Source organism: Ixodes scapularis, unplaced genomic scaffold, assembly GCF_016920785.2.
Source record: "Ixodes scapularis isolate PalLabHiFi unplaced genomic scaffold, ASM1692078v2 PGA_scaffold0__279_contigs__length_252992795, whole genome shotgun sequence".
In the NCBI taxonomy this organism is placed as follows: Eukaryota; Metazoa; Arthropoda; class Arachnida; order Ixodida; family Ixodidae; genus Ixodes; species Ixodes scapularis.
In genome coordinates, this window is record NW_024609835.1 from 121366601 (window position 1) to 121438689 (window position 72089).

The 72089-nt window shown below is 47.2% G+C and overlaps 1 protein-coding gene across 1 annotated transcript in view; it reads right to left on the minus strand.

Annotated features, from left to right (window-relative positions):
- Positions 1–70414: 70414 nt before the first annotated feature.
- The window catches only part of LOC121833216 (neuropeptide-like protein 31), a 3158-nt gene continuing 1483 nt past the window's right edge, over positions 70415–72089 (minus strand). Inside the window, exons 2-3 of the mRNA XM_042286348.1 lie at positions 71436–71728; positions 70415–70547 (exon numbers count right to left, since the gene is read on the minus strand). Coding sequence (XP_042142282.1) covers positions 71468–71728 — 261 coding nt within the window. The 3' untranslated portion in view covers positions 70415–70547; positions 71436–71467. The remainder of the gene's footprint in view (positions 70548–71435; positions 71729–72089) is intronic.

The following is a 72089-nucleotide window of genomic DNA, read 5'->3' on the forward strand; positions in this document are numbered from 1 at the left end:
CCTTTTTCGATAGAGCTCTACATATATAGATCATTTATAAATATTACTGTCACAAGAACATGAGAACATCACTTAACTAAAAAGAAAATGGAAAAGAACAAGCTAACCAAAATTCAAGAATGATATTCTTTCGCTACAAGTACGTACGACGCTATAAAGAAATAATATGAAATAATGTAATATACGTTTACTTCACAATTTCATGCCATGCTCACCTCAACGCCATGGGTTGGACATAGCCGTCTTTCTTAAATAAGAGAGCAATTGAAAATGAATCGACCTGATAAAACATGCTTTTTTCACGTTATTCATTGCCATTTTCTAGAGTACGTGTGCTATACTTATTCGTATTAAAAAGATAAGCGGGAAATGTGGGGAAAATAAGAACAAGTCGACATTTAAGCCAACCTGGTGATTGTCACGCTCTTGTAATTTTACAATAAACCGCTATTCAGATAAGTAATTCTCGCCACGGTTGGTTTTAAGCTCTTCATACATTTTCATGAAGTCTTACATTATCAACTCGCCAATTGTTTTTCGCCACACGTATTGCCTATATAAATTATGGAAGAATTGCAGTTGAAAAAGTCAATGAATAGCGAAGCATTGGAATGCGAGCAGGATGGCACGAAAAAAGAGATACACTCCCAAACACCTTCCTGCACACGCGCGTGAGGGCAAGGGAAAAAAGAATAATCGATGATAAAATACTCTTGTACTATCGTTATGCGAAATATACGACTTCGCGTTGAGTGGCGAAGATCTGTCGAGAAGAAAGCGCTATAATAACGAGATAGATACGTGCGATGCAAAAAAGCAAATACAGGTGGCATGTTTTGTTATATGTTGGGGGCTTGGGGGAAGTCGGACAGTATTTGACAGCTTTCCCCTTTCCTACAACAACATTGCTTTTGTTAAAAAAAAATTCTTAGTATCATTACCGAATAAATGACCGGCCTGTCAAAAAAAGAAAAATTATTGTTACAATATACAAAAGGCAACAAAAATATGTTACATATAGGTTTTTATGTTTTTAGTTTCAGATAACTTCCTAGTGAAAAACATATCGCGTGCTTTAACGAAGATTAAAAAGAAAATTCATACCAATAGGGTGGTTCAGAAAAAAGTAACCCTTTTCGTGAACAAATTTCCTGCCACGGCGGACGGAAGGAATTCCAAAAGGCATGCTAATAAACTCAATAATTAACAAAAGCTTACTAATTAGCTTCTATATTAGTGAAACTATACTAATGTTTCCAATTAGAAACTTGCTGAGCGTCATTGAAGACCCCTGAATAATTCAATTTTAAGACGACTTAAAAGCGTGGGGTGCACTAAAGTTTCCAGTCATGCAGCACACACAAGGCGGGCGATGCGAAAACGCAGATTATATTTTTATCATCCGGGATTTGGCATTGCCAGCCCTCTACCAGCTGTGCAAGTGATAACTTGATCGCACTCATACACTTCACACGTGGTTTAAGTCCTCCTAAAATTGACTGATTTACTGATGTAGAGGTTTCCAATGGCGGCCAGCAAGTTTCTAATGGGAGACCACATTTAGTTTCACGAATGAAAAAGTTGTTTAATAAATTTCGAGTTAATTATTTAGCTAATGATTATGTTTTTTCGTGTTTTTTTTTTTAATCTCTGAAGTCCGCCGGGTACTGCAGTTTGTTCCCTAAAAATAATGTATATTTTTTTTCAACCACCCCATGGTAGGAATTTTTTTTTTCTTTTTTAGTCTACGCTGAAACACCCCCGCAGGGGGCACCTGTGAAAGCAGGTGTTTGGAGAGTGGCGTCTCCACGGACCCCGAGCCATGCGGGTTCGCCCGCCCACGTCTGACTGTGCGTGGCTTTCCCGTGTCTAGGGAAAAGGGCATCTTGGTGGTTGAGCCAAGCCCGGGGTAGGTTTGAACCCTTCGGGGCCCCCCGGGAGAGGCAATACACCACTTCGGCCCCCGCTTCTCATAGACGGGAGTCCTGGTAAGGCCCGGCCAGGATGATTCAGTCTAGTCGCCACTTCTACTATCCCCTCACTACTTTCACCCTTGTCTGCTCCTCCTTTTCACTCTTCTCATTTCTCTTCTTTCCTTTTTTAACTCCTTTGGCGGCAAGGGCTAACCTTGGGTGGCGAAAGACCTCTTGTCCAAAACCACACTTGGTTGTAGATACTGGGTAGCACTAAGAGAGTACCGTCTTCAGCCAAGCCCTCCTTGTTATGAAGCGTTACCTATTCCCTTGTTGGGCTTGGTGGTAGCGGTGCACCACAGGTTCCGAACGCCCTTCCCCTCAAATGGGTTCCAAGCTAAACCTTCTGATCGGGCCCCAAAAAGGGTCCGCAGCGATGCACATCTACAACCTTTGGACAAGAGCAACACTGACTACGTTACTAAGTTTCTCATTGTACATTCCGAAGTTGAGACGAAACCGATGTCGAAACTCTCCCCTTTCCTTATGGCTAAGGTGTTAAAGGACTTGGTAAAGGAAAAGTTTAATGCAAAAAAGATTTTTTCTGGGGACCTTTTGGTAGAAGTATTTGAGAAAAATCAGGCAACAGCGTTGCTCTGCCTCAACCAAATCTTTGACACGAAAGTGAGCGTCTCTGCGCAACGTACGCTCAACACCATCCGTGGTGTTATTTTTGAGGATGACCTGATGGAGAGTCAGGAGGAAGATATTCTTGAAGGCATGCGCAGCCAGGGTGTTGTTGCTGTAAAGCGCATCACCATCCGTAGAGATGACAAAGAACTTCCTACGCGACACTTGGTCCTTACCTTTGAGCTCAACAGCCTGCCTTCTTCCGTGAAAGCGGGGTACTTGAATTGTAGGCTCCGGCCTTACATAGCGAACCCTCTCCGTTGTTTCCATTGTCAGCGCTTTGGGCACGGCTCGCGGTCGCGCCATGGCCGTGAGACATGTGCCAGGTGTGGTAGCTCCGAGCACAACGCCGACGACTGTCATGAAAACATGAAATGTTTAAATTGTAAAGGCAAGCACCCTGAATATTCTAGGTCATGTGAACACTTCAAAAGAGAAAAGGAAATTCTGACCCTGAAGGATAAGGAAAACATTTTTTATCCCGAAGCTAAGCGTCGCCTCTTAGGTTTTCAGAGAGGCTCTTTTGCCGAGGTGGCGCGCCGGGGACCTGCACCGCTTGTGGCGTCTGTTGGAACGCAAGTGTCTTATGGGGACCTTGCACAACCACTTAAGTCCTCTGGTCCCAAACTAGAGGTGAAACTTCCAGGGCGTGCTATCTCAGCTGCCCAGGCAGGTGCCCTCCTCAACAGTGCATAAGTCTCGGATTTATCAAGCGAGCAGACGGAGGCCACCCCGTCGCAGAAGAAAGGCACCTCTGGAGCAGTGCACACTGCTATACCTCGGGATGACAGGGTGGATGCCGGTTCGTCGGGATCCACCCGAGCACAGGGGTCTGCGTTCCCTGCACAGGGTTCTGCACCCCCTGCTTCTCCGTTCCAGCACCCACGAGGTCGGGGACCTGGTCCCTCTGCCCCTGGTGGATCTCGGGAACCAGGGGAGCCGTCGAGGTTACATGCCTCCAAGGAGGAGCCCCTCTTGGCTCCAGCTGAGCCAATGGACGAACGTGGGTCAAGGTCCGACGAGGACAGACCCTCACTCGAGTTCCGAATCTCTACTTCCGGCCTCCGGTGGCACCACCGGCAGGCCGAATGACACTTCCAAAAAGAAAAATGCTCCGCGTGTGAAGATAGATTTTAAGTCGTAGAAAATTTGCTTACTCTTGACAGCTACTTTTAATTTTAATTTTTATTATAAACTTTACAATGGTCCACAATTTTAGCATTATGCAGTGGAATTGTCGCGGCCTTTTTCGTAACATTGATGACATACATTTTTTTCTTGATGAGCTCCGTCCTGTGGCCTTGTGCCTACAGGAGAGTTATCTGAGTGACACCTACACAGAAGTGCTACATCGTCATCAGGTTTCCCGAAACGACCGCATTTCATCAAACCCTTCGAATGGTGTAGCGGTGGTAGTACAGAGTGGAGTTGCCTGTGCTACAGTCCCTCTGTAGACTCCACTTGAGGCAGTTGCAGTTCGAATTCTTCTTGACCGCCTCATTACCCTTGTATCGCTCTACTTGCCACCCAACACTCCGCTGCATTTACAAGAACTTCAGGGACTCGTCGGCCAGCTGCCTGAGCCCTTTTTATCCTTGGCGATTTTAATTCCCATCACCCCTTGTGGGGTAGTCCTCGACAGGACTCTCGTGGCGGAGTCATTGAGCGACTTTTATTATCATCCGGGCTATGTATTTTGAACTAAAAAGAAGCAACATTTTTTAGTGCCGCCCATAACACTTTTACAGCTATTGATTTGTCCCTATCATCACAATCGTTACTCCCATGTTTTTCATGGAAAGTTTTAAACAACCCTTTTGGCAGCGATCATTTTCCCATTATTTTAGAAAGCGTTAAACCGATTCCATTGATTCCGACCCGCCTTCCTAGGGTGAAGATAGAGAATGCCGACTGGTCTATTTTTGAATTAGAGGCTGTGATTAATCCGTCTTTGGTTCGTACTATGAGCCCCGAGAATGCGACAGTTTATGTCACTGAATATATAATTAGTGCAGCTTCGAATTCTATTCCTCAATCATCTGGACATCTTCCTAAGAGGTGCAAACCGTGGTGGGCTAAGGAGTGCACAACCACTCGCAAGGACCAGAATAAAGCCTGGGGAGTTTTTCGTCGGTACCCTACCGATCAAAACCTAATTGCATTCAAGAAAAGTAGGGCTAAGGCGAATTGGACACGAAAACAGGCTAAAAGGGTTTTATGGACCAAATATGCCTCTTCTATAAATAGCCTTGTTCCAGTGAAGGAAGTGTAAGACCGATTGCGAAAAGTCCGAGGAGACTGCCAACCCTTCCAAATCCCTCTTTTTCCCTTGCCTGCCGTATCTCTCAAAGATCAGGCAAATGTCCTTGGTACGCACTTCCAACATATATCTCTTCCAACTTTAGTGTAAAATTTAAAACGTTTCAGTCTACTGCTGAAAAGCAATCAATCTCAATGTCAGGATATGACCGGGCAACTTACAATAGACCGTTCAGTATGTGCGAACTGGAAGTGGCGCTGGGTGTAAAAAAGCAGTCTGCACCAGGTTCAGACAGGATTCATTACGAAATGCTGAAGCACTTGTCCCCAGCATCATTAAGCCATTTGCTTATGTTTTTTAATCATCTATGGAAAGTAGCTGCTTTCCCTCGATGCTGGAAAAGCGCCCACATTATTCCTCTCCTGAAGCCTGGTAAAGACCCCTCTCTTCCAGCGAGTTACCGTCCCATTGCGCTCACTAGTTGTCTTGGGAAGACTTACGAAAGGCTCATCAACCGGCGTCTGGTGTATTTTCTGGAGGAAGAAAATATTTTTGACATTAATAAGTCTGGATTCCGGGAGGGACGATCAGTCACAGACCATTTGGTTCGTTTGGAGACATTTATCCGCGAGGCATTTGTACATCGAAAGCATTGTGTCCCGGTATTCTTGGATCTGCAAAAGGCCTATGATACCACATGGAGGTATGGAATTCTTCGAGATCTGCACAACTATGGAGTACGAGGCCGCATGCTCCAGTGTATACAGATTTTTTTAAGCGACCGGACTTTTCAGGTCCGCTTGGGTTCTACACTGTCTGATGTGTTCCCTCAGGAAAATGGAGTCCCCCAGGGAGGAGTTTTAAGTGTTACTCTGTTTGCTATAAAAATTAACAGTCTTGCGAGTGTGATGCCACCGTCTGTGTTTTACTCATTGTATGTGGATGAAGTACAGATCTCTGTTTCTTCTTGCAACCTCTCCAGCTGTGAACGACAACTACAACTTACAGTCAATAGGATGAGCAAATGGGCAGATGAAAACGGCTTCACTTTTTCTCCTGAAAAAACTGTCTGCGTTTCATTTTCGCTCCGCCCAGGATTGTCCCTTGGTCTTTCCTTGCATTTAAACCACATTAACATACCCGCTCGCCAGGAACACATATTTCTGGGCATAATGTTTGACAAGAAGCTCACTTTTGTATCTCATTTGAAGGAATTGAAGCGCAAATGCTTAAAATCATCAAATATTCTCAAGGTGTTGTCCCACAACTCGTGGGGGTCCGATAGGCGTTGCCTCCAGCGACTCTACAATTCCTTAGTTCGGTCTCGCCTCGACTATGGTGCAATTGTTATGGATCTGCACGTCCATCTACACTAAAGACGCTGGATCCGGTTCACCACCTAGGGCTCCGACTGGCTACAGGTGCTTTTCGCCCATCACCTGTGTTGATTTTGTATGCAGAAACCTTTCAGGCGTCTCTCGAGAAGCGTAGACACTACCATAGCCTTTCTTGTGCTTGCAGGGTCTATTCTGACCCGCAATATCCATCCTACACTACCATCCGTACCTGTCGATTCTCTCAACTTTTTTAAAACAAGCCACGTATCGTGCGTCCTATTAACTTCCGCATTCAAAGCCTTTGTGCCTCCCTCTAGTTTCGACTGAATGATGCTGCCATAATAAAGCACAAAGAAAAAGTTGCTCCGTTGGACGAAGCGCCGATTTTCTGCGACTGGTCACTCACAAAGTACGATAAACGGGATATTTCCCCTCACGCCCTGCAGCAGGAGTTTCAGTCATTGCAGGAGACATATAGAGGTTATACTGATGCGTCGAAATCTTCATCTTTTGTTGGTTGTGCCGTATATTCTGGTGCCTTCGCAAAAGCTTTGCGAATGGATGGTAGGGCAAGCATTTTTTTGCAGAGCTTTATTGTGTTTTCCTAGCCATTCAACATATCATAAGCAACAACATATTAAAGGCTATCCTCTTTGTCGATTCACAAAGCGTGATACAGGCTGTTTCTTCTAGACTTCCCACAAAAAACCTTCTTGCACTACATATACGGTCTGAAAATATCTTGTGTTACCCTATCAGGACCTCAGGCCACTTTGGAAGAAATAACTTTTGAAGGCATGGCAGTCGGAGTGGGACGCGGAGTGTAACAATAAACTTCATGTCATTAAGCCCATCTTGGCTCTGCGGGAGAGCTCGTTCCATAAGGAACGTCGACTGGAGGTTCTATTATGCCGCGTGAGGGTTGGACATTCACGTCTGACTCATCTACATCTGCTTTGTGGCGAAGACGAAAAGCTCTGTGCCCATTGTGGAGAAGTACTGACAGTTTTACGCATTTTATGGCATTGTAGATTTTATCACCAACGTCGCCGACAAAGTTTTCCTGAGCTTTTTAGGGGTAACCTTCCATTTCATCCTATGTTTCTACTTGGTGATCATCCTTTTGGTGTCACTTCACCGTGTTTTTGACTATCTTAAAGAGACCGGATAAATACATCAGCTGTAACTTTACCATGAAAACTCTCTAATATCTCCTTCTTTGCATAGCCATCTTAAGTAATGCTGTCTGGTGCAATATGGCCTAAGTTGCTTGTGCGCCATAATACCCCATCATCATGATACGCTGGAACACCCACTATATACAGGGTGACCCATGTCACCGGGCTCGATCTATAATGGACCGTAAAACTCGACGCCTGCACGTAGCAATCTAAACTTTTCGTCAAAGGTGTATTTCACAGGTCTGTTTTCCCTTGTAAAATTACAAAGCGTAGCATTTTTTTTTTTTTGTAAAAAATAGGGCCAAGAAATTTCCCAGGGTCTACGGTGGCCGGCGACGCAGACGACGAAGTCTAGGAGCGGGGAGTGTTTAGCGTTCGTTTTGATAGATGGCGCTACCTCCTTATAGCGACGGGTCGAGACCACCGTGGTTTATTAAAATAAACATAATATTTTTGCAATATACCTTTGGTTAAAAAATAAATGCGGACAATCAAAGCAAAACGTAAAGTAAAAAAAAAACTTTTTTGCACAACGACGGCGCTTATGCTGGCAACGGATCTCGTCTACGTGTCGTCTGCTTCCTTTCGCTGGTCGGCTGCAACTTCGGACGCCCCTCCCGACACCATCTATCAATACGAACGGCAAACACACCCCGCTGCTCTACTTGGTCGTCTGCGTCGCCGCCCGCCGTAGACTCTGGGAATTTTCTTGGCCCTATTTTTTTACAAAGAGAAAGCTACGCTTTATAATTTTACAAGAAAAAAACCGACCTGTGAAATACACCTTCGCCGAAAAGTTTAGATTGCTGCGTGAAGCCATCGATTTTTACGGTCCATTTTAGATCGACCCCGGTGACTAGGGTCATCCTGTAAATTGAAACAGATGATGGGCCTTTTTTCAGCTAATGCCCCAATAAAACGTAAATTAAAATAAAAGAACAATGACATCTACACAATATAAAATGAAGATTAGTTTAACATAAACATAATGACAATTAAAAGTTAGGTCCATATTTTCTGTCGCTTTCACTTCTGCTGATTCGCATTAGTAAGAAGGCCCGTTCACACTCTTGCGACTGCTTGCGACCTTTTAAACCTGGGTTCCTTAAAACTTCTTAAACCAGAGAACACACTGGCGCCATCTATTGGGAAGCAGTGTAAACTCGGCGGTCCGGCATATTTTTTTTTTATTTCTCGCGCAATATTCTTTTTTTTTTTGGCTCGAAAAGCTTTTGTCAATGTTATAAACGAGCCTTTCTATGGGTATTACGCACATTTGACCTCGAAAATCCCGCAAAACCTTCGCTTTTGTGAAATGCAGTTCTAGGGTCACCGCATAGATGGCGCCACAATGTCAGTGTGTTCCCTCATTCTAGAAACATTTAAGAAGTTGTAAGAGATCTCGTCTCTCTCAGTCGTACTCGGTCGCAAGAGTGTGAACGGGCCTTCACTGTAATCTGACTATACTTGCTGTCACCTCGAGGGCTAAAGCGAAACGAATCCGACTGGTATCGAACCGCTTTCAGATTTTTCCAATGAAGCGACGCCGCGACGTGTACACAACACCACTCTCTGTGGGGGGGTGGTGGGTTTTAAATCTTTAGCAACGAAACCAAATGCCTGCAAGCAATACAGTACTTGCCAGGAGCAACAAAACAGCAACATAGTGCCGTTTATTAATTGTCAAAGAAAATTAGCCTTAAAATTTTGGTATGTATTCTTGAGCTACTTTTCATGTAAATATTTCTTATATCGTCTTATAGGTTATGACCCTATTGCTTGCAATTTCTCGGACCGGCGCTAACATGTGGGAGTAAAAAAGGTTACATTGTTTTGCAGAATGCCCTGCAGGTGAAACCTTGTAAACCAAATTTCAGAGTGGTTCCGTTTTATCGGTGTTGTTTACAAATGTAAAAATCAAAGTTGTGTTTATCTTTTGTTTAGAGTTTATTAACTTATTCATATAGTCGGGTTTCAAGCCGCTTTTACGGCAAATGACTGTCGTATGGGCACATGACCATCCAGCTTGCGAGACATTAAGTGCTGAGGGCCCCTCCTTCACCAGTAGTAATAGTAAAATTAGTTGGACCAGTTTACGTGAAAATTACGGGGAGATTTAGTACTGGCTTCTGATGATCTTGGTCTCACTTAAATTTCGGGGTGGCTTTGTTTCTACGTCAGTTGAGTGACCCACTCACTACCGTCATCCGACTCACCCATGGTGATTTCGGTAGAGCTCTTAAGGTTATTCAATGGCTGAAAAGGTCGAACATCGGTGCACGTTCACAGCGGTGCAATCAGGTATGTCATGTTTTGTGGAGCCCGAAGTACGGAGACGGGCATCAGTTGTGCCGAGAATTCTTTCTTCATTGTGGCAGTCTAAATAAGGTTCTTAAAAGAGCCATTTTCGAATATCACTCTTCTTTCTGGCTGTCGGCAGGACACAGTCAAACCTTTTTTTATAATATATTGCACTATCGCCAAAATTACACTATTCGGCTAATTGCAGCCCAGCAGACGGAGAAACCACGCTCTAAATGTGTTTTTGAATAGATTTCCTTTTCCTAATCTTCCTCTTTCATGCACGGAAGCCGCGCATACATCGGGGAAGATGGCATGCTTTATTGTTTGCTTGGGTAACAAATACCCTTCCATGTTTCCTCAGAAGGAGTTTAAACCCAATACTCGTTCGATTAAAAACATAAATAAAAATGATGATTTCAAGTTTTTGTCGGTTTATGCGTCTTAAACTGCATAAGACCGGTGTTGACACAATTTTTTCCTTTATCGTGTATTTGCGGTTCTCGGCCTCGTTGCCATGATCACTCTGAGTTACCGCCGTTTCCACTTGAGGATATCCTCGGTCTGGATTTGGGAAGAATCGCGGCTCCGTTTTAATTTCACAAACCACGTCTTCTTTTCTTCAGCTTTCTAATTTTACACTGTAAAAAAAAAAAAAAAAAAAAAAAAAAAAAAAACACGTAAGTCTTTTTTAAAACTGGAAAGTACTATGAGAGGCGCGCACGAGCAAAACGCCGTAAAGGCGACATGACGGTTGTGGGAACCACGAGTTCCCCGCATCCCTATCTAGGCCTAGCTCAGGCAGGCAGTGGGACGTCGCCACGTGGGGGCGCGTCCCGGATGCGAGGGCGAAGCCGTATTCCCTGGTGGGCGGCTTTCCCTCGTCCTTCTCGGGTGATTTGCCTAAGGTACACCCCTCGGGATCATGACTTGGACGCGTCCGCCCCTCCGGGGAGCCACCTACATCCGACCCACCCCGGGCGCGTCCATTCCCGCAGGCTATATAAGACGGCCCTGATCCAACGGGCGGGACTCTTGCTGGGGGAAGCTCTGCTCGGGTGTAGCACGATTGCCCCGCGTACAGAACCCCTGTCGCAAAAGCCCCGTGTCATTAGCCCCGAATCTCAAAAGCCCCGCGGTCAGTGGCCCCGTTTCATATTCCCCACGTGCCAAAAGCCCCGTCCCATATTTCCCTTCGCACTTCGAAAGTCATTGTTCTGTGTCTTCACCCCGCGCACAGTCATATTTGCCTACATAGCGTAAACGCGCCAAAAGCCGCGTCTTCACTATCCTCGCACAACTTTCTGCCCGAATCAGCTCGGAACAATGACGGTGTTTCGTCCGTCATTGTTGCGCATCTTCACAGAGGGAAAATGAAACGGGGTCACTGTGCACGCGTGCACAGTGACCCCGTTTCATTTTCCCTCGGTTTGGAAACCCTCGTCTCCACTGCCCCCGTTCCCCTCTGTGCTACGACTGCCGTTGTTCCGATCCTTGACCTCGACTCTTCCGAGGCTACAGCAGAGGGTGCATGAAGTGAAAGGAACAGAAAGGAACAATAAGATTGGGATAACAGACCAGGAAAACCCTTGGGGGAATGACGAAGTAGACAATTGCAGGAGTTTGCAGTTCTTTCGAGGCTGATGGTATATAAGGCCACATGGGCCAGCAGTGGACTCACTTGCCAAAATGGAAGTGGTTAAGACGCAGAAGGGAAAGGATGCCCTCTACTTAGACGGGTACAAGTACTGTTTTCAACGTCGTAACAAGAATGGGACTGTTGTCTGGCGCTGTGACAGGTATCGTGCCATGAATTGCGGATTGACAGTGCTGACCGAAGACGGACGCGTGCTTCAGAATCCAGGTAAGCTTTTGCCGACTTCATCGCGTGCTCTTCGATAATAGCTGCGTATTATGACGTTGTAACCAGTGCACATGATGATATTTTATGCCTCTTTTAATTTGAAGGGGAGCACACACATGCGCCGAATGACGTGAGCGTTAACAGCGCACGTCTGAAGCGTACCTTGAAGGAAAGGGCCATCGCTGAACCCCACGCTGCTGCCCCAGAGATGTATTACCAGCATGTGAGGAGCTTGGTTGGAAAGGCAAGTGATGTCGATCTAAGAATCATACAGCGAAAGAGTTTTCATAGTTAAGTGTAATATTTCTGAACCTATCTTTTCTTTCTCTCTCTCTCTCTCTCTTTTTTTTTATCAGGTCGAGGAAGACGTCTTGGCTCAGCTTCCGACCTTTGAGAGTGTGCGCAGTACGATCTACCGAGCTAAAAGACAGAACCAACCTGCACTGCCCAAGACTACAGCTGACGTCAATTTAGCTGGAACATACACTGAAACCTTGGACGGAAGAAAGTTTCTTCTTTTTGACGTGTCAACCAGTGCTGGTCGCATCGTCTGTTTTAGCACAAGCGACGCACTCACAGATTTTTCTGAGGCGAGCGAGGTTTTTGTCGATGGAACCTTTTTCTCGTGTCCATCTTTGTTTTATCAGATGTTGACCATAAGCGTCGTGAAAGAGCGGTGTAGCTTCAATGTCGCTTATTTTTTGCTACCTGGCAAATCCCGCGACGTTTACGTACAGGCCTTCGAACATTTTAGGACAGCTCTAACTGACCTTAACCTTTCCGTTTCGTTCGACCTTGTCCGAACGGACTTCGAACTGGCGCTGATTCAGGCCATCCTCTTCGTTTTTCCTGGCGCCCGTCACCGAGGCTGCCACTTCCACTTTTCCCAGGCAATCTGGCGGAAAGTTCAGGAGCTTGGACTCTCGAAGGCCTATCGCTTGGACACCTCCGTGGCCGGCTTCGTGAGAAAGATGATCAGTCTCGCTTTTGTCCCCCCGAACTTCGTGCGAGTAGCTTGGGGCAACCTGAAACTTACGGCGCCTACGGACGCGCGAATTCCACTTTTGATTCTTTATTTTGAGGACATTTGGATGATGGGAAACTTCGACATTCAGCAATGGAACCAGCATCAGAACCGTGGCGCCCGTACAAACAACCTGAAGGAGGCCTGGCACAGGTGAGCCCCCAGTATTTGTTCCAAAACCAATTCCATTGCTGCCTCTATAATTATAACCAAAGAAATCATTTAATAATTGCAGGAAAATAAACAACATGGTTGGAAAAGCTCATCCAAACCTGTTCGCCTTCGTGGATCTTCTAAAGAAGGATGAGGCCACGAGTCGAGTATCCCTGCTGCAGCTGTCCAATGGCGGACAAGCTCGTAAGCGTCTAAAGAAGTGGAACGAGAAGGACGACGCCATCAAGGAGCTGGAGGACGACTTGCGGGACGGCGCCCTAAACTTGAACGAGTTTCTTCAAAAGATCCAACGCTACTGCGGCATCTAAGCGTACCAACTCTGTTGCTATGCAAATGTTGTAAATATGTTCTGTGAATAAATAGGTTTCATGAAATGCTAACAGCCATTTTGAAGCGTTGTTAGATATAGGATTAAGCAAAGTGCATCAAGGGGCCGGCCAGGGTTCCAGCTACGTTTACGCTATATAGGCCACTATAGAACTACGTTACAAAGACTGGTAAAAAGAGTTGAAAAATTTCGAGGGCAAGGAAAAAAAAACACGGGAACAACCTGGGATGTTGAGGACACGGGGCTGTTAACACGGGGGAATTGAGTCATGGGCTTCTGAAACGGGGGCTTTTGCGAACGGGGCGCTTGCCGCGGGGCTAATGACACGGGGCTTTTGACATCGTGGGCTTTCGTGCACCACCCCTCTGCTCGACGGAGCCTTCATATCTTTATCTGATCCTCCCCCTCCGTGATACTGTCAATAGCGGCAGCGCGGACTCCGACTGGTGATCCTGTCTAAAGAGACAGCCCCGTCATCTCCAACATTGTTGGCCTTCGGGCAAGCGTGTGGCATCTAAGTCAAATAAACACGTCTTTATCCGGACCCAAGGAACCTTCTGTGTTTCTAAGTGGTGTGAAACTGTTGTGAAGCTTGTTGTGAAACACTTGTGAAACTGTTTTTAGGTTGGAGCCAAATTACTAGAAATAAAAATCATTGGTATAAAAAAAATAGGTATGCGACTTACTGAAAAGTTTTACTGGTATACCTGTCAGAAAACATGACACAGGAGGTAAAGGACCGACACTTAAAACACTTTTGAATGTCTGTGTCGTTTTTTTTACCGGCTGTCCGGGGGTTTCGGTAATGTGCAATTCACGTCACCACCTCGTTTGCACACTTAGGCTTAGTTGAAGGTTTATTCACGAAAAGCATTTAACTGCCAAGGCAGCACGCTTATAATGAAATGATACTCTGCCAGGAGAACACACGAAATAAAATATAATGATACTCTGCTTATCAGCTTCATGCTCAGATTGAACGTTTCTGCTTTTTTTTTTTTTTTTTAGTTTTCAAACTCTTCAGAGACAAAAGCTGCACAAAGTGTCAGCCAACATGGTTTCGGGCTACACCTGGACTGGAACCACCTCCCCTTCACTGTCAACTTTATTACCGACCCTTTGCCTATGAATCATCTTCAGGACGTTTTCTTAGGACGGCCAACCCGAACCAGACAATAGTAAAGCCCTGGGTGTGCTCTGTCACCCAAGGAGACAGAACCCGTTCGGATCCTTACATAACCCAAGGTTACAGGTACATGCTATCCGTCAGACAGTAAAACACTACCCGCTTCCCAGAAAGCACAACGTGCTTTCTTTTTTTTTTTTTGTCTCATTTTTAATTGTTTCATGTGACATGGAGAGGGGTCATTGTTTCATGGAGGCTTTCTTCTCGAAGCAGGACATGTTCACGATGGAACTTATCTCGTCACTGTATACTGTGATTTAAAAAAAGGGAGAATTAGATGACGTTGTGTATAAAAACCAAAATAAATGGCAAAAATATTGCAGGCTGTAACGGCGTTCGATGAAACGGCGTTCGATGAAACGGCGTTCGATGAAACGGTGTTCGATGAAACGGCTTCGATGAAGCGGCGCTCGATGAAACGGCGTTCGACGAAATGTCCGGACCCAGTCAATCGTTCGACAGGCTTCACCCCCGCCTTCCTCACATTTGGGAGAGAATTGCCGAATCCAATGGACTGCGTCCTGGGGGCAAACGCTGGGGTGAGCGACGCACAGTCAAAACAGACTGAACATGCGCGCACGCTACAAACCCGGATGACGAAAGCTTTCTCGGAGGCCCGTCGCAATCTCGGGGTAGCACGAGCTAAACAAAAAGCTCAGTACGACCGCTCTCGCCGGGATCTCCGCTACAAAGTAGGCGATCTCGTGCTCAGACGAAACCATGTTCTGAGCGACGCCAGCAAAGGCTTTTCTGCTTCACTGGCACCAAAGTGGTTGGGCCCGTACCGAGTGCACGAAGTATTCTCTCCAATCGTGTACAAGCTGACTGAGAAGGACTCAAGAAAAGTCAGCGGGCCTGTGCTAATCCCGGAGAAAAGCTCACCGGAGAAAAGCTCACCGGAGATAAGCTCGCCGGAGAAATGCTCACCGCAAAAACCGGCGGATGCGGAGAAAAGCTCACCGATTTTTTTTTCTTATAATAAGGCTGTTGGATCATGCGTAACATATCTCAATTTATTATCATTAAAGTTCGTCAGCGTTGTCAAAAAGAAAATGTATTTTTTTGTATTGTTTGCCAAGCTTATTAAGTATATTGTTCCCAAATTAATAATGGCGGGCCAGTGTTTTCTGCGGCTTACTCTCTATGCAACTAAAGCCTAACTGAAAATTTTATGAACTTGAATAACATGAAAAAGTTCGAAAACTTATGTCTTACTTAAACACCGAAAATTCGAAAGTGCACGCGGAACAACGCCGTGCCTGAAATTCTCTTTGAAGCTTTTGTTAACCTTTGAAAACAGGATAAAACAGTCAGTAGGGTATCGAGGCTTCTTTCTTCCACGGACATGCGCGTTTTCTAGCCGTTCGTGCTTGTGTTTCTGCACGTTGCCTTTGTGTGATAGTGCCCTTCTAGGGTGAGCCACTCATGACTTCCAGAGCTGCACACTGGCACCGTTGCTACTCGTGACCTATATAAGAAATAGTCTTCTGTAAGGTAGCGAATAGGGCGAGTTGGTAAACGTTATACATGATGAAAACCGCTCAAACGACGACGACGGACTGAAGACAACAAACACGACAGGACGAAGCTGTTCTCGCAACTAAAGTTTTCTTAGTGAAACTATCAGAAAGAAGACAGCGTAGCCGACACTGATTACATCAACAAACACCTACTTAACTTAGGCACTACAGAATATTTGGATCTGAAACGGTTCACACACCGCTATTCATATTAGCTCACAATGAACAAACCTCTATTTGACAGAGCTACCGACGGCGCACCCTCAGTTGTCAATAAATTCTTGCCTTTTTTACCGGGGTACGATGTTCTAATATCATTTTTGCGGCTCCATTAATATACAGAATGGATGATTACTAATTTCTGAGGAATTGGTAAATATGCCAAATGACCTTTAAGAATATTACAAGAAAGAGGACATATTTTTTTTAATGAAGTGGCGAATTCGATTTGTGTTGAATTGCCACGTTTGACGCAGAATCAGCTAAGTTAAAAAAATAAACAAAACGGTGAGCTTTTCTCCGCATCTGCCGGTTTTGCGGTGAGCTTTTCTCCGGTGAGCTTATCTCCGGTGAGCTTTTCTCTGGTGAGCTTTTCTCTGGTGAGCTTTTCTCCGCCGCCCGGCCTGTGCATGTCTGCGATCTCAAACCCTACAACGAAAGGGAAGAAGGGGACGAACAAGCGCAGCCCCCGCAGCAATATGCACGCAAAACGAGAGACAACGCCGACGATGAACAACAGGCGTCTCGCTACTATCTGCGAACTCAGAAAAACTAATATCCGAAGTTTTCGTAGAGGCAGCCCCAGTAAGTGGCGAAATGTCACATTAAGGGAAGTGCAACGTACAATGCACCTGCTGCCTTCGCGAACGCCCCAGACACCATTGTTTTACTGGCAAGTGACCTAGATAAAAGGTCACCTCAGCGTTCGCTCCCGGATCAACCCGTAGGGGAATCCCCCGAACTACGGCATTCGAGGGAAAGGGTAGCATAACGGCCATTGGTCAGTTATTGGCACCTACGCTCACGTGTCCACACGTCACCGCAAAAGCGCGGTGCGAGCGTCGTCACAAGCGGTCGGAGACCAAGTGGTCGTTCGACCGCAGTACGTCCCCGCATCCACGAAGAGGATCATTAACCAGCACAGGGCTTCGCGCCGTTCGGGGGCTGCTGTTTCCTGGCGACGGCAGTTCACCGGCGTCCATGGATCAGAGCCAGGGTTGCCAGGTTGGGCTATAAATAGCCAAATTGGGCTAGTTTTATTTGCAGTTGGCGGGAAAAAATGGTAGTTGGCTATTTGGCTAGTATTGGGCTATTTCTAACTTGTGCATTGGGCTATTTCTGACCTGTGCATTGGGCAATTTCTGACCTGTGCTGGAACCAAAATTCCTGAAAGCACTTGGGTTTATAGGTTCGAATGTATTTTTAGAGTAAGTTACGTGAACATTTGGTGCTTCAGTCCCTTAACCCTGATAAGTTTGCGACAGCAAACAAATTCGTCTTCTTTTTGCGCGCCTTGTGTAATTGTTTACCTCCGAATGCAAGCATGTGCTGTTATTCCTTCATCTCAACAAGTGACGGCGCGATTCCTTGCGGCCTTTACAGCACCTGTTCTGCGCATTCTTTAGGTTGTCTGAATTCTGCATAGTTCTCCCGTGACGTCATTCTGGTCACCAAGCACAGTGTTCCAGAGGGTGTAGTGGCAAGAGCGGCGCCCGCTTACAATGAAGCGCGTGAAGACGTTCGACGTAGATACAGCGAGTGGCGCTGGAGTTGTGCCCTAGGAGAATTAATGGCACGTGTGCGATGAACGAAAAAGACGACGAGGGTGACGCGGTAGGCTTCTCCAAAATGTAGCACCGTAGAACTTCTTTCGCAGCTATTAAGCCTGCAGCCCAAGTGATAGCGTTGCTGAACGATGTGTCAGTACTGGGAAGGGGGGCGAGTCGATATTAATTAAATAATCTCCCTCAAAACACGCGAATATTTCAAGTAGAGGAAGCACACACTCTAAGGCATTAGTCCAAAGGCAAAACTACAATTTACTATACTTCGTTTCACCTTATGTTGTACCGCAGCGAAGGCTAGAAGCGCGAGCTCATAGCGTTGGCAGCTGCTCTTAATTCACGAGAGCTTGTGCCGCCGAGATGTGCCCCAGAGCAAGGAGCTCGAGCTTGTAGCCTTTTCTGCGGTACATGATAAGGTGAAGCAGAGTATACAGAACAACATTAGCAGTTGTTTCGCACCGCGAAAAGCTCCAGTCAAACCACAGTAGTAAGCGCCGAACAGCGCTGATGATGGGGGTGACGGGGGCGCACTCCTAGGGCACAGAATAGCAGCGCCATGGTGTCGTCTATGCGCAAAATCTTCACAAAGCGGCCGCCGCTCTTGCCACTACAACCCCCTCTAGAACACTGTAAGTGGAAGGTATGTTGTCATGCGCTTGTACGAGCGTTTGAGGAAGTTCGCCGAACGTGCAAGGGACGCCATTTCTGGGGCATTTGATGGATAAAAATGTATTATGTGTCTTTTCTGCTCAAAATAAACGTTTCAAATGATAAGTTTTTTTTGGGCTATTTTTGGGCTATTTTTCTGGATCGACATTTGGCTATTTTTGGGCTAGATCTCGTAGACGTTTGGCGGGTTGGAGTTCAAACACCTGGCAACCCTGATCAGAGCTGCCCGTGAGCCGTCAGGCAGCCCCGCTACCCCAGCCGGCCGCGGGCTGAACAGCGACCCGCCGTCTTGGGCCGTCAGGTTCGACATCCGGCCAGGGACCGCCCGTTCTTCATCAACGTGACCCGCGCGGTGGTCGGACAACTCGCCGACCAAAGACCAGCTGTTCGCGTCCGTCCCGTGACCTTTCCCAGGGCCCCGCAAACCTTCCACCAAGAACCCTACGCTATGGTGAGCAAGCTACGGCAACGCAGGGAACGTCACCGAAGACGCCAATTTATTTGTTACCCCATGCATGTGGGAGCCGGCACCGCCGCGTTGTTTTTTGTTTTGTTTAGTTTTCGAGAGTCGGCAGGTTAATTTTTATTTTTCTTAAACCTACCTCAGCCTTAAAGGGGTAGTGAAACGAAATTTTAGCGCCGATCTTGTTGCATAAATATGGGCTAGGGACAGGCACCACCTCGGAAATATAAATATTGCGCTGTAAAACACAGGAGAACTAATTTTAAACATAATTAAACGATTTCAAATTCTCATCTGGTGGATGGGGGGAAGTTCTCGTGACATCACTTGTGCCATAATAGCAGCGCCGTTCTGCGGCAATACGGCGTGCCGGCAGAATTCGCCTAGGCCTGAACGCGTTTGCCAAGCCCTGGCGGAGAAAGCTTAGCCAAAGCGTAGTTGGCCACAGTGAGCTCGTTCTCGTTGCGGCTCTTTGCACGACACGACCCGAGCATGCTTCTGGCACGGCCGGTATTAGTTGCTGCGAGTCGCGAGCTGCGAGCCGACGTTAAGAAGGATATGTTTGAACTACGAGGGTGTCAGCAAGAGCCACGCAAATACCTGCTCACACCCGGAGCGGACACGCGCGTTTGATCGAAGTGCTGGATTCGCTCTGTTCTTTCGATTGATTGGAACAGGACACTATTCTGAAATGTGGTTGTACAATGACGGCTCTATGACTTTACGGCACTACTGGTGCTACAATAAAAGCCCTAATGCCACCTACATGGCGCCAAGGCACTGATAGCAGACGACAATGTTGGTTTGATATGGAGTCTAGCCCCTTTTTTCCGCATTTGATTTATCACTGTCTCTTTTCAATATTGACATTAGGCTCCGAGCTGATTTCAGGGCTTCGTGTCTGTCAGTCCTTCTCCGTCCACTTGCTGTAGAGTTTATCATGTCTAAGCAATCTCTTCTACATTGGTATTTGGAAACCCGGATAGCAAATACCAGCAGAGAGAAACGAAAGAATTGGAGAGAGAAGTATGCAGGGGAGGGGTCGCGCCGACGGCCTCGGAACTAACGTCCCTGAACGGCTTTCCCTCCCATTTTCCCCACGCCGTCACTAATCTCTCCTTTGTGGGTGAAGAGGACTCGACGACCAGGACACCGTGGGTCCGTTTCCAGGTTGTCCGAGTGCATTTGATTGCTTAGCAGACTGCTTTTATCGGGCGAAGCGGCTCGGCATCTCCGCCATCCATGGGCAAGAACGGTGGCTCTAGAGTTCCGATCACCAGCAGCGCATTTCGTCTTAAGAGGGGGCGCACCTCAGAGCCCCATAGAGAATACATGAGGTTTTTCACCAAATTAAAAAAATTCTCAGATAATAACGGCTGCGCGGATCTTCTTGAAAATTTCGGCTTTAAAGACATTGAGTCATTATCGAGTCACTAAACGCAACAAATGTTTCATCATAAATTTAATTATATTCTTTAAAAAATCATGAAAATGGTCAAAATCGGCTAATTCGGCACTCTTGCGTTCGGAGCGAATTTACAAAATTATCTAAATTCAAACATAAGAAGCATTGCGTTTAATGTCTTCTAAATTTATTACGGAATCGAATAATATTCAAAATATTCATGTAAGTCGATTTGTTCCGTAACTACAGCAAATATAAAGAACTAAGGTGTCGGTGCTTGTTTTCGTCGTTTTTAAGGTACCTCTCTCTCCCGTGCGGTGGCGCTCGCTGTCCACGAAATGCGAAATCGTCCGTTCGGAGATCGGCCGGATCGGCACTGTGCGAGGTGTTCTTCCGCGGCCGTATTCCGCGCCCGTATCCTGTTTCATTCTGCACGCCGAGGCATCAGTGTGCGTGTCTTGCTTTCGTGGTTCTCGCTGGGTAGGTCTCCGTGTTTTCGCAAGTGGCAAATTCACCTTGGAGCTATGGGTCGAAGACAACCGTCCTGTGGCAAGCGGACCGCGAGGTGTTCCACAACCTCGCGGTCCGTCAACGCGTTGTGCTTGTTTCTACTTTTTTTTTTTCTTTTAAAAACGGGCTCTTTTTTTTTTGACGCAAAGTTTTATTTTATCGTTATCCTTCACACAAACGTCCTTAGGCCTTGGGGTCGTGGAAATCGGGGATGAAGCGTGCACAGAGTAGATCGTTGTTTGCGTCCTTTTATTTTTCACGGACGTCCTGTGACCTCCGTACGATTCGTGGTCACCGCAATCTAACGCGGGGAAAAACGGGTCGCCTGCTCTGTAGTCAGGGTATTCCTAGGGGCTGTTCTTCTGGAAATTCACATATCACCCAAAAAGGTAACATGGGTAATGATTACGGTATGTTTTTTCCGGTGTTTATTTTTGAGCGAAAATCGGTGCATGTTTTTCGGTGCTTATTTTTTAATCACCAGTGTATTATGGGTTGAACGTCTTGTGATGACGCTAAAAAGCGTTGATAACCAAAGAAAAATGCGATTGGACAAGAACATTTCAAATTTCCAATTCTATTCACATATCCATTACGCTCTTCTCGTGGGAGCATCCATCCTGACGAAAAATGCCTAAGTCATTGAGCTGTGAACGCATACTCAGTGTACAATCTTTCGGCCTAGAGAGGTATTGCGCACGCTCGAACGCGCTTCACAGCCCAGTAGACGAAGTTGGTGTCACCCAGAAGGCGAGTTTTTGAATGGTCTGTAGTAGGCAAAAGAAACAAATAACAATCAACGCATATCAGCTCTTCAAGCGAAGAGGCGCGTTTCTAAGGTCAATGGTTCCGGACGGCACTAATGTTGTTGGCGTTGTCGTAAGATGACGTCAGTTCATACGAACTGACGTCATCTTGCGTGATCACGTGACACAAACACGTCATCTTACATGATCTCGTTACACGAAATGACGTCATCTTGCGTGATCACGCTGCACGAAATGACGCCATCTTACGTGACCACGTATCACGTCATCTTGTAAGTCAACCTCTCCCCACAGCAGCGCTTTCCGGGCCCGTGCAGTGCTGTAGTCGAAATCAAGCTCCCTATGGAAAGCGAAAGCTTCTGAAGTCTCACATTGAGAATACTCGCAAGCGACCGTCTGTGGAAGCTTCGCACGTTGAGGTTTTTGGTGACATCGAGCCATCGTGTTCCATTAACTATAGTTGAAGTTGTCATTCAATAAAGCCCTAAAAATATGAATGTAGTTGGTGTAGACATCAAGATCTAATCAAAAATGCGGTTTGACGTCGTTTAATTAACGTGTATATACAAGTGTAGAAAAAAATGAGTTATATGTGCATAGATGTTTAAAAAAGTGTTTATTATTCGACATAGCACTTTGGGAGAAGGATGTGTTCAGATTTTTCTTCATGAGCGCAAATATACCTGACGCAATAAATAGTGACGATTTCATCGTCCCAGTGATGAGCAGGTGATTTCTTGCTCGAAACAATGATGCCATTTCATAAACCAAGTTCTGTGACATATGCTTTTCCAATGTCTGGTCACTATTTTGTAAACCTTTCAGTCCAAACGAGTATACTTTTGTTTGTTTTTGTTAGCTTAGGAGGGGGTCACAGAGCCTATCTTTTTGTCTTCCTCTAGGACAGACGTACAGAGTTATACCGCAACACGCATCTGTGGAGCACACAGAGCTATCGCTCTCCTGTTGGCGGTACAGTAGCAGACGACACAACGCAGCTCCGTAGTCTATCGAGGGCACGGCTAGCCGCGGCCCGTAGCGCGACCGTTCAGACTAGGGAAATGGATTTGAAGAACCGAGAAATGGTATCTTGTATACAATAATCACATGTCGTTAGTATATTCTACTTGCCAAGCCAAATAAATATTTGCAGCTTGTGAGAATATGTTTGCGTGACGATTTACCGTTCACACCTCTGACGGATGTTAGCGAATCCTTCATGTTCGTGGCTCGCAGTTATCGGTACCCCCTCGGAGTGACTTCACCATATATATTTTTTTCTTGCTTGCAGGACATCATAAAAATCACAAACACGCGAGAAAGAAAAATCTTATGAGTACGCGTGATTTTGAGCTTCGCAGCTCTAAAGATGCCCGGTAAATGTCGTCCAGCTTGGGAAGAAACTAATCCTTTTTGTTGGAGTTCGACTATCGTATGCTGGCAGCTCGTTTCCGGTCGGTTTTGTCTATTCGCGACTCCAGCAAAACGGACGCCGTCAAGCGGGAAAACCGGGAACCAGCCGGTCCAGGTCGCTCCGCGCCCCGCCGCGTCTCTGATGGCTTTCGCGGACGCGTGCTGTCGGCGCGGCGGCGAGCAATGTAATTTGACGAAGGTCCGAAAATTTCTTAAGTTTGCCTGAGTGTTCATTAGTGTGGTGAAGCCTCAGTATATTGTTTCTTTCCATCACGTGTTTGAAAGCCCGTTTATTTCACAACACACGATCGCGTGCTTTCAATCTTTTGGATGGGGAGGAATCACGGAAAAACGTTTTGATTTCTCGTCTGTCTCTAATCACAATCAAAGTGACGACTGCTTGGTAACTGATAAGCGGTTTCTTTATAAGGATGTAGAACAGTAGACTGAGGTCGACAGACGAAGTATTTTACTGGAGGGGACACCAATGTTGCAGTCAAGTGAATGGGAAGGTTCGATAGCTGCTTTCCTTGAGTTTGGTTGTGCGGGATTAGCTTCAGGTTAATTTGAGCCACTAACGCCGGCCGGTGCGTTGGCTATTCATCTTGGCGGCTTTTCGCCGAAAAAGACCACATTGAAGGAGTTGGGCTAACTTCGCAATTACTTGATTCAGAAAACCTGCTCGCTGCATATGTTTAATGAGGGAAATTATCTGCTTTAAAAAGGTGGGGGACGCGTCTCGCAAAGATAGAAGCTGTCACGTCATTAGGATCTATCGCGCCTCCAATACCTATAACCCCTGTCGAATCCAGCAGCAATATACGTCTACATCGCTCAAATTGACCGGCCACAAAAAAAAAAAAAAATACTAATTTTATCCGTTTAGGATTCGAAGTCAAGTTCAATGCAGAGAGGTCTGAGTGAATCTCCGATGAAGACTCTCCTCAGCTTGTCCGCATTCGTCTCCGTTCTACCGGCTAGAACCATTTGGCTAAGTTTAAGTAGTATCTCTCTGTCTGTCAAATATACTTTTATTCAGCAGTTCACCCTAATAGTTAGTCAACTAAGTTCATATTTCAACCCGAAGAACATACTAATATCGCTTTAGTGGGACCATAGTACGTAATATAATACATAACCGCATATTCATCAAAATGACTTCTCGATTGCTACTAAAACCCGAATTGAAATACGAGTATCAGCTGCTTAGTGAAGTGCCAGCGAGTTGACATGCTCTTTGGCTCAAGAAGCGCTTGCTTAATTTTCGTAATTTTCCTGCAGCCTGTGTTCTTGACCGAGCACACGACTGCAGCTGTTTCTTGAAACGCGGACAGGCACAAAAGCTCAATTTCGCGGACAGGTAAGTCGCATGATCGAGGCATGCGAGTTAGCTAAACATTACTCTTGGTGGAACAATTTTGTAGCCCTCGCCGCTTTCCTTAGATGATCAAAACTAATTAGAGTCTATTACCGTTTCTCCGGAGCCCATAGTTTCGGTTTTGATCGAAGTCTCCGCAGCGAAAGTTTGACATGAAAAGAACAAAAAACACCGGCAAAACAAAACTATGCTCGGCAAGTTTATGCGCACCGGCTAAACTTAACTGTCTCAGTTCAAATACCCATAAAATTGGGCATTCAACAAAAGAAAATCTGTTAAATGGAACGCGCCACCTGTTCAGGCGGCCCGGCCGAGCCGACGCGACCTGGACTCAGCCGCCATGTTTGTTTGGTGGTGGCGCCCCCTATAGGTCGCTGGAGTCGCGAATACTCCGTTTCACCATAATTTGGCAACCCTCAGTCAGAGCTGCTGTGAGGGAATCACAGTCGCGGAGCAAAGCACGTGACAGCTACTTTTAGGGTTCCCGGACATTTCATCGAACGCCGTTTCGTCGAACGCCGTTTCATCGAAAAAATGGGCGTTTCATCGAATGCCGTTTCATCGAACGCCGTTTCGTCGAATCGCTGACGGCCGTTTCATCGAATGTTTTTTTATATAAAAAGTGTGAAAGATACTCTTTTATGCACCGATCGAGTGCATTTTTTGTGCCATTCACCCATTTCATCGTCAGATTTTTTTATTGTCCAAACTCGTAGCTGTTACAGCTTATTTTCATGCAAGTAACCCATGGGGACATTTTTACCGATTTTTATGGTTGTTTCGCATATTGTGCTTATCTGTTCACCCCCTCTGTACTACCCGATGAGCCTTGAGGGTATTGTAACAAATAAATAAAAAGTCGCACTCTCGGTAAGAGCGCACTCCAACTCATGGAGGCCGGAAGCGACTTAGGTTTTGCGCAGGCGCAACAACTTTAGCCATGTGAGCCTCCTAGCCTCTCATGTCTTTATATTGATACTTTTTTACTGCCCGAAGCTTGCAGCAGCTAAAGCTGAGGTGCTATTTATGAAACTACAACGAAGCATTTTTTTTTTTTTTTAGTTCTAAGACTCAATGAAGTCAAAAGTAAGTACGTCACTTCAAATGTTATTTGAAAACTTTCGGGGGCTCATATATTCGTGTGACAGCCATTCACCGTTTCAAAATTGCTCTCAAAAAGTCCCCCACAGCCATGCTCCGTCGGTTCTTTTAAAAAAGGCGGACCTTCCCTTTTCTTGCCGCTATGACCTTCTGGCGAGGAGGCTCTTGGGAACTCAGCATCGCCTCCAGCTTGTCTTCCATCAGTTGATGTTCTGCGGCGATGCAAGTAAAAAACTTCCATAACCTGGGATGGGCACCTCCGACCAGCTTCAAGAAGCGGGAATGCCACCCTGGCGTTTGATAAGACGGCGTTCGATAAAACGGCGTTCGATGAAACGGCTTCGATGAAGCGGTGTTCGATGAAACGGCGTTCGATGACACGGCATTCGATAAAACGGCTTCGATGAAACGGCGTTCGACAAAACGGCGTTCGATAAAAGGTCCGGTCCCATACTTTTAGGACCAGTACTATGGCACCTGCAGCGCGTCTCCGACCGGTGTGTTTAGCGTCTTATGCTGGCCATACATCAAAAGTGGTCCCGAAGTGCAACAAATGACGTCACAGAAGACAGAGTGTCACGCTGTTGCATCTCGCGATCCTGGCAATTCATCGTAGAAATGCTGTCGAAAACCACGAGGGAACACGAGTGTTGCTGTCGTCATGGCGTCCCAACACGACGTTTTTGTAATTCGGTAATTCAAATTACTGTATACAATTTTTAAGAAAATAAAGACATCATAACCAAATAGGAACTTCCGTGCTAAAACATGCAGTGCGAAGTGAAGACAACTACTATCTTTTTTTTTTTCTTGATGTCCACAAAAAAAAAAGGCTAAGCAGCATCAATCCTACCGTTTTTTTTTTTTTTTTTCGCACATTATGTGATGTCTTCTAACACGAAAGTACCGACGTAAAAGCGCTGTAGAGACGATATAAAAACAAAAATTTAAGTGAATCGAGCTTTGTAGTGGAACGGAAAAAAAATAAATAATTAACGACTTTTTACGGTAAACACTTCACCTCTAAGTAGAACTTAAAAAAAGTGACGGTTACGGGCTTTCATGCCCATTTCAACAAAGTTGGGAGAACAATGTATTGCATCTTGTGAATAGACATGTGGAGCAGCATGTTTATGTTAGAGGCATTGTGTGTAATCGCTGCGCAGTACCTGCCAAAAGATGATATTATTTGGGCACAGTCTCAACCGTTTCCGTCTGTGTGTGCTACGAATACAGCAACTCTTTTCGTAGAAGTGATGAGGAAATGGCGTGCCCTTGATGATACGATTGTGATTATGAAATAAAATTTTTAATCAGCCAATACTTGCGACCTGTCCGGTCGCCTGGTACCCCGACAACAACTATCGTTCTCTGGAAAGTTCATTCTAATATTTACACGTTTTGTGGAGTTCATCGAGCGAATAAGAATGTTCCAACAATGAGCTAAACCTACACGAGTTCCCGAATCCAACACGGCGCTTTTGAATTTTAGCGCCGTAGATAGTTCTGCGAACAGTGTATACTTCTGTGCAAATATTCGTCTAACAGTTTTGCAACGTTGGAAAGCATCGGAATGATTCAGAATCACTGCGGAGTTGATACTCGGGAAGATAAGACGGGCACTTGGAAGAAACGGACCGTGGCATTTGAGACATGGACACAACCGGGGGACAAACGTGCTACAATCGCATACCCTTCCAAGGTCATCGCTTGGGCGACCGCGCGCGCGCCCAAGAAACCTTTCTTTTCTTCTTTTTAGGGGTGGTGGTGGGCGGGGGGGGGGGGGGGGGGGAGGGGAGGGGAGTGGTGTAGGCGCTGATTGTCTTCCTCCTTTGTGGCTTTTGACAGACGCACAACGAGACTGGCAGGACAAGCGCATGATTCATTTCTTTCGATGGAGGCGTTCTGTCTGTGTATGCGAACATGATGTTTTTCCCCTTGTAGTAGTTGGTCGTTCTTGCCTTGACTCGGGTCCCAGTTGGTGCGTTGTCGTTGTATGCCACTATTTCTTTTTTTTTTTGGTTTATGGTAGTTTTTGCGCTGATGGGGTATCAAGGTAGACAAAAAGAAAAAAAAAATGAAATAGCGCCTCGACAAAAAAAAAAAAATAAGTTGTTGCGAGCAGGAACGTTTTCAAGGCGATTTTAGGAGCCTGCAGTGTTACCACAGGTGCAGGATTGAGAGCGTAACCCACGCACTTGAAGAGAAGGGGAAGCTCTCGTCTTATTGGAACTCTCTTTTATGGGTTTCCACGTCGCGATTGTCCTTCAAAATCAACTGTCATTTATTTCTCGCTCGTGGCTTCCAAGTACTGGAAGCCACGACTCGAGCCACAATAGTTTTGCGAAATCAAGGTTTCGCTGAAATGGATAACTCTCACGTACAGTTCGACGCGCAATACTTTTGCCGTATTGACTCGCGAGAGATGCCCCCAACACGGCTGAGTATGGCGGTTCTCCAGGCCTAACATCTAAATTTTGTTGCCTTACCTGTTACTATTTCGCGCCCATTTTGAGCCATATAAAAAATGAAAGCGCATGATGAAATAAAAATGACACTCGTTTTCCGCTCGATGGAAATTTCACGCCAGCTCGCTGTCTTTGCTGGTACCTTGAGCGTTTCCCAACGATGCGGAGAGTTAAAACAAAACAAAACAAAAAAAACACGTACGATGGCATCCTTTGCACACTCATTACTTCTATAACACTGAGCCACCTCGTATCCTTTTGTTTTTCTTTCATGGTACTAATTTCTTTCTGCGCATTACGGCTGTTACGACGCTAAGTCTGTCTGCCCTTCGAATTTGAACTTAGGCTCAGATCAGGGACGAACCAGTTTAAATAAGGAAAATATAATTAACACTGTAGCAAAGTAAATCTATCATATCGATCGGAAACACGATTTGGCACATTCCATCTGAACACATATTGTGCACAGCGAATGCAATAGCGAGTCAGCGTGCAAAACGCCGCCACACTGAGCTACCATAACATTTCAGCGATTTTTGCGTAGCACCGAGCACGGAAAAGAGAAAACAGTTATTCATTCACATAAACGAAGCAAATTTATTCAAAGCCCGGACACTCCGTACGTCCAATCTAGCTAAGGTTATCAATAGACTCGACCATGTCATTTGTCGAAACAGATAAAAGACCTTGGCAAAAATGATTAGACTGAATAAGTGAATCTAACGCACGTATTTTACCAACCGACGGTCGCGCGCCTTCAATACCTTTTCCAATTGTCATTGCGCGCCTTGGACACACTTTGGGGAGCAATGCATATTTACATCGCCGCCCGAGGTCTCCATTGAACGTGTAGTGCTGACCCAAATAAAATGCTAAGCTGACTCTCAATCGCTCACCGCAAAGGACGATTTCGAACAGGCGGTACTGTAGGTCACTTGAGATAAAAAAAGAAAAAAGAAAAACAAGCTATAGAAATGAGCGTCGTAAAAAAGGGGACCGGCATTTTTATTCCTACCTCCGAACAGAAACGAGCGCCACCCACTGCATCACACAGCGCAGAGGCCGGACTCGGCCACCGCGCGTACATACCCAGCGCGCGCGAAGGGAGGGAGAAACTTCCTCCGCCGGGAGAACACGGCACATTTCGGGATCTATTTCACGCAGCGGATAACGCGGGCCTTTTCACACCTCGATACTGGCGCCATCTAGAAGTTGCGCGTTCAACCACGTTTCGAGCCGCGCGCCATCTGGTGGCTGAAACGGACGAATAAATAGAGGTACCGCGCCCTCTTAAGGCCCGTTCACACTCTTGCAACCGAGTACGACCGAGAGAGACCAGACCGGTTTTTAAGCCTCTTGCGATCTCTTAGGACTAGCTCCGCTGCCTCGCATCCTGTCCTAAGAAGTCGCTCTCAGTCGTACTCGGTCGCAAGAGTGTGAACGGGCCTTTAGTGCCAAGTGCGATCTTCAACATGCGGATTGCCAAGACCCATGGATATTCTTTCGGCAGCGCCTACATACCGGTGATCTTCCTTTGTTGTGGGCATACATGTGACCACTAGCTTCGACGGACCGAAGACACGACGGACTGCTTTCTCTTCCATGTGAGTGACAAGGAGAGGTCCTCTTGACCATTGGGGATGGGTATTCTTGCTACGCAATGTACGTTTTGTCACTTTCCGATGAGTTTGAACCGTGTCGGACTCTGTGCCAGGGATCTCCGACGAGTTCAACGCGGAATCCACAGCGATCGGCCCGAAAGGCCCTGTAGAGCGCTATTTGTAGTGCTTTTTATTCTAATAGACCGCGAGAGGCGTTCTGATTGGTTATTTCTGTGCTCGAAGTTTTTTTTTATTTCATTTTTTTGTTAAAATACGGCTGTCATTTTGGCGGCAGATGTGTGCTGCAGTAAAAAGTCCTCCAGGTATGTCCAAAGCCGAATACTACAAAGCGTTGAGTAGTGCTTATTTGACAAGGTTCGGCTTGTTGGGTGCAAGTTGAGTGTCAGCTATGTCACCGCGCTCTGCGAGTGTAATTGCCACTAATTGTCTTTACACGGCAAGCTATTTTATATGTGTGATTTTTTTTTTTTTAATTCGTGATTGATTCAAGCATAAAATTTTGTTGAACTGTCATGTTCTTACGTGTAGAAATATCGGTGTGAACTTAGATGGCGAGATTATAATTCTTAAAACTTCTTATAGCTAGATGAAAGGTTAAGGGACGCCATGATGTTGCAAGATTAGAGCTAAGCAATCGATAAAATAACCTTCGTACTATTCGAATATTTTTTTTTTAAATCACTATAAATATCTGAATCTAGATCGATCGAGCTTTGAGTAAGGACAAGTCGGACGAACAAAACAATAGTAAGCGCCTGGGCCGTCTTGCTAGAAACAGCGTCTCAGCCGAGACGGGGGAAAATAAAGCACTGTCAAAGCCAGCGTACGAGCTGAACGGGACTCAAACCTCGACTCAAGACGCTCGCGCGTTCCAGCCTTTACAGTGCTTTCTTTCACCCAGTCTGAGCTGAGACAGTGATTTGAGCAAGCTGGCCCCGGTGTCTTTCCTGCGCATCTATTTATTTTAGAAGGCAGTACTAAGTTTTTTTATATACTAAATAATGAAAAATAATTCACTGGAAATATAAGTTTATCATATACAAAAGTAAACATAAAAAAGTCGGTAGGCTTTTCCGAGATTTTATACTTGAAGAGCAACTGAACCGATTAATCGAATATTTAATTAAAGGGCAGCGATTACTAATGAAGCTCTCTTTTATTTTGATATTAATTATTGACAGGCGTAAGAGAACTGAGAGCCTCTGAAACCCTTCAACTGAATCCAACCCCCGCTTCTGTCTCTTTCAGAATCCTGTGGTCATGCCCCTGTGTGGTATCCCCTTCCTTGCCCAGCGCTCTGCCCTGTCCTCTACCGAGCCTGCCGCCGACCCTGCCACCGAGTCTGTCCAGGCCCCCGTGGTTGCACAATGTTTTAAATATATTTATTCGATCTAAATAAATTATTAACTGTCAAACGTTATGAACAATTCATTTGCGTGCTTTAATGATTTCTAATGTGCCCAAATATGGTCAAATTGCCGCATTTATTAGATTTTAGTATAAGAAAGAAAACGGTGCTTCAGGAAAAAGGGAAAGATACTTGCTTGGTTCTCTGCACTGTTTTTGTGACACTGGTTAGAACACTGGCTGAAAAATAGCATCTAATAATGTCATAGACAATAGATGCAAAAATTTGCCAGTGTATTAAACTGGATGCCAATATTAGAATAGCAGATATTTAAGCCAATGTTGGAAGAGCCAGTGTGTAAGGCGTTGGATGCCAATGTTGGTTCAGCCAACGGTGAAACTTCTATGCCAATATTGGATAAAAAAGCGGAAACCACGTTGGTCCAACGTGGGCTAGAACGTTGGCAAACCAGTGGTCCAACATTGGCATCAATGTTGGACCACCATTGGATCGGGTAGCGTTTTTCAAAAATGCCAACGTCAGACCAATATTGGAACCATTTTTGCCAACATTGTGCCAACGAGGGTCCAACAATGGTGTGCTGCCTGGGATATATTGCAATTCGGTATATGGCGATTTGATCAATACATAGAAATACAGCTGCCGATTTCCATTTCCAAATATTAATTTTGTTATACTGCCAAAAAGGAAAAAAAGAAAAACATTTCCTCAAATCGTTTGAACCGGTAACCGTTATATTTTTTCCGGTTCGGTTCCGGTTCAGTTCCAAGATGGCGGCGAAGATTTCGGTTCGGTTCAGTTCCGGTTCGGCATTCCACTTTAGCACCTGTCCCTGTCCATAAGTAAACAACTCCAAGGACTGTAGATTCCCCAGCGACTTTTCTTTTCAGCCACAAAAGTTCGGCGCACTCCTTTGTGATCCTTTGAAAGTTCATGTTCTTAATAAATGCTCCAATTCCACCTCCCTTCCTCGTCCCCTTCATCCTGTTGCATTTTTCCCAGACATAGTCAGGGTTGCTAGGTGGCTGCTTCATGTCTCCGAGATGTATTTCCACAAAATCATACACCATTAAATCCTCCTTTCTTAGTTGCTCCTTTACCTCTTCCCATTTTAACCTATTTCTACCACCCTGCATGTTAATATATCCAATGTCTGATTGTGATGTTTGTTTATACCCGTTCTTACATTTTCTCCTCTTTTTAATTTTGGGTGCCTCTCCTGACTTTGTTGGGTTTTCAGTTACTCCAGTGCCCCCAGGGCCCCCGGTCCCCCCCCCCCCCCCCCTCCCCCCCCCCAAAAAAAGCAGTCACCGTGCGGCCCATCCTATCCACCACCCTGTAACTCGTGGCCTCACTGTAGTGAATGCCATCTGGAAAAGGGCGGAGCCAGCCTCGTACACTTCCCTGTTTACTTCCATTACGTCGTACCGAAGCTGTCGACTCATACCCTTAATTACTCTGTTGGCTTCGACAACCCTCCTCTCCGTTACCCCGTGCTGCCCCCGAACTTTTGGAATTTTGCACACAACCACGGGCACACTGCCAGACACATCCCTCAGCTTACGTATTCCCGTGTTTAGCTGCTTTCCAAGGCTCTGGCTCCTACCCTTGAGCACATCATTAAAGGGCCCATGAAACGAATTTTGGGTTGGGATGAATCATTTTAGATTGGGATTTTACTAATAGCACATCGTTCAGTGGACCAAAAGAACAAAGGTAGAAAGTCAAAAGCCTGACTTTCAGTGCGAAAATTTGAAAACAGAGCGGACTATTTCGTACCTCCTCCCCTTCGCAACCTGTCTGCCTTTTCACTGTGATACATCCGCGGTCCCAAAAGCGCGTCATCGGGTCCAAACTGACGTCACACGCAACCGGACCTCACTTATTCCCTTCACCCCTAAGCTGACATTGTGGTGGAAGCTACGCTCTTGCCGGACCAATCAGCCGCCTTCCCTTCATCACCTGACTTCATTCTCTGCAGCCACATTTGCCACGCTCACATGGGAAGTGTGGCTGGCCCAACGAGCACGTAGCTTCAACAGCACTGTCAGTTTCGGAATGAACGGGGTGGGGAAAACAACTTTTGTCTGAATTTTGAGCGACGGGCTAATCTTCTAGGGGGAGAATGGATGTGTCCGGATTACACAAACGAGAGTGCGAGCAAGAGGGGACTCCCCCTTTTTGTCTTCTTTAACTGTTTGGTGGAATGCGCAATTTATGAGTTGAGGAGGAAAGCTAAACAGGAAAAAGTTGGAAAAGCGTTTCATGACCCCTTTAAGCCCCGCATGAGCTATTACTAGGTTCCTCCCCTCCCGGTTATCCCACACCCCCTCACATGCTGCGGTCATAGCATCCACCATACACTTCCCTGGCTGGATCTCTACGGTTACCCTCTGGTTTCCCTCCACCCTGTTCAGTACACCCCTCTTAACCCGTACTACGTTAGAGCTCCCCTCTACCAGTACCCTAGATCCCCTGGTACCTGCGCGCCCTTGTCCTGCGACTTATCTCCTGTCACCTGACTGCCCGACGCCTGCTGCTCGAAGACGCTATAGAGCTGAGGGTCACTCGGCTCTCCAGCGTCGTCGAGCCCGTCTGCCAGCAGGCTGAACTCCAGACCACCAGGGACCCCAGCCTGCAGACTGGTGGTTCGTCCCGCTAGAACTGACACTTCCTCCTTTCTTCCCTCGCTACTCTCACTCGTTCGAATTACCCCTCCCAGGCGCTCTGCCCTGCAGTCTCACTCCCTCTTACGCTCCTCAAAACCCGCCTTCCATACTTCCTCCAGCTCTTCCGCCTGCTTCTCGAGGCCGACCCGCTGCTCCCTCTCATGATTAAGCTGCCGAGTCAGCTCCTCAACCTGGGCCTGGAGACCCACCCGCTTCTTTCCTTCTGCCTTAAGCTCGGCCTCAATCTCCCGAACTCTACCCTCCCATTCCACATTTACCTGCGTAAGCTTCACACAAAGCCAACACTCGAAACTCATCCCCGCCGCCTCCTCCAGACACCCAAAACCCGTCTCCTCTAGGTAACACCACCTCCCACACCCCTCGCACTGCACAAACCCATCCCCACCCTTGTCATGCCGACCCAAATCTAGACCCATATGTCTAGACCGGGAACAAACCGTCACTTCCCGTCAAAAATTCAAACAGAGCCTACTTTGCGAAACTAACTTCTTAGTAGCCTCAGGAGGAGGAGGAATAAACGTCTTTATTTGTTCTTAGTAGCCTCAACTTACTTCAACCGCTACTGTTCAAAACAGGCGGCACGGACACACAGCGCCATCTGGCGGCGGTCGTTGAAACTGACGCGCACAGCGGCCAATGGGAGCGTCGTCGCCGTGCGCCAGACAATGGAACCTTTGGTATTAGGAAAACTAGGTGCCGTTTTCGCGCTTCAAACTGATGACGTCTTCTCGTTCCATGGGACAGCTAATGCTTTTGCATTAAAATATAATATTTTACTGAAAACACGGCGCACAGGCTCGGTAGTATAAGAACAATTAAAACGCTTATCTTCGTGTTTTTTTTGTTTTTTTTGCATGCCATTTACCACGTAAGCGCAACGGATCAAAAGTACTTTTAAAAAATCGTCAAAATGTGTTTGGCGTTTAGGGTGTTGTAATTCGTCATGAAGGTGCTACTAAGTGGCGGACATGTCTTTGGAGAATTATAAAATAAACACATGCCTTCATCAAAAGTTAGAAATAAAGACGCCAATTTTTCTATGGGCATAGAAAAAAATTTAACATTTCGTGCTCCTGGAAAAAAAAAAAAGAAGCTTTTGTGAGGTTTGGGGGCATTTCAAGAAAACAATATTTGAAAGCGAGGTCAAACAAATTTCCCTCCTGCCGCGTCCCTGTTTAGCTCAAACAGCCAAATAACCATAAAGAAAGGTTTTGTCTCAAAAGCCTCCCTCTATGTGAATAGGAAAATAAACGTCTTTATTTCTAACTTTTGATTGAGGCCAGTGTTTTCTTAAATATTCTAAAAAAAAGATGACACGCTTTCTTAAAGTGCCTTTAAACCATTGGACCCAAGCGGTATGCGCAATATACATACACTGTGAATTACAATGTGCCGATATAAAGATGTTCTTAGCGGCCCGAACTCTACCCGGTCACGATTCAACGATTCAAAGATTCACATTAATAAGTGTTTGACATTAGTACGCATAGGTGATAAAAATATAACGTGTGCGTTAATTTGAGAGAGGACGCCATTTGTCAAGTCTAGGAACGAAAATTTCCTATATTAACCAATATTTCTGATGTGGGCCTATCTGAAGAGGTAAGTGAATTCGGGTATTAATGTAATCTTAAGCGCGACAAGTTGGCAGTTCAAAATCAGACACAGTCTGGGAGAACTGTTTTTGCAACGTGAACTTGGACTGCAGTCTTTCATTGCAGTAGCCCTCTATCACACGTGAATGTTGATAAGGGTGCACTGCAAAACACCGTTGTGTATTCGAGGGCGCACAAATAAACTGATAAAGAAAATCGTTGATGTATCACAGAAAACCTTGGGCTTGTTCGCTAGGCTTGACGTTCAAAGACATAATCATGGCTGCTGTGAGTTTGTACTTGGGTGTTGATCATATGCGTAGCAGGGGAGTGAGTTCCTCAGCTCATATCTGGATTCAGGCATCTTGACCTAAATTCCCCACTCTATGTACTTTTTTCTTTTTTTATAAATCGATTGTTTTTTTTGTTTTGTTTTTTAATTTTTTTTTCCACACAAACTAGAGGGAAATTGACCACGCGGTACTGGACATTGGACTGGCAGTGAGCCTCCTCGTACACACTGCGCTCATCCCTACTGCCATCAGTTCAGGATTGGTTCACTTTGCTAAGTATCAGCATCGGTATCGGCTAATCAATTTTATTAGGGGTGCTGTTTCACGCATTTGCGTCGAGTGCTACTTTAAAGGTTCAAACATAGTTTGACTCATCGCGGGCGCTATCGCAGCGCAGAGATATGGTAATAATCACAGATCTTATACTGCATTCACACGAGCAGTTGAAAAGCGCTTGCAAAGCGGTTTCGAATGCGGCTGTTTAAAGATTCATTTGAAATTCACGCGCATTCTATGACGAAAACGAGCGGATCCGCTTTGCGGTTGCGGATCCGCTCCCAGTGTGAATGAGTCAATAAATCTCGTGCTCTAATGCCACTGAAAGGCGCGCGTGATGGGCAACGCTGCGCTCGGCATTCGAGACTTTTAGCCAAGTATTACCCTGCTTCGCGTACCGCACTTCAGGAGCCTTTGAAGCATTCTTTTAAGCGCGCGCCCGCCAATCACGGTACCACTCCGGAGTCCGGACAAGCAGTTGGTTCAAAGGCTCTGGAAGTACGGTACCCGGAACACAGTAACGGTTTGCTAAAAGTCCCTATGGGACCGTTCGGCTGGGCCAGGGGGCGCGCTGAGGCGATACCAGTGGCGCCGCGCCGTAACCCGAATTCTCCCTCCTTAGCAGTTCGCTCGTCCCATCGCGCTGCCAGTTACAATGGCGGGCACCGCGTTGAAGCTTTCTGTCCGTTAAAAAAACTGTGATATTTTTTTAGGGAGGCGAACCTCCGCAAAGGAAGGTTGCCTGTGTATCAGGTCTCCGGGGTGAAGCAAATAATCCAGGCATAGGAATATTTGTCGTTTGCGAAGTGTGTCTCGCAAGTGCAAGACAGCGTCGACTGTGACATCCGCCTCGAGATAAATGCTCTTTTTCTTTATGGTATCGCTAGCTCTTCAAAGTCAGGGCTATTCGGACAAAGATGAGGATGCAATATTGTTTAAATTGTCTTTTCGCGCACAGCTTCACTGTCGCATACAAATCTTCAACTCAGGTCAGTTCTCGGAGTTACCGGCTGATGGAAGCATGCCGCGCTTGTTCGAATTCATCCGAAAAAAGTTAATGACGAGGCGCGTACAGCCTAATCGCAACACTGGGTCAAGTTCTGTTAAAAAACCGAAACGGTACGTCGATAAAGCCTCCACTTTTGTTTTGAGCGGGTCCAACAAAAATATATATATCAATATACGCCGCAACACCTTGCTGTGTTTGCGCGCATCTGTCGCTGCCGTCAAAGCGATAATATCCCAATTCATGTACGTGCGTCAGTAACCCACTTTAAATTTTATTAGTGAAAAGAGGGATCTCCAATCGGACTTGCATTTGCGTTGTAAAGCGTCCCCTTTTTTGAACTTATTTTTATGTGACCGCAGAATGATAATTTCAAACACTGTTCCGGTTCACATCAAATAAAAAAATTTGCGTGACTATTTTTTGTTTGCTGTTTAGGTTCAATTAAACTTGATATATCTTGAGTCTGTATGCCAGGAGGGGATCGTCAATATTCCTTCGCTCTCTCTCTCTGCAAGAAAAGATTACCTAATCATAAATTTCAGTCATGAATGCTTAGTTACTGGCCTTTGTGACGCGCCCTGTTCTCGTCCTCTTTATTTTGATTTCAATTTATACATCTAACATTACCAACACACTCTTATTGGTTGACTGAGGAACGTCCGGGTTTGATGTTTTAGAGTTCCTTGGAAATTAATTATGCCTGTTATAGGTTAACTAGATAATTTTAATAATATAAATGTATAAAATATTGTAAGAGTACGGCTGTCAGTGTAAATTGCTTTTCAACTATGCGCTGAAGTCACTCAGTGCTCAATACGGGCTATGATTATCTGCCTCATTGGCCCTCATGTCTTTCGCTGCTTACTCGCCTTCTCTTGTAAGCATCAGGGAACAGAATTGATAGAAATTACTGTGAGAGCGCAGGTGAGCCAGTGTGTTTATTCACAATTTGGATGAATTGCCCGAGACTTGGGCGAAAAAACTAAAAATATCAACCGCGAATGAGAGATACCTCTTTCTGTCCGCGGTTGATGTTTCTAGTTTTCTCGACCAAGTCTCCACTAAATTATCAAAATGAAAAATCGGCTAGTAAGGAAGGAGAGCTGGGTTCTCGAATTTAAACTTGGTTAAAAAATTGTAAGTGCAAAATCGGGTTTATTTTGTCGACACCCACGGGGAACTATCCTAGCTATTACATTAGAAACATCTAACATCGCCAACACCCTGAAATCGGTCGACCCAAGGATGTTCTAGTGTCTAATTTTGTGACGCCCTTAGGAAGTAATGATGCCCGTTGTGGGCTAACTACATCATTTTAATATTATACAAAAAAACTAGAATACAGCCGTCAATTTCTTTTCAATTATGCGTTCAAGTCAGCACGCAATAGGGGCTTCTGCCTAATTTTTCCCCATGTCTGTTGCCGCTTACCCGCTTTCTCTTGTTAACATCGGGGAACAAAATAAATGGGCGGGTAAGCAAAGTGAGCATGGTTCTCAGATTTAAAGTCTTTTATAAAAAAAATGGTAACTGCATGTTCGGGTTTCGTTTGTAGACAGCCATGGGGAACCATCGTAGCTATTACATTAGGGACTTGTCGTAGAACATCAGTGTCGGATTGCGGGCCCCATGGGCGCCAGCTCATACCGTCCCCAAGCAATGCGAAACGCCTGCGTGCTCTCGCATGTGACCTACGAAAAGTCCCTATTAAAGTGACAAGCAAGCATAGCTGCATTACTGAATCACGCGGCAAGATAGAGAAACAATAATTAAACCTGTCCTCCGCACAGCTGGCGATTCATGCTTCTGGCGATCTTGAATCACTTCCCAGGAACCAAACAAAACTTTTCGGGAGGCGGATGTCTTTCTGTTTAATACGATGCTGTGACATTTGGGTACCTTTTGCATTCGGTACGTTACTTTACAAAGCGTCAGGCCAGCACGACAAGCGCACCAGCCTCCCGCGTCGTGTACTCCTCGTGCTTCTAACAGGTGTCGGTGCGCCTCGCCAGGGGGAGGAGTGGCGCTGCGTATGCGTGGCGAAACTTCAGCCGCACAGCCCTATAGAAGAGCCTTTACGACGAAACGGTCGGTATGAGTAGGTTCGAGACGCCGGGACGCTACGACGAGTTGCTATCATATCAGATCCGCGGCGCCAGGGGAACGCCAGGGCACGCAAAACGAAACTGAATCTGATCTCGCACACAGAGTTACTATAATATCTCGACGGTCTCGCATCAATCTTCTGAATGAAAGTACAATGAATATAAACACGCATTTTAATGCTAATAACTGTTGACACAAAGTAACAAACCTAAAAAAAAAAATCATTATGCTTCTAAGGAGACGAACAAGGGAGTCATTGCAAAAACCGCACCGCCATTGGCATAATAAAATGGACGCAATGTTGCATGGACGTGATGGCCGGATGACCGCGCTTCAAGAGTGCGGGTATGGGGTAGTGCGCGGGCACCTGCGAAAGGCCGATATGTATATAAAAGCAGCTCTCCCCCTGCATTTTGAAACAGTAAGTCCGACGCGCAGTCTAACATAGTCCAGCCATTGCGGCGATCGTAGACGCCACTGTCCTGAAAACGCGGTCAGGTTGCAGTCGCACTCGGTATATTGTCACAGTTTACGTGAGAAACGATGAATGAACCGAAAAAGAAGACAATACAGAAATGAAGAGGCGCTGCAGACGCAAAGGGCCATTCGCTAATCCGTCATTCGCTCAAATGAGCGCCGCCATTCGCTAAAGTGTCATTCGATAAAACTTAGGGGGCGGGGTTTCATTCGCTAAAACGTCATTCAATCAAGTGAGTGCCTCCTTCGGACGGCCATCTGGCATGTCAAGAAATCACGTTTTTTGGAGCGTTGCAAAGGCTGGCGGCAGCGTGCTAAGGACACGATTTCTACTCGTTCATCGTCATTCACTGAAGTTCTTTAAAATCCTTTGTAAGACGTGAGACTTGCCGTTGAGAACACGTGAAAAATTTTACGAAATCACAGCGCCGCAAGAAAAAGGCCCAACTCGTCGAAACCAAGTTTCGCCGGTCTCGCGGCGTGATCAATGCTTCCTTGGCACACCGAAGCGCTGCGTCTCTGTGCCTTTGCACGCTTGGACGCCGATCAAGAATCGACACCGTCTGGATATGTTTTGCGAGTGCAGTGTGCCTGTAGCTGCATGTGCCTCTGGAGCAGCGTTTTACATTACTCTGACGACTGTATTTGTAACTAAGTAGCGACGGAATTGAGGGGGGAAGGTACGTCAATTTTTTCCGTCGTTAGACGGTTTACAGAATACCGCACACAGCAGCTTCTCATCATTGATCAGCGGTGGCTCATTATCAGCCTACTTAACTTGTGGTCGGTTTGCCTTGCTGCATACCCGACCCGGAGGAATAACACGGGGCCGACGGTTTCAACAACAAGAAACTACATTTAATTGGACATGGACAAGACGATTAACATTGCAACCGGCGGTGCCTGAGTCCAGGCAGCGACTCCCCGTGCGCCGCCTCTGATCTGCCTTATCAAGGCGGCGCATCCGATGTGCGCGTGGCTGGCGTGACGTCGCCGCCACGCGGGAAAAGTTCGGCTTGAGCCTCGCAGTCGGGCAACTTGGCTTGGGAGCCGCCAGGGTGCCCACACTTCCCCCCCCCTCAAGCTTCGTCCGGCATGTCGATGACGGAGACGTTGTGGGCGTCAGGGGGTGGATGGCGCTGTTGGGCGGACTGACGTTGTAAGTCCGGCCGGCGCCTGCTGGACGAGTGCGGCGGCTGCTGACGAGCGCGGCGGCTGCTGACGAGCGCGGCGGCTCGGTCAGCTCCAGCTTGTCGCTTGTTCGGGATCAGGGCTCCACCAGGTGGCTGCTTTGCACGTGGTCCTTGATCCTAGCCAGCTGCTGCTCCGTCCTGTAGAGGGTGGCCGCGGTCCACGATGAGACCGGCCGCCGTGTCGTTTAGATGGCGGGTGTGTCGACGGTTTTGTCCATGAGTCAGCTTCGTAGAAAACATAAAAGCAGACGACATGGGACTCAGTTGAGGGCTGAGCCTGACGTTATCTTCGGACCCCTTCCAGAAAGTTTGAAATAACGGATCTGAGGTGGGCACACAATCCTCTCCCCCCTCTCTTGAAAAAGGGGCAGATCCGTGGAAGTAGAAAACTACCCCCAAAATGCGAGAGAGGAAAAGCCAAGGAAACAAAAAAAAAAGGTTCCTCTCTCTTTGGTGTCACCGACGTCGCAGATTATACCGCCGCCTTGGTGGAGACAAGGGGGTTTCCGGAACGGGACTGCCGTCAGTGTCGTTCCGGTCCTGCGAGGAATCTTCGTCTTCTGCTTGGAAAAATCGTTTAAGGTCGGTGACATGAACAGGTCCGGTTTCCTCACTAGACTCACAGTTAACTAGTTTGTAAGTGAGTGGTGAGCACTTTTCACGCACGCGAAACGGACCTTCCCACCTGTTGGCGAGGGAGGCTGCGAAGCCTCGAGCGGCGTCACTCAGTGGGTGAGTACGCCGGAGTACAAAATCTCCCACCTCGAACTGCAAGTCACGTCGCCCCCGGTTGTACTGTTCAGCCTGCTGTACCCGGGCGACGTCTAGATTTTCTCTGGCCTCTCGAAGGTTATCGGAGAAACGCTTTCGCAGGTCCTCTGCGAACTTCACGTAGGGGCGAGGCCTTCCTCCAGACTCTGTAGAAAGGAGGCTGTTAGAAAGCGGGAATGAGAGCTCCTTGCCGAAATTTAATTGGGCAGGAGTGAGACCCGTTGACCGATTAGTGGTTGTACGGGTTGCGAATGCCAGCTCGGGCAGTTTCGCGTCCCAGTCCTTGTGGCGCTCGGTGTAGGCCACTAGCATCATCTTAAGGTTTCGATTTACCCTTTCCGTGATGTTTGCTTGCGGGTGGTACGGGGAAGTTCTTTTGTGCTTGATTCCCAGCACCGCGCATGCGTCCACAAACACCTTACTCGTGAGATAGGAGGCATTATCGCTTACAAGCTGTGCAGGAAAGCCAAACCTAGCGAATGTTTCGAGTAGACACTCCCAGATTTTTTGCGAATCTAGCTTCCGCAAAGGGAATAACTCGACCCACTTCGTGAAGTGGTCGGTTACCACGAATAGGTACTGATTGCCACGGGTACTACGTGGGAAGGGGCCCATGACGTCACAGCAACAAATCTGCCAAGGGCTCTGACTCGCGATTGGTTGCATGAGACCTGGGGCCTGACCACCACGTGGTTTTGCCTTCTGGCACACCGAGCAGCTACGAGAGTATCGGAGCACATCCTGCCTCATGCCTGGCCAGGTAGCGATTTGGGATAACTTTTCGTAAGTCTTGCTCCCACTGCTGTGTCCTGCCAAGGCAGAGTCATGCCCGTATCGGATCAAAAGCTTACGTAGCTTGCGGGGTATCACGGTCCGGAACGCCGACAGGCAAGACGTCTGGCACCGTGGTGAAGTGGGCTGCAGTGGTCGGGTTAGGGATGCAGTCCTCCCGTTTGGTAAACGGAGTCAGCTCCGGTTGTTGTCCCCGCCGGTATCCACCACCAGAAAAGTCGAGTGTCATGCTTTCGCCTGTAATGAAATCTCGGCCCAAGATCACGGGTACGACAAGTCCTGGCATATAAAGAAATCGCTGACGCCGCTTCTTTCCATTAAACCGAATCTGCAGCCTCACGGCTCCTCCAGTTGTTATCGCTGTACCAGAAGCTAGCTGCAAACGGGTTTCGCACTCCCGGAGGCTTATCTTTTTTGCTTTGCAGAGTTCGAAAACGAAATCCCCTATGAGCGAGATAGCGGCCCCAGAATCCAAAAGTGCGGCAATGGGAAAATCGAGCAGTGATATTGTCATGCGCGGTTCAATGATGTTAGGCTTGGGCTGGATTCGACATACCGATGGAATCTGTGCCGCGGCCTGACCGCTCCCAGGGACTGCACCGGCCGTCGGCGAGTGGCTGTCTGGTTTCAGCGTCGCCGGCCGTAGTAGTTTCCCTGGTTGTTTTGGTTCCGGCCCTTTGCCGCCGTCTCGTGCCACCTCTTGTTTGTAGTGTCCAGAAGCCTTGGACACTGCTTTCGGTGATGGCCGGGCTGCTCGCACTCGTAGCAGCAGTCCGACGACAGTTGCCTGCTTAGGTCACCCGCACCGAGGTGCCCGTCGGACCGCCTCCAGTGATCGGATAAGGAACCACTATGGGAGGGCCTCCACCAGGCTTGCGGCTGGCTGTTGTTGGGAGGGCTTGTTCCGTTGCGGCGGGGGTCAATGCTGCTGGGCTGCGGGTTTGCGACCGCACCGTGCCAGTTTTCGCCAGCACTTGCAGGAGCAGACTGATGAAGATGGTTCGCTTGAGTGGTGATCTCCGTTGGGCCCCAGCTTGCGATAGGGCACGGCCAACGACCTCCCACCTGTCGTGGCGACCCCCGCCCGAAACCCTCACGGGCCTCGCTGTGACCTCCGGGGACCTCTCGGGGAGAGTTAGGCGAACATACGCTTATCCCGCACGGGAGTTCACCATGCATGCCACGCCAACTCTCCTGGTTGACGTGGTGGGGAAGGGAGGTCTCGTTCGGACAGTCCACTTGCGTGGAGGCCTCGGGGCCCCGCCATGCGCATGCCGGTTCGAGCGCGTACTTGGCTGGTGGCGGCGGCACGTAGTTCCGCTCGGCATGAAGAGCTTCCTCGATGAGGCGGGCGCCCCGGGCTAGCTCTTCAAGGGTCTCAAAGGTGCAGTTGATCAGGTAGACGTGGTACCTGGGGTGACACTGTCTTCTGACCCGAGCTAATCTGTCCGATTCCGGTGACTTCGGGTCCGCCCTCTTGAAGAGCTCCTGCATGACCCGAACGTACCGGGCCAGACTTTCATCCGGGTGCTGCGTCGCGTAAGCATTCCTGCAAGCACAAAAAAAAAAAGAAACGCCCCAAAAACCCAACACAAGCGCGCAAAACAATTGCCGCCAGTCACAAAGACACATTCACAAACACGCCAATACAGCAAACGTGGACGTGACGGAAGTACGAAACAACGATAGGAAACACGGGGAATATGAAAAAGGCTTACCGAAAGAAGAAACCAAGCCCCGTGAAATTCCTGCGAGTGGGTAGCATACCACGGTTGGGCGCCATTGTGGTCGGTTTGCCTTGCTGCATACCCGACCCGGAGGAATAACACGGGGCCGACGGTTTCAACAACAAGAAACTACATTTAATTGGACATGGACAAGACGATTAACATTGCAACCGGCGGTGCCTGAGTCCAGGCAGCGACTCCCCGTGCGCCGCCTCTGATCTGCCTTATCAAGGCGGCGCATCCGATGTGCGCGTGGCTGGCGTGACGTCGCCGCCACGCGGGAAAAGTTCGGCTTGAGCCTCGCAGTCGGGCAACTTGGCTTGGGAGCCGCCAGGGTGCCCACAAACTACACTTAACGTTTGAGCACGGCTCGCCTAATTGTGATTGGTCAACGGATTGCACACAACCATATGGGCCGCGCTTCAAAGATTTTCATTCTCGCCATCTTATACTTTTGCCTTCAAAAACATTCCTTGCTCCACAATGTTGCTCTATTTGTGCTGCCATGTAATTCATTAGAGTAGATTTGGAACATAGCCATGGTTAATAGTGCATAAGAGCAACTGCAGAGACCGCTTTCCCCCCTTTATTCATAGCGACTCGCCTGAACATCTGGACAATCCAGAACCCTGTGGCCGATATATGATGCCAAGACATCTAGGCGCCACACACCTTAAAAACTTTTCCGCGGCGCCGATTCTTGATCGGTATCCGAGCGTGCGATGGCAGAGACTCAGCGCTCCGGCATACCAAGGAAGCTTCAATCACGCCGCGAGGGCGGCGAAACTTGGTTTCGACGAGTTGTACCTTTTCCCTGCGGCACTGAGCTTCCGTAAAAATGAACATATGTTCTCAATAGCAAGTATCACGGCGACACAGGGTTTTAAAGAACTTCTTCGGCGAATGACAACGAACGAGTAGAAAATGTGTCTTCTGTACGCTGCCGCCAGCCTTCGGAACGCTCCAAAAACGCAATTTTTTGATAAACCAGGTGGCCGTCCGGTGGCCGCGCTCGCGGAGTGGGGATGCGCGATCCAACAATTGTCATCAAGATCAGTGAGTTTATATGTAAAAAAAAACTTCTTTTCTTTGGCGGTTTGTTTCGAGGTAGGCCACTGATCACCACTAGAGGACTGGATAACGTATTGAGCAAACAGTTATGAAGCCACCACAAGTAAGCGGATTGTCTCAGAAGTGAGCGCTTGACAGGCTTTCCCACCCTTACAAGCGGTGGTCCAAACAGTGTCAAAGGCGCTTGATTTGCTTTTGTTATAGCAGGAGAGCCTGCTTGTTGCGCAATAACAGTTAATGCAGGCCCCAGAAGTCTTCTTGGAAGCAATTTGATGTGTGAGAATTTCGAGATTCTAGATTATTAAGTGTACATGCCCCAAGTTCAAGTGTCTCATTTTCAAGGTTGATCACTAAAAGGGATTATTAAAACCCGCGTAAAAATGCAAGAAAGCATGAACCAGACATTAACTAAATGCACTATAATACACAGCAAACACTGAACTTCGGGGCAAGCATCCAACTTATGGTGGCCTTACTCGCGCCAGACGCGAAGAAAGGCTAAGCGCCTTCCAGCCCCCTATAGGCACCCTGCGTGCGCTAGGAGCCGCTACCGATGCCCCAGCGAACAGCGCCGCGCGCGGCCACTTTTGAGTCAGCGTCGGGAGAGCGGCAGGCGCGGCAGGGCACACGAGCGAAGAAAACAAGCGGACTTCGGGGCCCGCTGCCATCGGTTTGGTTTAGGTACGGTGCTTTGTGCGTCTCAAACGCTCTCAGGAGAACGTTCTAGCCGCCTGCTAAGTCCTTCAACTCCTAAGGGTGACACGGAAGGTGTTGTTTAATCACCATCTAAGCTAGCAACAGGCGGATCTTCTCGAACAACAACGACGGTGCCGAGAAGAGGCGGCATGACTACGAGCGGGATTGGTTTGGTGTTGATGGTTTGAGGGTTTTAGTTCAAGGTGGGGAATCTGTTGGCCGGAATGTTATTGCCACAGCCGATGAAGGAGTTAACACGAAGGATGTAGAGAGTGCGCCGAGATGGTGCACTTTATACCGGAGAGACCTTTGGCGTCGTCAGGTTTGACAAGCAAGCCATTCGACGCCGCTAGGAGATGAAGAAACGTGTTGTTTGTTTTCGAATTCCTCTGCTGGGTTAGTACTTTGCACTTCGTTGGTAGGTATTTACTCTTATTCATGATGTTTTCATGAAGCTCGGGAATAACACTTTGTCACTGCTCATTTCAATGTCACGGTCGAAGCACCCGATAGTTATTGCATTCGGTGACACTTCCTTGGCATAAAGTCAGTAAAACATCTCCATGTATTTTTCGAATGAAAGCACCAATTCTATCATGAAAACTCGGCGCGTCTCATACAAGCGATTTCCGCTAGCCTTTTTTGTGCAATCTGGGCCTCTTGGGGCCCCCTAACGCGGCGTTCAGGAGTCCGCATACGTTCCGAGCTGTGTTTTATTCATAACTGACACGCCGTGCGCCTCCAGTTGTCTCAGCGAAGTTCGACACGTTGCATTTGAATTTCTTAACGAATGATGATACAGTCTACACAATCATTCATTGGAGCGATTTTGATATATATGAATATATATTTTTATTTCAGCTTGCTTGGGTAGAAAAGCAAACACGGCGTTGCTAGTGTTGCGAACATACGTTCTGCGGTAATGTTTTTTTTCGATATTATTACTGTGACAGTAATACAATGGTAGCACAATAACGTTTGCGCCGGTTTTATTTGTTTTATCTTTAATCTGAATACTTTACGTTTCGGGCAACCATAGTTCGTTTTAAAGCGAAGTACTGCCAGTCGCTCTACGTTCGGCGCCAATGGTAACCAAGGAACTATGTGCGTCGCGCGACGGGCTTTTGCGCTCATGTATTTTGGATACACAAATATCACGATATATCGCCAGCTGATGCGTCATGCGGAGCGCAGCGCGGGCCGCGGCGCCCAGTTTCAGCGCTCATGTGTTCCTTGCTGTAGTCCAAGCAAGCATGCTGGCCTTGCAACACCCACCGGTGTACCAATACAGTCGAGCTGGGTCTGCCTAGGTCGCTTTCCGGTGAGTACGCGCGACGCCGCCGCGAGGGGCGCGCGTGTCGGCACTGAGTTTGATCTGCAGTGTGCCTATTCGCGACTCCAGCGATCTATAGGGGGCGCCACCACCAAACAAACATGGCGGCTGAGTCCAGGTCGCGTCGGCTCGGCCGGGCTGCCTGAACGGGTGGCGCATTCAATTTACAGATTTTCTTTTGTTTAATGCCCAATTTTATAGGTATCTGAACTGAGACAGTTAAGTGTAGCCGGTGCACATAAACTTGCAGAGCATAATTTTGTTTTCTCGGTGTTTTTTTATCTTTTCATGTCAAACTTTCGTTTCGGAAATTTCGTTCCAAACCGAAACTATGGGCTCCAGAGAGGCGGTAAGAGACTCTAATCAGTTTTGATCAACTAAGGAAAGCGGCGATGACTACAGAATTGTTCCACCGCCGGCGATTTTCAGCTAACTCGCATTCCTCGACCATGCGACTTATTTGTCCACGAAATCGAGCTTTTGTGCGTATCCGCGTTTAAGAAACAGCTCCAGTCGTCTGCTCGGTCAACAACACAGGCTGCAGGAAAATTGCGAAAATTAAGCAAGCGCTACTTGAGCCAAGGACCATGTTAACCCGCTGGCGCCCCACTAAGCAGCTAATACTCGTATTTCGATTCTGGTTTTAGTAGCAATCGAGAAGTCATTTTGACGAGCGGGTTATGTATTATATTACGTACTATAGGGGGTCCCACTAAAGCGATATTAGTATATTCTTCGGGTTGAAATATGAGCTTAGTTGACTAGCTATTAGGTGAACTGCTGTATAATATTTGACAGACAGAGAGATACTACTTAAACTTAGCCAAATGGTTCTAGCCGGTAGCACGGAGACGAATGCGAACAAACTGAAGAGAGTCTTCATCGGAGATTCACGCACAACCTCTCTGCATTGAACTTGACTTCGAATCCTGAACGGAGAAAATGAGTATTTTCTGTGGCCGGTCAGCCTGAGCAATGTAGACGTATATTAATGCTGGCTTCGACGATGGTATAATATAAATATTGGGGGCGCGATAGATCATAATGCCGTGACGGCTTCTAACTTTGCGAGACGCGTCCCCCACCTTTTGAAAGCTGATAATTTCCCTCATTAATCATATGCAGCAAGCAGGTTTTTCTGAATCAAGTAATTGCGAAATCAGCCCAACTCCTTCAGCGTGGTTCAGAGGCTTTTTTGGCGAAAAGCAGCCAAGATGAATGGCCAACGCACCGACCGGCGTGGGTGGCTCAAACTTGAAGCTAATCAAACACAACCAAACTCAAGAAAAGCAGGTATTGAACCTTCCCATTCACTTGAGTGCAACATTGCTGTTCCCTCCAGTGAAACACCTCGTCTGTCATCCTCGGTCCACTGTTCTACATCCTTCTAAAGAAACCACTTATCAGTTACCAAGTAGTCGTCACTTTGAATGTGATTCGAGACAGACAAGAAATCAAAACGTTTTTCCGTGATTCCTCCTCCCCCAAGAAATCGAAAGCACACGACTTTGTGTTGTGAAGTAAACGGGCTTTTCAAAACGTGATGGCAGAAAACAATCTGCTGAGGTTTCACCACACTAATGAACACTCAGGCAAACTTAAGAAATATTTGGACTTTTGTCAAATTACATTGTTCGTCACCGCGCTGACAACACGTGTCCGCGAAAGCTACCAGAGACGCGGAGGGGCGCGGAGCGACCTGGTCCGGCTGGTTCCCGGTTTTTCCGCTTGGTGGCGTCCGTTTTGCTGGAGTCGCGAGTAGTAGATATCAGTGAACTAGGCCTACCGAGCGAACGACGGCCGTGCTTGCATAGCGTACCACGGGGTGGCGCCAGCAACGTCATTAGAGGCTAGAGAGCTTCAAGTAAGAGTGCCTTCTATTCAAACCCTAGAGAGCGTTTGCAATTTAATGGCGGCGTTTGAGATGGGTGATTATACACTTTCTCGCGTGTAAAAAATTATTATCCTGTCGGAACAAAAATGATGTCTATAGAAAAGTGTCAATTTATTTCTGGCGCAGAATTTTCACGCATCTGTTTATAACCTGATTTTCGTTGGAAAACCACCCGTAGCCCTATAGACCCACAAAAAAATTTTGCAATTTAATGGTGCCCATAAACACATGCCCCAATCTAGCAGTTGAACACACTCTATTAGCTGCTGGCTGGAAGCAGACGACGACATGCCACCTGCTTTTGCTGCTATGAATTATTAAATACTTTCAGCAGGTGCGATGTGTTACTGCTTGATAATAAATAGTACTGAAGTACACAAACCACTTCTGTCCCACGGTGAGCTTCCATAGACGAAAACGATTTTGCTCATTCGTGGAATTGAGGAACCCCGAGTTACACGCTTATATTTTCCTACGTAAAAAGCGAGAATTAAAATACATACGCCGGCAAAATTGGCCACTTTCCGAGAAGAGTTTCCAACCCTTGGTTTCCCTTTATAGTAGCTTCTCATTGGCTGGAATGATTATTGATGCTTTGCACGGGAGGAAGAGAGGTGTCAATCATTGTTCTGGTGGCACCAATTACTTGAGGAACACTGGTATGAATCTTCCTCCCATTATGTTCATTTTAGGGAAAAATGCAGGTTGTGGCAGGTGTGGCTTATTCGCTATGTTAAAATAGTTTTGTTGCTTTGTATTTTTTGAAGATGGACTGACTTAGTAATTGCATGTAGATATAAAGGCAATGAGGTGCTTGCCAAAGTTCTGTGTATTTACTTTCTATCCCCCTTTAATACAACACTTCCAACAACAATCTTTCTGCTGCAAATAATTGTATCTGTTATAATTAAAGTTAAAATAGTTTTTATGGCACTTTGGGCAGCTCCGGGTTTTCTATAGTACTTGCATCGCTTTTAACAAGGTGATAAACCTGAATTACCCACTGAAAAAGGTCAAATGTGGGGGGCGCGCTACCACAGCCATGATGAAGCACTCAGGCATTTTTTTGGCCGCAGATTATACTTCTGAGCATCGCCAGCAATGACGGGGCCCATGTGCTGGGCGGACTACGGGACGCCACTGAACCGATCGTTCTCGAGCCAACCACGGGAAAACAGTGGCTTCTGGGACCCATCATGGTGGATTTCAAGTTAGGAGCGTTTCGGGGCCTGCCAACACTGGTCGTCAGCTATGATGCCTCGACAAAAGCCGCTATCCCACGCCAGTCATTCGAGGCACGCTACCACAGCCGTGATGGAGCGCTCGGACATCTTTTTGCTGCAGGTTCGTTATTTGAATACTTCAGCTTGCCGTCGTTCAAGCAACTATTGTCTGGTAGTGGTACCGTACCCCAACGACTATTTGAGCCGTTTTTGTTGCGTGTGCTTTTGGTTTCGGACGTCATGTCCGCAAGTTTGCAGCGTGAAATAAATTAAATGAATTGTGTGCTACAAAAGCAATGTTTTTGCTACAAAAACTGCTACAAGCAGTTCTTTTGTAAGTTTCACCCCTGTTAATTACATTTTGTTTGTTAATGCATGGAAACATTAGCCACTTGTGCTTTCTTGCCTTTGCAACATTCTCAGATAATGATATGGTTTGAAGTTTGTGGGATCTCCTTGCTGCTACCCGTCTCGGAGAATGACACAGCACACTGGTTCAACAACACGTAAACATTTAATGACCGCTATCGCCTGCGCCGCGATCCCAACAGCCCCCGCGCATCCGCTGCGACGGCCTTTTATCAGCGGCAGAGCGCCGCTCGCGTGGCCAGTTGCCCTTGGCCCCCTCGTGGTCAAGGTGACCACTTATGATTGTCGGAGGGGCAGCCTGGGCCAACCGCTTGGAATCGCCAGGTTGCCCACACATCTCCCGCTTCCGAAAACGAAAACAGAGGACGTTTTAGATGGTCCTCGGGGGGGCCTTCCTTCTGGGTCAGCAAGGGTCTTCTCAGATAAGCGAGCACGGGTCCGACGTCAGTACTTCCGGACAGCACCGATGCAGCTGTGGGGGGGTGGTCTCATGATGGGAGCTGCGTCGCCGCTGTCTGGCACGAAGAACTAGAAATTAAAAACATGAGGCCATGGCGCGGTAGGAATAAGTAGCCGCGATCACGAAAGATGCCTGCCCCACGGTGCATGCGGGAGCGCGAACCCTTTCTCTTCTCCTATTCCCCCCCCCCGCCCCCCACCAAAAAAAAAAAAAAAAACACCGAAGAGGGCATGAACATAATGCACTTAGAGCTCGTGCTACTCCCGGTCGTCTTCACCGCCGTCTCAAGTTGTACCGCGGTAGAGATGGTGTTGAATCTTCCGAGAGGTGGTTCGGATAGTCGTCATCTGGAACCTGCGCCACATCTACCTCCTCGGGTTCATAGAAAGCTTTTAGGTCAGCGACATGAATAGACCCGCACACTTCGCCAGATTCATAATGCACCAGCTCATAAGACAGGTTGGAGAGCTTGCTACTAACACGGTAGGGGCCATCCCACCTCTTTGCTAAAGAGACCGTGAAGCCTCTAGCAGCATCACTCAGCGGATGAGTTCGCCTCAGTATTTGATCTCCTACCTTGAACTGCAGATTTCGCCTCCCCTTGTTGTACTGGTTTGCCTGCTGCAGTTTCGAGACGTCGAGGCTCTCTCGAGCTTTACGCAGGTTCTCCGTGAAACGCTTCCGGAGATCTTCTGCCAACTGCGTGGTTGTGCGATATGCTTGCAGGATCTGTGCAAAGGAGGCCGTTTCCCAGGGGAAACACGAGCTCTTTCCCAAAGTTAATTTGGGCCGGAGTAAAACCCGTGGACCGGTTGATTGTTGTACGGATAGCGAATGCCATTTCTGCTAATTTCGCGTCCCAGTCTTTGTGTCGCTCTGTATGCGATACAAACATCTGCTTCAGGTTACGGTTCACTCTTTCCGTGATATGCGCCTGTGGATGGTATGGCGAAGTCCATTTGTGCCGTATGCCTAGCGCCTTACACGCATTCACGAACACCTTGCTAACAAAATAAGAAGCGTTGTCTGTAATAAGTGTTGCGGCAAAGCCAAAGCGTGCGAACGTCTCGAGAAGACAGTCCCAGACTTTCCTAGAGTCTAGTTTGCGCAAAGGAAACATTTCGACCCATTTTGTGAAATGGTCGGTCACTACTAGCAAATACTGATTGCCGCGTGGACTACGGGGAAAGGGACCGACAACGTCGCAGGCAACAGACTCCCAGGGGTACTTGCTTTCGACCGATTGCATTAAACCTGGTGGTTGGCCACCTCGAGGTTTTGCCTTCTGACAAACCGGGCAGCTGCGTGCGTACCTCATCACATCCTGCTTTATACCTGGCCACGTTGCAATTTGGGACAACTTTTTGTAAGTTTTGCTCCCACGGCTGTGGCCTGCCAAGGCGGGATCATGCATATATCTTATAAATGACTTACGCAGTTTACGTGGTATTACAAAGCGGAATGGCGGGACGCTGGACCCATCGTCCGCCTGGGGGAGGTATCGCAGCAGGATGCCGTCGCTGCTGAGCAGGTATGAGTCCAAGTCTCTGGGATTCCCAGCGTCGGCTGAGTTTTCTTCTGCCAGCTGGTGCATCACCTTTTGACAAAGTCCATCGGACAGCTGGGCCGCTGGGAGCTCCTCTCTACTTACCAGGGTTCCCCACCGCGACTCTGGTGTGATGGGCGCCGCATTGGCCAGTGCCACCAAGTCGGGATCCACCTGCATTTCCTGCCCGAGAAGTGGAGCACGGGACAACGCATCTGCAACGTGGTTAGCCCCTCCACGCTTGTACTCGATTGTGTATTTGTAGCGCTGGAGCAAAAGGGCCCATTGAGCGAGTCGTCCTGCAGGGTTTTGAAGCCCTTTGAGCCACGAGAGAGCCATGTGGTCAGTTTGAATGCTAAACGAAGCGCCGTCAAAGTACACGTCAAACTTCTTAAGCGCGAAAATAATTGCCAGGCACTCTTTTTCGGTTGTTGAGTAGTTTCGCTCCGCTCCGGTTAACGTATGACTGGCGAAAGCTACGGGACGAAGAACGCTGTCATGTTCCTGCAGAAGGACTGCTCCTAATCGTAACCGCTCGCGTTTGTCTGCAAGACGAACGGACGATTCAAGTCGGGCAGGTTTAAACACGCGTTTTCAGTCACAGCCCTTGAAAGACACGCGAATGCGGTTTGCTGCTCTTGCCCCCAGCACCATTTCGCTTTTTTGCGGAGCAATCGGTTCATAGGTTCAGTTATTTCAGCCGCATTGCGGAATAAAATCTCTATAAAACGCAATCATCCCGAGATATCTCTGTAGGCTTTTGACGTCATAAGGGGGTGGGCGTTCCGTTATTGCGCGCAGCTTATCTTTATTCGGCAGCAGCGTTCCGTTATAATAATAATAATAGCTTTATTTCCATTACAGGTAATGGCGGAGCCGAGAAAAAAAAGCCGCACTAGGCGGCTTGACGAGCTCTCGGCCGCAGTACATTCTGCAGCAGCAGTGGAAACTTTAGTTTATACAAAAGATAATAACAAAACAAGAAAAAAAAACGCATACTTTTTAGGGTTTGACAATAAAGCGTGATAATATCTACGTTGATAAATTAAGCAAAGTGATACGTAGCCCTTTCAGAGGTGTTTCATGCAGGCAAACATCACATGAATGCAAAAAGTTGAGAAGCCTTGGGATACGGTAGGCCAACATTTCCATCCCGGAATTCAATCGGCAAGTAGGTACTTGCCAAGGATCAGAGTTTCGAAGCGTATATGGTGCTACATGTTGCTGCAAACAAGATAGATCAATCAAGAATGAAGTATTATTTTGTGCTTCTGCCTTAAGCCTTAAGGAAAGTCTATAATTGTAAAGCTCATGAACACTAAGTACATTATATCTTTTAAACAAGCTTTCTGTGTGTGATAAATAACTTGTATTTGCAATAATCCGTAGCATTCTTTTTTGAAATAAGTATATTTTTTCTAGGTTCGTTGCCGTAGTTGTGCCCCAGACCAAAAAGCAGTAATTTAGGTATGAATAAAACAGTGATTTATATAACAACATTTTGACAGATGGTGGAAATGTATATCGATGGCGGCAAACTAATCCAATAGTTTTTGACAATTTCCCACATAAATCCTGAATATGTAAGTCCCATGACATATTCTGAGAGAAAACAACTCCCAACGTTTTAAAATTGTCGACTAATTCGATTTCGGTAGAGTCAAGAATAATTGGCTCTATAGATTCGAGAACTTTATTCTTAGGACGGAACATAACAGCCTTTGTTTTATTTATGTTTATTTTCAAAGCGTTCTTATTAGTCCATAGAAACATTTCCCCCAGTACTGAGTTTATTTTATGTACAAGCTCATCTGCATCCTTAGCCTTGTAAAGTAATGTCGTGTCGTCTGCGTACATTACAAATTTTATTGATGGGTCAATATTTAGGATGTCGTTTACATACACATTAAAAAGAAAAGGACCTAATATACTTCCTTGTGGTACTCCAACAACTATCGGTTTTATTACAGAAGAAAAGTTATTGTAGCACACATATTGCTTTCGGCTTTCTAGGTAAGACTGGAGCAGAAATAAAGTCTGACCCCTGACACCATAAGATTCGAGTTTTAGTAACAGCAATTTATGATTCAAATAATCGAATGCTTTCGTGAAATCAACATAAACCGCAAGCACTAGTTTTCGATCCTCAAGACTTCTTAAAATAAATTCTTTTTCTTCAAGGAGGGCTAGTTCAGTTGAACTATGTTTACGAAACCCGAACTGCGATTTGGTAATTAAGCTGTGCTTATCAAAAAAATTTACCAGACGTGCATAAATAACTTTTTCAAGTCCTTTCGAGAAAACAGGGAGAATCGACACTGGCCTATAATTGTTGATATCGTTCTTATCACCTTTCTTGTGCAGTACACAGACTTTAGCAATCTGCATACGTTTGGGAAAAACGCCAGCCGATATGCACAAGTTAAATATATGCGTTAAGTATCGTGCCACTAAAGGTACAACATATTTCACAGGTTTGATCTGGATATCATCTATGTCTCTGCTTTTCGTATTTTTTAGGTTTATAAACACATTTGATACCTCGAACTCGGTGACAGGATCCAAGAAGATTGAATTCATGTTCCTATTTTTAATATATTTGCAGGCATCTGAATCATGTGTCAAAGTAGCCAGGTTAACAAAGTGATCATTAAATGCATTAGCCAGATCAGTACCCTTGAGTCCTTTGCCATTTACGCGTAGGGTTTCAACGTAGTCATGCGCCCTATTGTCTTGTAGGACTGAATTAACCTTTTTCAAAATTTCGTCCACACGTCCATTGGGTGACTTAAAACTATTGTAGTAATAACGGGTCCTGGCATTTCGAAGCTCCTTTGTCAGCTGGTTCCGATAAAATTTGAATTTCTTAAGGTCGTCTGGATTTTTCGATCTGTTAAATTTCTGAAAGAGGCGATCTTTTATATTGATTTTAGCTAGATGATCTTGGGTAATCCAAGGCTTTCGAATTTTACCTGATTTTTTAATTTTCTTATAAGGAAAGTTTTTTGCATAAAGAATTTTGAACTGGTCCAGAAATACATTGTAAGCTACATCGGGATCTGTTGCGTTAAGAACGTCATTCCAGTTTTCATTTGCAATATCATTACAAAACCTTTCAAGATTATCAGGTGTAATAACTTGAAAATATATAGGTGAGTGCACACTATTTTTGAGACAACGTGCATCTTTTATGCATAGGAATATTGGGAGATGGTCGCTAATATGAGACATAAAAATCCCTCCTTTTAGGCGGGTAACCTCAGCGTTTGTTATAAAAAGGTCGATACAAGTCTCCGACTGCTGTGTAATCCTTGTTGGCTTCGTGATTACGTTGACACATCCATATGTTGTAAGCAACATTTCTAACTCAATACTAGGCATAGCACACAGCAGCATATTGATATTAAAGTCCCCGCCAATTATCACGTTCAGGTTGTTGTCACTAACGAATCCCAGAAGGCTCTCAAAAAATGCTAAAAAATTTGAAACGTTACCGTCTGGTGGACGATAGACGACAGAGATAAGCATATCGCCTGATATGAGTGATAACACCTCGTAATCATGGGTAATCATACAGAAATTTGGCAATAAATTATGTGACATGCTTTCATCTATCATTACTGAAACACCTCCGCCACGACTAAAGACTTATCCACAACAAATCCGAGAAGGTTGATTACAGGCGATGCCAACTAGACTTTATCTGGATGAATCGTTAGGCCGGCTTGACGCATTCGTTTGAGTATGATCTGAAGGTGCACGAGATGCTCCTCGAATGTTCGTGAAAAGACCACTACGTCATCCATATACGCCATCGCAAACTCGTACTTCGCGTCACCGAGGACAACGTCCATCAGACGTTGAAAGCTGGCGGGAGAGTTGGACAAACCAAAGGGAAGGCAAGTGAATTCGAACAACCCCCTATGGCAAATGAATGCGGTCTTCTTTACATCAGCCGGATGAACTTCGATTTGAAGAAATCCACGGCTGCAATCTAGAGTTGTGAAAACACTCACGTTTCCAAGGGCATACATTACTGAGGAAATAGTAGGAAACGGGTAACTATCTCTGACTGACACTTAATTTAGGCGCGTGTTATCAACACAAAGCCTTGCTGTGCCGTCCTTCTTTGAAGCAAGGACCACCGGGGAAGCCCACGGGCTTTTTGACTGACGTACAGCGCGTGTGTCGATCATTTCCAATAGCGCCGCATCAAGAATTTTGCGCTTGTGAGCACTTATGGGTCTCGGATTGCACCTCCGCGGAGGTGCATCCTTGGTTTCGATGCGGTGTTGCAGGAGATCGGTTTTCCCAGGTCTTTCCGTGAACATCGGCGAGAAGGGCTCCAGCAGTTGCTGGAGCTGCTTCTGTTTTTCTTCACCAGAACACTTTTGCACGGCTTTGACCACGCTCTCTGGAAGTAAAGGCATCTGCCCGGCAAAGTTTAACGGGAGCGCTTGGCCGCGAATACAATCCTGCCGTCTGGTAAACGGCGTTAATTTCATTTCGCCACCCAACCAATATCCAGCTTGGGCAAGGTCGAGCAAAACCCGCTCCGCTGCAATAAAATCTCTACCCAGGATCATGGGCACCGGCAGTTCCGGGAGGTATACGAACCGTTGTCTTCGTTTTCTACCATGAAAGGAAATTCGTAACCTGACTGCGCCGGCAGCAGGCAGTACGGACCCCGATGCTACTTGCAATTTCACGTTTGCTGACCGAAGGTGTATCTTTCTCTTGTTACATTCCGCAAATACAGCATCCCCAATAAGCGATATGTTTGCCCCAGTATCTAAAATAGCGGCTACTGGTGTACCTAGTACATTCACAGTCATACGAGGTTCAAGAGACTTGGGTGTAGATTCGATTCTACTCACAGCTGGGATGAGCACTGTCGGTTCCTCGTTTAGTGAGGTTGTTCCTACCCCCCGTCGGCTGGTGCGAGTCCATTAGCGGCCGGCCATCCAGAGCGACCATCCTTCGTGTCGAGAACTTCAAAGCGGCTCTGACGCTGGGGATCGGGCCGGCCTTTGGCTGAAAGGGAATCGCATTAGGGTCCAACTCAAATGCAGTTGCTTCGGGTAGCGTAGGACCGGGAACAGTGAAAGCTGTTCGCCCGGGGATCAGTGCAAAGGCAGACGCGCCGGGAGTCTCATGACCGAGAATGTTGTTAGCTGGCCGCCCGGGTGTCACTGTAACCGCAGGCACGCCGGGAGTCTCAAGACCGCGAACGGTGTGAGCTGGGCGCCCGGGTGTCGGTGTGAAAGCCGACACGCCGGGAGTCTCATGACGGAGTGTTGTGAGCTGGCCGCCCGGGTGTCACTGCAACAGCAGGCACGCCGGGAGTCTCAAGACCGCGAACGGTGTGAGCTGGGCGCCCGGGTGTCGGTGTGAAAGCCGACACGCCGGGAGTCTCATGACGGAGTGTTGTGAGCTGGCCGCCCGGGTGTCACTGCAACAGCAGGCACGCCGGGAGTCTCAAGACCGCGAACGGTGTGAGCTTTGCGCCCGGCTGTCGGTGTGAAAGCCGACACGCCGGGAGTCTCACGAGGAAGGGTGAAAGTGTTACGAGCTGGCCGCCCGGTTGTCAATGCGAGAGCAGACACGCCGGGAGTCTCAAGACCGCGAACGGTGTGAGCTGGGTGCCCGGGTGTTGACGCGGAAGCCGACACGCCGGGAGTCTCATGACGAAAAGTGCTGTGAGCTGGCCGCCCGGTTGTCGATGCGAGAGCAGACACGCCGGGAGTCTCAAGACCGCGAACGGTGTGAGCTGGGCGCCCGGGTGTCCATGCAAAATCGGACACGCCGGGAGTCTCACAACGAAAAGTGAAAGTGTTATGAGCTGGCCGCCCGGTTGTCGATGCGAGAGCAGACACGCCTGGAGTTTCAAGACCGCGAGCGGTGTGAGCTGGGCACCCGGGTGTCAAAGCGAACGCCGACACGCCGGGAGTCTCACGACGGAAAGTGTTGTGAGCTGGCCGCCCAGTTGTCGATGCGAGAGCAGACACGCCGGGAGTCTCAACACCGTGAACGGTGTGAGCTGGGCGCCCGGGTGTCCATGCAAATTCGGACACGCCGGGAGTCTCAACGGAGAGAGTTACCAGGAAGAAAAAGTGGTGGAGGGCCACCGAGAGTCGGTAGGAAAGCGTCTGTCCCCGGAGCCCGTGCGAGCCTCCGGGAGGCCCGAAGGCGGCTGCGGCGGCTCGATCTCGTGGATTGTGTTTTCGACGCGGCCGGCGGAGAGTAGAAATTTCTTACCACCGCCGGCCGTAGCCGTTTCCTTGTGTCCGAGGCGGCCGCTGCCGTTCGCTGCAGTCCCGGTGTATGTGTCCTGGCTGGTCGCATCGAAAACAACGGGGCGTGACCCGCCCGTCGGCTTCGTGCGGTGTCCCGCTCTTTTTTGCCTCTCCCAAGCTCCGCGTTACCGGTCCAGATGACAAGAACTCATCTTGACCAATGGAGGGGCTGTAGCGTTGTGAATGCGTGCCTTCGTAACCGCTGCACCTCCGTGATTCGTATGCAGGAGGATCTAGGGCTCGTGATTCGTATGCACGAGGATCTGGGGTTCGGGGGACGGGCGCCTGATTGTAATCGTCTTGTTCTCTTTCGACTCTATGTGCACGTGCTTTTCCAGACCACGCAAATGATGGTTCCAGAGTCATGTTCTGCGGTGGAGGGGTTCGGTATCTTAGTTCCGCGAGGATGTCGGCCTGGATGGTGATCGCCTCCCGTGCCATCTCGTCTAAATTCTTAAAGGTACGTCCCCTGAGATGGGGATGGAAATGCGGGTGACTTTGGCGGATGGCGCGTTGTACTTTCTCCGCGTCCGGTGCCGCGGCGTCGGCGATATCGTACAGGCCCTGGAGAGCCCTTACAAACTCAATAAGTGACTCTTCCGGGTGCTGTGTGCGTGCGCGCAGCTCGTCCTTAATTCGCACGCTGTAATCTGGAGGCAGGAACTCCGTCCTAAATCGTGCCTCAAAATCTGACATACTTGTGAATTTAGTTTGTCTTTGCCTCCACAGTGCTGCACTGTCTGTCAGTGCAACCGGCAAAAGGCGGGTGAGGATGGTTTCGTCGTCAATTCCCGACGCAGCTTGGTAGTCCCGCAGTTTTGAGACGAACATCGAGACTAACTTTCTATCTGCGTACCCCGAAAAAACCGGAACGCTAAGCGAGAGCCTTAGGAAGTCCCTGGGCGGCGTGCTTCCAGCAGGAGTGGGGCTTGAGCGCATCATCTGCTCTCGTTGTATGTTAAGAAGCATGGTCACGGCGACTCTTAGTTCTGCTGGACCACCCTCTAATGATGCGCCTGCCGGGACTGAGACTGCAGGCTTAGCGTCTGGTTTTATGTCGCTGGCGGCGTTATCCGCGAGTGCACCGAGCGTCAAAAGGTCGTCCTCACTCACGTTTCTGTCGGCGTCCTCTGTAGACGGCATCGTGTTGTAGTGGAGATTTCCGCGGGTCGATGAACTTAGGCTTTCGAAGAAACGCCTCCTCAACTGTGGGCAAACTCAGGAACGCAAAATTGACTATGTAAAACGTAAGAACGAACCCAGTTTGCTGCCATCTTCCCAGACGAGCAGCATATCACGTCTGGGCGCCAGTGTGGGATTTCCGTTGCTGCTACCCGTCTCGGAGAATGACACAGCACACCGGTTCAACAACACGTAAACATTTAATGAGCGCCCAGAAAAAATGCTCTATCCTGCGTTATCCGCGAGTGCACCGAGCGTCAAAAGGTCGTCCTCACTCACGTTTCTGTCGGCGTCCTCTGTAGACGGCATCGTGTTGTAGTGGAGATTTCCGCGGGTCGATGAACTTAGGCTTTCGAAGAAACGCCTCCTCAACTGTGGGCAAACTCAGGAACGCAAAATTGACTATGTAAAACGTAAGAACGAACCCAGTTTGCTGCCATCTTCCCAGACGAGCAGCATATCACGTCTGGGCGCCAGTGTGGGATTTCCGTTGCTGCTACCCGTCTCGGAGAATGACACAGCACACCGGTTCAACAACACGTAAACATTTAATGAGCGCCCAGAAAAAATGCTCTATCCTGCGCCGCGATCCCAACAGCCCCCGCGCATCCGCTGCGACGGCCTTTTATCAGCGGCGGAGCGCCGCTCGCGTGGCCAGTTGCCATTGGCCCCCTCGTGGTCAAGATGATCACTTATGATTGTCGGAGGGGCAGCATGGGCCAACCGCTTGGAATTGCCAGGTTGCCCACAAGTTGAAATGCATCATTGTTTACTTTTAGAATAAAAAACGCATCTCCAATGTTGGAGTCGAAGAGCTTCCCGCAACGCCCATCTTCATCGCACTGGGTGAGCCTTTGTGCACCTTTTTGCATGCAGGATAGAGCATTTTTTAAATTTCAATTGTAGGCTATTTTATAAGCTAAGATTTGTACTTGGAGCAGGCACGTAGCCAGGATTTTGTTTCGTGGGGGGGGGGGGGGGAGGGGGGGGTCCCGCCCATGACAAAATGCTGTATGAGGGGGAGGGGGGAGAAGAGGTCCCAGCAAAATGGAAGATTCCGGGGGGGGGGGGGGCGGGCCCCATGGGCCTCTCCCCTGGCTAGGTGCCTGACTTGGAGTGTGGTTCGGTACAAGGAAAACAGTTTTTCTCCATATGTTCATAAATCTGGTTCCCTTGATTTTCATTTGTAAATAAGTGGCTCAGATAAGAAAGATTCTAAATAATCTGATTTTCAAAAAACAAAAAAAAACAAAAAAAAACCCCCACGGAAGTGGCACATTATTCCAAAGTTCATAGTTCACCATTTGCATCGTTTATTTCTATGGTACGTACTACACAACAAATAATCACCTGGTGCCACCTACCTTACGTGAACGCCGAGGATGCTCGCTTTTGTTTATTGGTTGAAGATGATCAAGATCTTTTTTTAACAAAGAGATGAACTGGATGAGGAAGCAGCTGTCGTCAGGAGCCACAATTTCACCAGCTTCCGCATATCCTTGTGATTTTATCCTGATAGCCTGCAGTTACCTGATCTTATTGAACTCTGTAACGCAACCGCATTTGGTAACTGTACTGCCAAATGTTCAAACGACACCGAGGGCTGTCTTTGATATAGGGCTTTGCTTGACCTGCATAAGCTGTGCAAAAGTGGATCATATATTGTCCCCACCACACAAGAAACCTGGAGGTGTCTTCTCTTCCAGTGCTTTTTTTCGCTCCCACTTTCTAGTCAGTACACAAACTGATATCCATGTGGGGTAGGTGGTACGTGCCATATGATTTAAGTTGTATTCTATGTTTGGTGTTTTATTTTAAATTCTTGGTAGCAAACTCCACTGAGTTATTCATTTGTTTGTCGAGTAACTTCTATCCGCACCATAGGTTTTTACGCTTCTTTTGCGACGCATCAACAAGCCAAACTTCAATTTCAGTCACTATTGATTTTTGTCCTAATTACATTGACGAGTGTGATGATAAAATAATGAAAGGGATTTGGAATTCCAGAGTGGTGAATATTAGAAGATATATATTATTTACACTCGTTTGAACAAGAAGTTAGAAAAAAAACAATGTGGTATGCAAAGTCCAGTTCGACGAATCCGCTTAAGGCACTGCGTTGCACGTCGGCGTTGTCATGGCGTTTTGTCTTGTCCTGGAGATGCTCGGCAGGCTCGCTAGGCACGGGCGGAGGCTTCTCAGCAGGCTTGGGTGAAAGCCCCACGGGCCTGGACTCGTCCGTCCGGGCTCCTCCTTGGCTGCTGGGACCACCGCTGTCGAGTCGGGTTCCGTGTCGTGCCCGCCCTTCTCTCACGTGTCACGAGCGTGTGTGGTCTTCCCTTCCCGTCGTCGTCTTCCCTTTTTCATTATATCCATCTCTTGCCTTGCGCTCTTCCTTTTCTAGTTATTCACTTCCTCACCAAGTTCAATGCGCCTTCTTCCTCGTCCTTTACTTAGTCTGCAGTGTTGCTCAGTCCAACCCACAGTTTTCACGTGCGTCGTTGTCATCATCGGTGGTTCTCCCACATCATCACAATTACCCCCCTTTCAAGACAATTGTTTACCAAAATGTTAAAGCAAAAGAAATAAGACGTGTTGTTAAAACAAACAATTGTTAACAACACACACGACAACGACGAAGCGTGTTTGATACGTAGGTAAACTATTTACCCCCCCCCCCCCCGATAAAAAGAAAAAAAAATAATAACTGCTATGGGCTCATTACATACGACTTAAATAGTCAGCTCCAACGTTCTGGCAACCCCTAATGTACGTCACTTTAAAATCGTACTCGGCGACTAATAAACTCCATCTCTATACCCGACTATTCAGATGCCTATTAGAGTGAATGCATTCAAGCGGCTGGTGGTTGCTCTGTACAGTGAAGCGTTTGCCAAACAAGAATATGTGAAATTTTTCCACTGCCCACACGAGGGCTAGGCATTCACGCTCAATGGTGAAATGGGCGGCTTCTCGTGGTAGTAACTTTCGGCTTGCATACGCAACCGGATCTAAGACCCCTTCGTGTTCTTGCATTCGTACTGAGCCCAGACACCTTTTCGACGCGTCTGTTCTTAAAATAAATTCCTTTCACAGATCTGGAGATATAAAAATTGGATCATCGAAGACGAGTTTTTTCAGCAGCTCGAACGCTCTCTCCTGTCTTTTCTCCCAGATAACCTTGTTGGCCGCTCTTTTCCTTGTCAGCTCCGTCAGAGGGAGCGTTGCCTCGGCGTAATTGGGAATGAATTCCCGGTAAGATCCGGTTAGACTCAGGAAGGATCTGACTTCTGTTTTAGTCTTTGGTCTTGTTGCGCCTTGAATTTTTTCTAGCCTCTCTGTTAGGGGCTCAAACGTGCCCTGTCCGACTTTGTGGCCAAGAAAAGTTATTCTTGAGAACCCGATCTCTGTTTTCTTTGGCTTGACGGTGAGTCCAGCTTCCCTCACCTTAGTCAAGAACAGGCTCATTGTCCTCATATGCTCCTCCCAAGTGTCGGTTGAGATTAAGACGTCGTCGAAATAGTGATGTACGTTTGGCACACCTTCGAGAACTTTCTTCATTCATCGTGTGAATACTGCTGGGGCTGTTTCTTATGCCGAACGGCATAAACCTGAACTGATACAGTCTCGACATTGTTAAGAAAACGGTCGCATCCTCCGATCCTTCGGCCATAGGTACCTGCCAATATCCCTTGGTGAAGTTAATTTTAGAAAAGTATCGTTTAGTGTTTAGTTCAGCGAACACCATGTCAACTCGAGGAATCAGTTAGCAATCGGTTTCCAGAACCTTATTCAGTTGGCGGAGATCTATGCATAACCGTGCTTATTAATTTTTTTCCTTACTACCTCTACGGGCGAGTTGTAGGCCGAGTCGCACTTCTTGATTACGCATTGGCGTAAAACATCGCCTGTCTTCTTTTCTACCTCTTTCTGTAGCGCAAAGGGAATTAGGTAGTGCCGCGCTTGGATTGGCGTATCTGTCTTCAGTTTCAACTGGCATTTTATGAGCCCGGTTTGACCTGAAAGACCTCAAAATACGTCCTGGAACTCTTCCGGCAGCTTCCTGGTATCGTTAGCTTGGGACTCGGTCATCTCTTCTGAGACCTGCACGTCCCTGTAGCCTTGAAGCTTGTGAAGACCTGCATGAGGGACCTCCTGTTCTTCGAGATCCTCTTCCACAGCAATAACAGCCAATACTTGCCTGGGAGCTCCAAGAATTTCTCTCTCCTCACATCTCTTCAACATATTAATATGAAACAAGGTCGTTTTCTGACCAAGGTCTATGACGTAATCCATGTCATTCCTCTTCTCAACTACCCGGAATGGACCCTTCCATTCTAGAATCAACTTGTTCCTGTCTGTCGGTAACAAGATCAGTTCTCTTTCCCCTTCTCGTAGTTGGCACGCTCGACTCTTCTTGTCGTAGTGTTCCTTTTGTGTCAGTTGGGCCTTCTTGAGTTCCTCGTGGGCGGGTTCACAGGTCTCTTCGAGTCTCTTGCGCAGATCAACCATATATTCGAATGTTGTCTTGGTCTCAGGGTCGATGTTCTCGTTGGTCCAGAGTTCCCTCAGAACCGCCATAGGACCGTGAACATACCTTCCACAAAGGAGGTCAAACGGGGAGAACCGCAGGCTGCTCTGCGGCACCTCTCTGTGTGCGAAAAGCAACGGGGTAAGATATTTATCCCAGCATCGCCGTTTCTCCTGGCACATTCTCTTGATCATTTGTTTTAAAGTTCCATTAAATTGTTCAACCAATCCAGCACACATTGGGTGGTAGGGGGTGGTCGTCAGCAGTCTGAGCGACAATAGGCGACTTATCTCCTTCATGAGAGCCGACGTGAAGCATGATCCCCAGATCCCCGGTCACTGACGAATTCTCGTGGCAGGCCTACTCGGGAAAACATTTGCAGTAGGCCCTCCGCTACCTCTACTGTGTCGATGCTTTTCAGAGCGACAGCATCTGGGTATCTGGTAGCGAAGTCATCCATTGTCAGTATATACCTGTTGCCCGTCTCTGAACTAGGCGCGATAGGTTCGACGATGTCCATGCCGACTTTTTGAAAGGGAGTGTCGAGGATCCGCATAGTTCCGTGGGGTTCTCTCGGCACCATGTGTTTAGGAATGGTTCTCTTGCACATGTCGCACGACTTCACGAATCGCTTGATGTCCATTGAAATTCCAGGCCGGTAGAACTTTTCCTCGATGCGATCAGTGGTCTTCTTAGTTCCCTGGTGCCCAGACATGATTCCTTCGTGCGCCAAGTTCAGTACGATGGTTCGGAAATTTATTGAAACAACCAGTTGTTCCCACTCTTTGTGTGCCGGCGTATTGTACCTCCTGTAGAGGATTTTATTACGCAACACGAATTCAGACTAGTGTGAGTTTCCCGATATATACTTTTTGCCGACGGCAGCAAAGCATTTCTGCAATGATTCGTCGTTACGTTGAGACAGTTTCAACTTGCTGTGGTCAATTCCCGTCGGTTCGAGCGTTATAACTGGTAGCTGGCAATTTTTTCCTTACCGGCTGCTCTCTCCAGCGCTCCTGCAGAATTAATCTCCGGCTCCAAGTCGTCACATCCTTCTTTTCCTCTCTCGTCCAATACGAGTCCTTCTCCAGTCTCACTTTTTCCGGACGTCCCCTTCGATATCTGTGTCTCTTCGTTCAATTGAGACCCACTTAGTCTTCCCACGTCATTCCCTTCTTCATCGGGATCATCGATTCCTCTCACCCCATGAACATTCCTAACACCTAATCGTACAACGAGTTGTCCATGTACTTGACTGTTAGACTGCCCGTAAAATACAGAGTTCTGACTTCTATCTCTGCCTCTGGCAGATACTTGACGGTCCTATCAAGAAGGAAAACCGTACTAGAGACACCAGTTAACTTATCACCGGGAACCAGATCTCTTTTCACTACAACCGTGTTGCAGCCACTGTCTCTCAGTACGGTGACCGGTCGAACACCCACTTCTCCCCTCACCACTGGCATATTATCCACCAGAAACCGTGGAGCCTTTCCGGGTGCCGCATTTACTATCGGTATTTGTCCTCCGTTTCGCAGTACGATTATGTCTCGTCTGGATTTTTGCTGTCAGCGATTGTTAGCATACAGGATGCCTGAGGAGTCTTGCTACCTTTATCTTCTGGCTTCCAGTTACACGCATCTGATCTGTGTTTTGGCTTGCAGCCCCTCCAGCACGCAGATCCGTGTTGAGCTCGGGAACTGGTCCAGAATTCTGCGGCTTTATGTCCAGGATTGTTGCAGAGGAAACATCGACTCACTCCCTTGGTGGGAACTTTCAGTCGACTATCTTCTTTATTACTACCTCTACTCTTATGGCTTAAGTCCTATTCTTTCGAGTTAGACAAACTAGATTGGCCTTGCGCTCCCAAAAAAATGGTCCGCAGTTACCACCAAACTCTCGAGTGTTTTGCAGTCTCTTTTCCTTCAAAAATATAGACCGTTTTGCGCTACATCTTCTTAAGAACTGCTCTGCGACCATGCGATCTCTGAGCCCTTCGCATGTCTTAATGGTGTCACCCGTCTCAAGCTGTCGGTCGAAATAACTGAGGAGCCGAGCTGCGAATGTCTCCCAGTCTCTGCCTGTTCTGGCCTGCTTTGACGAAATTTTTCCCGGTAACCTTCTGCCGTGTAGCGGAACCACTAAAGCAGGCTAAGCTTTACTTTTGAATAGTCCAACGACTCTTTGAGCGTCATCCTTCCAACGACCGTTAAGGCCTCACCGGTGAGGCAAAAACGTAAAGACATCGCACACTTTTCTTGGGGCCATTCCTGACTGCTCGCCAGACGCTCGAAACGTCGGATGTAAGCATCTAGGTTGTTCCTTTTGACATTGAACGGTGGGATTAATTTATGGGGGCTGCGATGGAATGTTTGCCTCCCTGGGATTTCACCACTGCCAGTATACCGCGGATCCAAATCTCAAGCTAAACTGTTGTTTCCTCGCAACTGAAGACGCATCTGCAGCACCGCCTGTTCTTGTTGGAATCTGTGAGCTTCTCTGTCAGCCGCTTCCTGCACCTTCTTAGCTGCCTCTCTGGCATCTTCTCTCATCCTGACCCGTTCTTCTTTCTGTCTGACTATTTTTTTTCGACCCATTCGCGGAATTCTGTTCCGGCATACCCCAGCTCTCTCCCGACTGATAGCAATTTATCGGGATTCATACTGTAATCCTTCTTACAGCACCGTCTGGAATTCTGCGCTCTATATGGTGTTAAATAGAAAGAGTCCTGTCGCGTACGCAAGATTGTGATGGAAAAATAATAATTAAAGGGACTCGGAATTCTAGAGTGGTGAATATAAGAAGGTAGATATTATTTACAGTCGTATGAACAAGAAGTTAGAAAAAAACGGTGTGAATATATATACAAAGTCCAGTTCGACGGATCCGCTTACAGCACTGCGTTGCACGTCGGTGTTGGAATGGCGTTTGTCTTGTCCTGGAAATGCTCGGCGGGCTCGCTAGGCGCAGGTGGAGGTTTCTCAGCAAGCTTGGGTTTAAAGCCCCCCGGGCCTGGACTCGTCCGTCCGGGCTCTTCCTTGGCTGCCGGGACCACCGCTGTCGGGTCAGGTTCCGCGTCGTGCCCGCCCTTATCTCACGTGTCACGAGCGTGTGTCATCTTCCTTTCCCGTCGTTGTCTTCCCTTTTTCATTGTATCCACCTCCTGCCTTGCGCTCTTCCTCTTCTAGTTATTCACATCTTCACCACGTTCAATGCGTCTTCTTCCTCGCCCTTTGCTTAGTCTGCAGTGGAGGTTTCTCAGCAAGCTTGGGTTTAAAGCCCCCCGGGCATGGACTCGTCCGTCCGGGCTCTTCCTTGGCTGCCGGGACCACCGCTGTCGGGTCAGGTTCCGCGTCGTGCCCGCCCTTATCTCACGTGTCACGAGCGTGTGTCATCTTCCTTTCCCGTCGTTGTCTTCCCTTTTTCATTGTATCCACCTCCTGCCTTGCGCTCTTCCTCTTCTAGTTATTCACATCTTCACCACGTTCAATGCGTCTTCTTCCTCGCCCTTTGCTTAGTCTGCAGTGGAGGTTTCTCAGCAAGCTTGGGTTTAAAGCCCCCCGGGCATGGACTCGTCCGTCCGGGCTCTTCCTTGGCTGCCGGGACCACCGCTGTCGAGTCAGGTTCCGCGTCGTGCCCGCCCTTCTCTCACGTGTCACGAGCGTGTGTCATCTTCCTTTCCCGTCGTTGTCTTCCCTTTTTCATTGTATCCACCTCCTGCCTTGCGCTCTTCCTCTTCTAGTTATTCACATCTTCACCACGTTCAATGCGTCTTCTTCCTCGCCCTTTGCTTAGTCTGCAGTGTTGCTCAGTCCAACTCAGTTTTCAAGTGCGTTGTTTTCCTCATCGTTGGTTCTCCCACATCCTCACAACGAGTAGGATATCTTGTGGCTCTGTTTTGGTTGTTGGAGCATCATAAAATTTCACGCTGTGTTTCATGGGAGTTACTTCAGCTGTAGAAATTACTTTAGCATTCAACTAATTCTATACTTTTCAGGAATAAAGAAAAAAAAACTAAGATACGTTTGTCACTGAAACCCATTACATATTACTGTATAACTGCAAATTTGTTTATCAAAGAACGTATTAGTTTCACACAAAAATTTTATTTAGTTGCGGGACCCTCGGATCCACCTATTCATCGAGCCAGCCATGTTTTCAAGTGTTGATGACGACATCTGCCTCGTGTCTTTAGTGTCCCTAGTCAGCCCCAAACTGCGAGGCGGTGCTACTCGCAGATCTCTTATATGCACTTCCAGCGTGGATCAGAAGGCGCCCAGGCGTCCTTCGCCCCAACGTGCTCTTTTACCCCACTTTTCTCTTTAAAGTTTTGGGCAATTGGAATATCTGGCACAGCTTGCTCCTTCCAATTCAACTTAGCTTTTGGGGGGATACGGCAGAGGTAGAAACAGGTACAGAGCCTGAGTAACGGACAAGCGTGGCGTGGCGAATGTGGGTAGAGAACAACGAAAGAAAGAGTGTTCAACGTCTTAGTCATAGTCACGTGGTTCACGGACGAACCGCCGTCGCCGCAGTAGGTAAACTACGTCAGAATTGTGTCAAGGTAGCCTGGCCGCCAGATAAAAATCACGAACATTAAAAAATATCTTTATAATTATTGGAGCCTTAAATATTCTGAAATGTTTTGTTAATGTCCAGTATCCTATGGTGCTGTCATGTAACAAATATTCTAACTTGCCTCATTTTTGTGCCCATGACCTTTTCAAGTAATTTCATTTACGTTTACAGCTTTGTTAAATCACACTGGCACCTGCAGTGCACTTATGTGCAACTCATAGTTCGCAGATATCGGGAGGTTTAGTTTGTCATCGCATTATATTCAGAACCTTACCACAGTCCACTTGTTTTTTGTTTTCCAGGTGCCGTAGTTGTTCATATGGACTTGATTGCTCTGGAAGTTTCACTAATTAATTCTCAGGAATAAGGGTATGCAGGTGTTTACCTACTACTGCATCGTGTGTGCACTTTCTTGAATTTTCTTACTAACATGGTGTTGAAGCACCTGCGTATTTCTGGGAGGTGCTCTTGGCAGTAACCACTGAAATTAACTTGCGACAGCAGGCTTGAAGAAACTCAGCAACTCATTGAATTTGGGAACTCCTTTTTCAAAGGCATTTTTCAATTTTATCTTGCTAAAATGGTTTCGTAATGTAAGTCACAAGTTGGTTTCACTGTCTAGTGCCCGCCAGAATTAAGCTGAGGTTCCTGCATTGCACTTACGTGTAACTCATAGTTTGCAGAAATCGGGAGGTTTATTCTGCCATTGCATACTGTAAAAAACCTAATCACATTTCACATCTTTTTCCCAGGTTCTGTTGTTCTTCATATGGACTCGACTGCTCTGGAAATTAGAGATTTCCTTCCACATGAAAGCTGGACATGGCCCACTAATTATTTCTTAAGAATAAAGGTGTGGACATGTTTTACTGAGTACTGTATCTTGTGTGCACGCCCTTGAAATTTCTAACAGTGTTTAATCACCTGTTAATCTGTGGGATGTGCAGCTGGTGTTAACTCTTGAAAGTAACTTGGCCCCACAGCCTAATTACATTCCATGGGCACTCGATATTTAATTTGAATTGTTCCCGGCATCAAAAATTAGTTAGCGTGTAGTCTGTAACTTGCGGCCGCAGAAAGCTGTAACTCTCAATCACTGAGCTGCATGTCATCCGTAACGACGGGAAACGTTCCGACATTAAAAATTAGCTGGCGTGTTGTCCGCACCTTGCAGCAACGGCCAGAGTCTGGTGAACTGCTAGCTGCAGTGATTTAAGAAAACGGACATCTCAGTGAACAATAAATGCAGCAGTAAAATGCTATATTGTTCACTGAGATTGAAACTTGTACTCCCGGAGCTTGTACTTCGAAGAAGGCCAGAGTTTTTTCTTATCAACAGGTGAGGTCGACTGAGAAATATTCCGTGCGTTCATGATCAATATCAGAATGGGCTGATTTGAATTTACGTCAAAGGACACAATTGACCATCTAAAGCCTACGTTAGTTGCCGCTTACTAAGTAACGTGAAAAAAGAAACTAGAACAGTTCAATGTTGCCTTGTGCAATTATAGTGCTGAATGAATAATAACGGCGAGTTTTCGAAAATAATTCAAACAATCCAATGGTCAAACGTACCACGTTTTGAGCAATTTGGAGTGTTTATTTTTAACACATGTGTTTTCGATTTCACGGCAGATTCGTTGCTATGACCTTTTGTAGTATTGTGCGTCTTGGTTTCGGGACCGGTCTGGACGTTGAAGATCACGGGAGAGCTGAAAGTAAAGAGAGTACTTTATCATTTTTTTTTGTTTTAATGCATCACAAATTATAAACAGCTCTCACACCTGATTTCATTTGAATCGGCGAGTTCAATGGCAGTTTAAATTTTATTTATAAATCTATTAGCGCGACATAATGTCCCTGAATTCATGTCAACACTCCACAAAACTTGTGCTAAAGATTTAAGTCTTTATTATTGTCGAAGTATTTGCGACCTCTCTCACGCCTTATGAAGATGACAACCTTGGGAACTTTTTTTCTCGAGTGGGTTAAGAAATTGAGCAAAGGAAGATAAATGTCCGATGAAACAAAGACTGATAATTTTTTTTATGTGTGGGCTTTTTGCACTGTTCACAATGTCAGAAGTAGCAAAGGTGATTTTCCAAAACTTCGAGGCATAGTGTTCGGTTATTTACGTAAAGGCTTTAATCAGATCAAACTAATTTGACATCCATTTCCACAAAATGTCAGTCCCGCCCCCCTTTGTCACCGCCTTACTACGAAAATTTGTTGGGACTAGCTTTCAACACCCAACTCGCCGCCCCCCCGCCCCCCCCCCCCCCCCCCTTATCTAATAAGGTGGAACCATAAATACTTTCCAAATCCTGCAGTCTCTAGCAGTCCACAGGCATATAGCAGAAGCACTTTAAGTTTGGAGCATTCGCGAGCACGTATAGAGTCCACGGTAGTGCCATGTAGTGCATCTGAACGAAACTTTCTTTTGCGTGAATAGACAAAACATAATGCCTGACAATAGATAGCTTACCATGACTGATAGTTCACCTTATATATCTGATGAAGCTTGTTTAATAAGAAAAAAAAGCTAATGTGTATTATGACGATTTGCTATTAGTTTGGGTGAATGTAACTATAATAATTACCAGTAATGTATGGAATAAGTCAGAAGACGAGGTTAGCCGAAAAATCCGCCGCCGAGGCCGCCGTAGTGGCCGCCGTAGGATCCACCGTAGCTTCCACCGTAGCTTCCTCCATAGTGACCACCAAATCCGTGCCCGAAGCCGCCCAGACCACCGAGGCCGTAGCCGCCGTAGCCGCCGAGACCACCGAGGCCGTAGCCGCCGTGGCCGCCAAAACCACGGCCGCCGAGGCCGTAGCCGCCGAAGCCACCAGCAGCGGCGACGGCGAGAATGACGCAGAGGACGGCAAGGGAAAGCTGAAATAACAAGCACAGGGAATTCGTTCGATTCATTTTCATATAGTTTGAGCGCTGAATGAAGGTAACATTTAAATTAGTCGCCCTACTTAAAACTTTCCGGTTAGAACGTGGCAGACCACCTAACACATTACAAACATACCGCTACGCATGCATAAAGCGGTTTATTAATAATTTAAACAAGAATAGACACTGCATTCTCACATGTAAACATACATTTTCGAAGGAAGATGTCGTTCAGCTACTTATTAATTAAATGCTATCTGAAATGACCCAAAGTTCAATACGGCGTGCAAGTACAGAGCGCGACACTGTTAGCGCGAACAAGCGATCGCCGGTTTTTTCAATTTTTCTCTTTGAA